Genomic DNA, 72089 nt, shown 5'->3' with positions numbered 1-72089 from the left:
CCCGGTCCATAGGGGATTTACGTCCGGGAAGTGGTTCTGAAATCCTGACTGGACGTCCTGCAGGATTTCATGCCGCGCGCGCCTGTGGGGGTGCGCAGCGACTACAGAGACAGAACGGAGGAGCCAGGCGGACGGAGGAGCCAGGCGGACGGACGCGTTCTGGCAAAAAGCTGGAAGTTGGACAAAACGAAAATGTTTTCTTTTATAAAAACTTATTTTCACAACTTCCTGAATTCTATTTACAGAAGTGACTATACACTGGAAACAATGTGAGTAAACTCGTGGATGAGTTCTTGAAACCATTTGTTAGCAATAAACCTTCTCACATAAAAGACACCATTCATTCATTTTAATTCTTGAAAGTCTCTACATCCCGGAATACGCTGTACCCCTCACAATTGATGTTGAGTCATTGTACAGCTCAATTCCTCACAGCAAAGGCATTGCAGCCATTCAAGATGTGACAGGGGTGGATGGTGATGCCAACTCTCCATATCGGGAGTTTATTCTCTCTCTCTTCTTGAGTTTATTTTGGTACACAATGTTTTTTTTTTCTTTGGCTCCCACTACCTTCAGATACAGTGGGGTGGCGATGGGGGCGTCTTGTGCCCCATCGTACGCCAACCTGTATCTAGGGGAGTGGGAGAAAATGCTTTTTTGCTGATGATTCTCTTGCTATGTACACGGACCATGTTACATCATGGTTCCGTAACATAGACAATGTTTTTATAATTTGGGACGGCCCTACCGATTTACTACAAAGTCTTTCCTAGAAAAAAATAAACAAAAATGAATTCAACTTGAATATTACAACGAGCTTCGACAAGGAGAGCGAATATCATGTCTAGACGTTGCAGTTTTCAGGGATACAGACGTAAAACTGGGTAGCAACCTTTACAGAAAACCCACTGCTGGTAACAACATACTACACGCCTCTAGCTTCCACCCCCCTAGACATTGATCAAATCAATACCCTATGGTCAATACTTACGTATTGGGCGAAATCACTCGGGGGGGGGAAGAAAACCCTAAAATTCAGGCCTTGCAGCTCCATGACTCCTGCAAAAGGATTACTCGCATGCCTCTCTTAAAAGAGCGTACCAACGTGTCTCATTGCAGGATAGAACTGAACTTTTGCACTCCCAAACATCGAAGAATGATACAAACCCAATTCGTATTTCCGCATGTGTAAGGTAAAGTCTACAGGCTTGGAAATATCAGTTTGTAAATGAATAGAAAACTGGCTAAAAGACAGAATTCAGAGAGTCGTGGTTAATGATTCTTACTCTGAATGGTCTAAGGTTATCAGTGGTGTACCTCAAGGTTCAGTGTTGGGACCCTTACTTTTTAATATCTTTATAAATGATATTGGGTCTGGGATCAAAAATAAAATGTCTGTCTTTGCAGATGACACCAAGCTATGCAATGGAATAACGTCCTTACAGGTTGTCTCCAATTTACAAGCTGACCTCAATGCTCTGTCTAATTGGGCGACAATGTGGCAGATGAGGTTTAATGTTGATAAATGTAAAGTTCTACACTTGGGGGCTAAGAATATGCATCATACATACTAGGGGAGTACAACTGGGGGAATCCTTAGTAGTATTCCTATCTGGGGGGAATCAATGGTGGAGAAGGATCTGGGGGGAATCAATGGTGGAGAAGGATCTGGGGGGAATCAATGGTGGAGAAGGATCTGGGGAATCAATGGTGGAGAAGGATCTGGGGGGAATCAATGGTGGATAAGGATCTGGGGGAATCAATGGTGGAGAAGGATCTGGGGGGAGTCAATGGTGGAGAAGGATCTGGGGGAATCAATGGTGGATAAGGATCTGGGGAATCAATGGTGGATAAGGATCTGGGGAATCAATGGTGGAGAAGGATCGAGGAGAATCAATGGTGGAGAAGGATCTGGGGGGAATCAATGGTGGATAAGGATCTGGGGAATCAATGGTGGAGAAGGATCTGGGAGAATCAATGGTGGAGAAGGATCTGGGGGGAATCAATGGTGGAGAAGGATCTGGGGGGATACAATGGTGGAGAAAGATCTGGGGGAATTAATGGTGGAGAAGGATCTGGGGAGAATCAATGGTGAAGAAGGATGAAGGAGAATTAATGGAGGAGAAGGATCTGGGGAGAATCAATGGTGGAGAAGGATCTGGGGGAGTCAATGGTGGAGAAGGATATGAGGAGAATCAATGGTGGAGAAGGATCTGGGGAGAATCAATGGTGGAAAAGGATCTGGGGGGGAATCAATGGTGGAGAAGGATCTGGGGGAGTCAATGCTGGAGAAGGATCTGGGTAGAATCAATAGTGGAGAAGGATCTGGGTAGAATCAATAGTGGAGAAGGATCTGGGGGAATTCGTAGTGGAGAAGGCTCTGGGGGTTTTGGTAGATCATAAGCTCAATAATAACATGCAATGCCAAGCTAGATACATACTTTGAAGGCCACCTCACCTTCTGGCCTCAATGAGACTATATGCTTCAAGCCATTTTTGGAAGGTTTTTCCTCTGGAGGGATAAAAAAGTAACAATTTGCTAATTATGTCACATGTTGTGACTAACATACACCATCCCTTTAATGGTTAGATTTAGAACATCATTTCGAACATGGTTGTATTGGGAGTTTCATATAAGGTCCTAATGTAGGGACTATATGCAATATAGCCGATTGACGTGAGCGGGGCCACTGGACACAGGCGGTGACAGATCGTGGCCCCAGCGTGGCCCTGTGAGAGCACATGAGGCCCAATCTAGGAGGATGTTCTATGACGTCCAACCGGAGGGACAAAAGGCCGACCCTGTCATTATTCTGCCATAGGCCAGGCGGCAACAGGTTAATTTGAGAGATTTGGATTCTATTTATATCAGTGGGGTTCGGGTTTGACTTCTTTGAAGCCCGATAGAACTCTTTTATGGGAAAATACAGATTTAAAATGTTACTTTTGCAAGGTGCCATCTGGTACTTGCATTTTGTTTCTGTCTCTGCGGGTGTGACCTTTCCCGTAGCCTCATGGGAAATTACCCAATGTCTCTTATTCCATGATTCTCAGGGTTGCTAAAAACTTCTCTACTCTATAAAAAAAGTAAAAAAGAAAAACATTTGTGCTTTAGATTATTTTAAATAATCCCATAGCTTGGTAAATGCATAGGGCCGGATTCAGAAAAGAGATACGACGGCGTATCTTCTGATACGCCGTCGTATCTCTGAGTGCGGTCGGTCGTATCTATGCGCCTGATTCAGAGAATCAGTTACGCATAGATATCCCTAAGATCCGACAGGTGTAAGTGTCTTACAACGTCGTATCTTAGGCTGCATAATCACGCTGGCCGCTAGGTGGCGCTTCCGTATAGTTACGTGAGGAATATGCTAATTTGGTATTTACGCCGATTCAGAAATGTACGTCCCACGGGCGCATTTTTTTACATCGTTTACGTTAGGCTTTTTTCGGCGTATAGTTACCCCTGCTATATGAGGCGTAGCTAATGTTAGGTATGGCCGTCGTTCCCGCGCCGAGTTTTGAAAATTTTCCGTTGTTTGCGTAAGTCGTTCGCGAATAGGGCTGGACGTCATTTACGTTCACGTCGAATCCAATACGTCCTTTTGGCGTACTTTGGCGCAAAGCACACTGGGATATTTTACGGACGGCGCATGCGCCGTTAAAAAAAACGTCAAAAACGCGGGGTCAAGTGAAATTTAAATACAACACGCCCCCAACATCCCCATTTGAATTAGGCGGCCTTACGCCGCAACACATACGTTACGCCGCCGTAACTAAGGGCGCAAGTTCTTTCTGAATACAGAACTTGCGCCCAAAGTTACAGCGGCGTAACGTATCAGAGATATGTTACGCCAGAAGAAAGATGCGCTCATCTTTCTGAATCCGGCCCATAGAGTCTAATGTTCCGAGTCAGAGCGGTATTTAACTGCTTCCCTCCCGCGCCATTGTAAAATGATGGATGGGAGGGAACCCTAATGTTCTGGTAGGACATCATATGATGTACCCCCGATAATTGCACCTTGTGTGGCCGCTCCGGGCCCTGCTCCGGCGCGATCTGTTACCCACAGCGGATGACTAATAACTATAATGGCCCGCTTCCAGTATCATGTGATCACTGTGACCAATCGCAGCAGGTCACATGACAGTTGTAAACAATGAATGGCTTCCTTTCATGTCATCCATTGTATACAATTATCATCACTTCCCCAGCGTAGTACAATGTTACTATGGTAATATTATATTGCTCTGGTCAAAGTGTGTTAAAGAAAAAATGGATGTAGAATTCCCTTCCACAGGCGGTGGTCTCAGCGGGGGGCATCGATGGTTTAAAAAAAACTATTAGATAAGCAACTGAACGACCACAACATACAGGGATATACAATGTAATACTGACTTATAATCACACATAGGTTGGACTTGATGGATTTATGTCTTTTTTCATCCTCACCTACTATGTAACTATATGATGTAGGTCCAGACTTGAATACAATTTTATAAGTTAATAGTTTTATCATGAACTTGATAGGAGGTAGGGCAGTAGAAGGTGGAATACCCCAAAACCCGATGTTTAAACTCCAATAGCTGCTCAAGCTACAAGTTGCTAAGTGGATTTCAGCCTCCCAAACCTCACACAGAACTTCTTTTGGAGTTTCTAGTATTTCTCCAGTCATGACCCCAGCATGGATCAGATTAGGCCAACATGACCTTACTTTTTAATATCTTTATAAATGATATTGGGTCTGGGATCAAAAGTAACATTTCTGTATTTGCAGATGACACCAAGCTATGCAGAGGAATAACGTCCTTACAGGATGACTCCAATTTACAAGCCGACCTCAATGCTCTGTCTAATTGGGAAACTATGTGGCAGATGAGGTTTAATGTTGATAAATGTAACGTTATGCACTAGGGGACTAAGAATATACATCATACATGGATCTGGGGGAGTCAATGGTGGGGAAGGATCTGGGGGAGTCAATGGTGGGGAAGGATCTGGGGGAGTCAATGGTGGAGAAGGATCTGGGAGAATCAATGGTGGAGAAGGATCTGGGGGGATACATTGGTGGGGAACGGATCTGAGGGAGTTAATGGTGGAGAATGATCTGGGGGAATCAATGGTGGAGAAGGATCTGGGGGAATCAATGGTGGAGAAGAATCTGGGGGAGTCAATGGTGGGGAAGGATCTGGGGGAGTCAATGGTGGAGAAGGATCTAGTGGAATCAATGGTGGAGAAGGATCTGAAGGAATCAATGGTGGAGAAGGATCTGGGAGAATCAATGGTGGAGAAGGATCTGGGGGGATACATTGGTGGGGAAGGATCTGGGGGAGTTAATGGTGGAGAATGATCTGGGGGAATCAATGGTGGAGAAGGATCTGGGGGAATCAATGGTGGAGAAGGATCTGGGGGAATCAATGGTGGAGAAGGATCTGGGGAAATCGATGGTGGAGAAGGATCTGGGGGGAGTTAAAGATGGAGAAGGATCTGGGGGAATCGATGGTGGAGAAGGATCTGGGGGAGTTAATGGTGGAGAAGGATCTGGGGGAATTAATGGTGGAGAAGGATCTGGGGGAATCAATGGTGGAGAAGGATCTGGGGGAATCAATGGAGGAGAAGGATCTGGGGGGAATCAATGGTGGAGAAGGATCTGGTGGAGTCAATGGTGGAGAAGGATCTGGGGGAGTTAATGGTGGAGAAGGATCTGGGGGAAATAATGGTGTGGAAGGATCTGGGGGAATCAATGGTGGAGAAGGATCTGGGGGGAATCGATGGTGGAGAAGGATCTGGGGAGAGTTAATGGTGGAGAAGGATCTGGGGGAATCGATGGTGGAGAAGGATCTGGGGGAATCAATGGTGGAGAAGGATCTGGGGGAATAAATGGTGGAGAAGGATCTGGGTGATACAATGGTGGAGAAGGATCTGGGGGAATCAATGGTGGAGAAGGATCTGGGGGAGTCAATGGTGGAGAAGGATCAGGGGGGGTTAATGGTGGAGAAGGATCTGGGGGAAATAATGGTTGGGAAGGATCTGGGGGAATCAATGGTGGAGAAGGATCTTGGGGAATCGATGGTGGAGAAGGATCTGGGGAGAGTTAATGGTGGATAAGGATCTGGGGGAATCGCTGGTGGAGAAGGATCTGGGGGAGTTAATGGTGGAGAAGGATCTGGGGGAATCAATGGTGGAGAAGGATCTGGGGGAATCAATGGTGGAGAAGGATCTGGGGGAATCGATGGTGGAGAAGGATCTGGGGGGAGTTAAAGGTGGAGAAGGATCTGGGGGAATCGATGGTGGAGAAGGATCTGGGGGAGTTAATGGTGGAGAAGGATCTGGGGGAATTAATGGTGGAGAAGGATCTGGGGGAATCAATGGTGGAGAAGGATCTGGGGGAATCAATGGAGGAGAAGGATCTGGGGGGAATCAATGGTGGAGAAGGATCTGGTGGAGTCAATGGTGGAGAAGGATCTGGGGGAGTTAATGGTGGAGAAGGATCTGGGGGAAATAATGGTGTGGAAGGATCTGGGGGAATCAATGGTGGAGAAGGATCTGGGGGGAATCGATGGTGGAGAAGGATCTGGGGAGAGTTAATGGTGGAGAAGGATCTGGGGGAATCGATGGTGGAGAAGGATCTGGGGGAATCAATGGTGGAGAAGGATCTGGGGGAATCAATGGTGGAGAAGGATCTGGGGGGAATCGATGGTGGAGAAGGATCTGGGGGAATCAATGGTGGAGAAGGATCTGGGGGAGTCAATGGTGGAGAAAGATCTGAGGGAGTTAATGGTGGATAAGGATCTGGGGGAAATAATGGTGGGGAAGGATCTGGGGGAATCAATGGTGGAGAAGGATCTGGGGGAATCGATGGTGGAGAAGGATCTGGGGGGAGTTAAGGGTGGAGAAGGATCTGGGGGAATCGATGGTTGAGAAGGATCTGGGGGGAGTTAATGGTGGAGAAGGATCTGGGGGGAGTTAATGGTGGAGAAGGATCTGGGGGAGTTAATGGTGGGGAAGGATCTGGAGGAGTTAATGGTGGAGAAGGATCTGGGGGGGATAAATGGTGGAGAAGGATCTGGGGGAGTTAATGGTGGGGAAGGATCTGAGGGAAATAATGGTGGGGAAGGATCTGGGGGGATCCGTAGTGGAGAAGGATCTGGGGGGATCCATAGTGGAGAAGGATCTGGGGGGATCCATAGTGGAGAAGGATCTGGGGGGATCTGTAGTGGAGAAGGATCTGGGGGATCCGTAGTGGAGAAGGATCTGGGGGGATCCGTAGTGGAGAAGGATCTGGAGGTTTTGGTAGATCAGAAGCTCAATAATAACATGCAATGCCAAGCTGCGGTCTCCAAAGCGAGGAAAGTCCTTTCTTGTATAAGAGACGGATGGACTCCAGAGAGAGAGAATCATCTGTACAAATCATTAGTAAGACCTCATCTGGAATATACAGTTCAGTTTTGGGCCCCAGTTCTCTAAAGGATATCGGGGAACTGGAGAAAGTGCAGAGAAGGGCAACTAACTGATAAGAGGCATGGAGGAGCTCAGCTATGAGGAAAGATTAGAGGAACTCAATTTATTCTCTTGGGAAGAGGAGAATAAGGGGGGATACGATCTCCATGTATAAATATATAAGGGGGGATATAGTGAACTTGGTGTTGAGTTTTTAATTTTAAGGTCATCACAGAGGACAAGGGGGCGCTCTTTACATCTAGAGGAAAAGAGATTTCATCTCCAAATACGGAAAGGTTTCTTCACAGTAAGAGGTGTGAAAATGTGGAACAGACTCCCTCCAGAGGTGGATCTGGCCAGATCAGTAGATTGCTATAAGAAAGGTCTGGATACTTTTCTAAATGTACAGAATATAACTGAGTACTAAGATTTATAGGAAAATCAGGGAAAATCTGACTGTCTCTCGGGGGATCAGGAAGGAATTTTTTCCCCTGCTGTAGCAAATTGGATCATCGCTCTGCTGGGGTTTTTCGCCTTCCTCTGGATCAACTGTGGGTATAGAATTGGGTATATGGTATTGCATGATATTATTATTATTATTTTATTTTTTATGGTTGAACAGAATGGACTTGTGTCTTTTTTCAACCTGAGTAACTATGTATCTATGTAACTTTGGCCTTCAGGCAAACAACCTTCAGAGGGAAGACACCTTCTAGGCTCAGGCTCCAGCCTTTGGACCTCAAACCAGACACACCGCCTTCTCACAGGTGAAGCTCCCTTAGGACCTCTACACAAGGTGATGGTCTACAAAAAATGCTTCTCGAAAAGTGCTGAGATTTTTCGTCAATGAATGGTACCACCCACTAGTGACACTGACAAACTTTCCAGGGGTTGGCTAGTTGACAAGAAGACGAGACTTCCCGTACCACACCCTTGACACAAGTTTTGTAGCCTCCAGAGGCGGCTCTTTAACTAGGCAAATAAGGACTCACACTCACAGGGGCCTCGCGGCCTCCTAACTTACCCAATGAATTACCCCAGTTTTGAGGGACAAGGGGACCTTAACGTTGCTGTGCTCAGGCCCTTAGTTATTAAAGAGCAGGATCTGGGGGCCACCTTGTTAAAGGGGGCTTCCAGATTCCAATAAGCCCCCCTGCCCGCAGACCCCCACAACCGCCGGCCAGGGTTGTGGGGAAGAGGCTCTTGTCCTTGAATTATTTTTCCCCATCATCGGTGTGAGTGGGAGGCCCCATGTCAAGTTTTGCCTCACAAAGCCTAGAGCCATCTCTGGTAGCCTCCCTCGCATAGCCACTGGCAGGTAAATCCAAATATGGGAAACCCAGCTCCAAATAGGAACCTGACAACTCTACAAATAATTACAAGCAGCAGAGGCTCACGTGTCCACATGGATGAGCTACTCTGTATATTTCCTGACCTTACAAATCGCACAATTCTAGAGGTCTGGTGAACAAACCATCAAAACCTTTTTTTTTTAAATATTCGTTGAAAACTGCTCAGTGAGTTCTGTGGGGCCGACGCCAATCATCTCCAGCCTTGGGACCTCAGCCCAGTAGAGGTCCATAGGGGCTTTAATACGTCGGCTCGGCCAGGACGGTGAAGGCTTGAGGCGTCTGATATAAACAAACACTGTTATTAGTGCATCTGTGGAGTGGTAAGGGGGGGGGGGGTTAAGTTCGGTCAAGTGGTGTTTTTCTTGCAGATTCTTCGCGGTATGGGCCAAGGAAGCTTAGACCTCCGTAGTGTATTATTAGATTATTAGTTGCTTTACTAACCACTTCAATACCAGGCACCTGGGACCCCTCTTTCAGCCCAGGCCAATTTTCAGCTTTCAGCGCGGTCGCTGTTTAAATGAAAATTGCGCGGTCACGCTACACTGCAGTTAAACAAACATTTTATAATTTTGTTCCCACAAATAGAGCTTTCTTTTGGTGGTATTTCATCACCTCTGCGGTTTTTATTTTTTGCTAAACAAATAAAAAAAGGCAAAAAATTACACAAAAAAAAAAAAGATTTTTGTTTGTTTCTGTTATAAAATTTTGTAAAGAAGTACGTTTTCTCCTTAACTGATGGGCACTGATAAGGTGGCACTGACGGGCACTGATAAGGCGACACTTATGAGGTGGCACCAATGAGGTGGCACTGATGGGCAATGATGATGGGCACTGATGGGTGGCACTGATATGCAGCACTGATGGGCATTGATAGGGTGGCACTGATTTGCACACATGGGTGACACAGGTGGGCACTGATAGGTGACACTGATGGGCACTGAAAGGCTGTACTGATGGGTACTTATGGGTGGAACTGACAGGCAGCACTGATGGGCACTGATACGTGGCACTGATATGCGGCACCGGTAGATGGCACTGATAGGCATCCCTAGTGGCACTGGCAGTGGTAGGCATTGTGGGTGGGCACTAATTGGCAGCTGCCTGGGCATTGATTGGCAGCTGCCTGGGCACAGATTGGCATTCCCTGGTGGTCTAGGGGAGGCATACCTGGCGGTCCAGTGTGGTGGCCATTCTGATGGTTCTGGGCGGCATCCTGGTGTTCTTGGGCGGGCATCTGAGGGGGGGCTGCGCTAATAAACTATCAGCACAGACCCCCCCTGTCAGGAGAGCAACCGATCGGCTCTCCTCTACTCGTGTCTGTCAAATGCGAGTGAGGAAAAGCCGATCAACGGCTCTTCCTGGTTACATCGTGATCAGCCGTGATTGGACACGGCTGATCACGTGGTAAAGAGTCTCTGTCAGAGACTCTTTACCTAGATCAGAGTTGCGGTGTGTCAGAATGATATGATCGCCGCGATGCGTGCCCCCGGGGCATGCAGCAGCCTGTTATCCTGTGGACGTCATATGACGTCCAGTCAGGATAACAGAACCACTTTGCCGACGTCATTTTTCAATATGGCGGGGGCAAATGGCTCCACATACAACAGCAGAAAACACAATGCATCCAGAACTCCTGAACAGGGAAAAAGTTTGGCCCCCCCAGAGCCACAAACTCTACTAAAGTCTATGGGACCCGAATATCAAAAAATGTAAAGTCCCATTTTGAAGGCTTATATGCAAGTTTTTGGCCATAAAAAGGGTATGGGGGTCTGGGTACTTCCCTCGGGGGGGGGGGACATGTATTTTTAAATGATCGGTTTTAACCACTCACCGACCGGCTCACGCCGATATAAGTCGGCAGGATGACACGGCTGCCCAAAACAACGTATGGGTACGTTGTTCCCTTTAGGATGAGAGCCAGCACGGGGATTTGCAGAGCACTGTGCCCCGAGCTCCCACCCAGCTGTGTGACAATAGCGAATTAACATTCACTATTGTCTTCCTGATTCTCCTCACGGCCAACCAGGAAACGGGTCCTGAGACCCGTAATCCAATTGGCCGAAAGAAGAAGCGATCTATTGACCAACTACGAGGTGGAGGGAGGAGGAGGGAGGAGAGGCACAGCGGAAGCCGCCATGATGTGCCGAGGAGGAGGAGACGCAGGGTAAGCCGCCAACCATCGTCCGGAGGAACCGCTGCCCGATAGATAAGGTAATGGCGGGGCTGGTGACCGACCAACGGGGGGGGGGGGGGGTGATGCGGGCGATGTGTGTGGGTAACCTGAACGACTGGGGGGGGGGTGACTGTGGGTGCAAGGTTTGCCGCCCCCCCACAAAAAATAGCTGCCACACTCCAGGAGCCTCTGCTGCAGCAGTTCTGTCCATCCATTGGTCCTCTCCCCATGCCAATGAGGAATCAATAATAAAGCTAAAAACTCAAAAACATCTACAAATCCATTCCATACATTAGAGCGGGAGGCTTTCTTCTTCTTCTGCGGTGCGCTGGTCCTCACTGCATGGTGGGGATAAGACGTTCTCCCTAAATATATTTTCCATGAGCTCGCCAATAGACTGCCTCAACTTCTGCTTCATATCTTTCCCCATGAAGACGTAGAGTATTGGGTTGATGCAACTATTGAACATGGCCAGAGACAGTGCCAGAAGGTCCAGGATGGGCAGTACTTTATTCATAGTGTATAGCACGGTTACTCCGATGATGTGGAAGGGGACCCAGGTGATGAAAAACACGACAATAATACTTATTGCCATCTTGATGGTTTTTCGACCTACTTCAGAAAATCTGAAATTTTGTGCGGTAAAAGCCAGATGGGTGTAACAGATGCAAATGATAATAAGAGGGATCAGAAATCCAAACATCGCACGTGTGAGGTTGATAGGCTTTAACATGTAAAAATCGGAATAACATATGGTCTTGTTATAGTCATATCTCTTGTTGATGGCGGTAGGCAGACACATCGCGAAGGACAACATCCAAATAGCCAAGCATATCATCCACGCCATTCTGATTCTTCGGTGATTTCGGGCCCACACGGGATGGACAACCAGAATCCATCGGTCAACGCTGATAGCCACCAGGGTGAAGACACTGGTATACATGTTAAGGGGAACGATGAAGGGTAAAATCCTGCAGAGGACGGGACCGTACAGCCAAGTTTGGTATAATAACTGCACTGCAATGAATGGAAGAGACAAGCAGCACATGATATCGGCCAGAGCAAGGTTCCCAAACCAAACGGTGGTCACGGTCCGCTCCATCTTCACTCCAGTAACCCAAAGCACCAGAGCATTGCCGGGGACACCCACGAGAGTAGTGAGAGATAAAACCAGGATGGTGAACAAATCCTCATGGCTATTAAACGTGGTTCGATCTATTTCACTGCTGACGTTGGACATCTTGTTTACCTGTAAAGACATCACGAGTTACTTCATCTGTCTAATTATTAATCAATTCCATATTATTGTAAGGAAAATAATGTAACTTCTAGTATTAGCCGCTTAGGGACTGCCCCACATACATATACTGCAGCAGGGCGGCCCTTAAAGGGGTTGTAAAGGTTTGTCTTTTATTTTCTAAATTGGTTCCTTTAAGCTAGTGCATTGTGGGTTCACTTACCTTTTCCTTAGATTTCCCTTCTAAATGTTTTTTTTCTTTGAATTTCTCACTTCCTGTTCCTCCTCAGTAAGTTTGCCCCCATCATCCGAGCCATTCTTCCCGGGGGTTAGTCAGTGTGCTCGCCCGCTCCCTTGAGACTACATCCCTGTGGGGAGACGCTGTGAACGTTCACAGCTTCTCCCCGCAGGGATGTAGTCCCAAGGGAGGGGGTGAGCACGCTGACCAACCCCCAGCCAGAACGGCTCAGATGATGGGGGCAGTCTCCCCGCAGGGATGTAGTCCCAAGGGAGGGGGTGAGCACACTGACTAACCCCCAGCCAGAACGGCTCAGATGATGGGGGCAGTCTCCTTGCAGGGATGTAGTCCCAAGCGAGGGTGTGAGCACGGCTCAGTCCAGGGTATTTTTTTATAGTTTATTTAAAACTTGAACTGGGATAGGAGTGGGGAAACCATGGGATACTCCAGCAACATTTAGTAGTAATTTGAGGAAACCTATCTTCCTCCTAGAGATACTGAGCACTGTCCTTGCAGTAACAAATAATGGACTGAACGGGGCAGGGACACCATAAAAAAATGTCCATAGGGTAGCAGCAGCACACAGTCACTGGTCTCTCATACACCAGTCTTTACTCACTAATGTCCTTGGATAGTTGGATGCTTCCTTCCAAAATCTTCCAGACAAAACTCCAGTGAATTCTCCAGACCAGATCCCCAAAAAGAAATACCTTAGCTCAGTAGAAGCTCCCCCCTTTCTCCAGCCAACATAGCAGTAGGAAAGCACAACTGGACTACCCAGAAGAGCATTAGTCCTTCAGGGTGGGATCTCCTCCTCCTGGGCAAAAAGAACCCTTCTGCTTTCATGTTTCGAACTATTTATTCTCCCTCCCAGCCACCTTCTGGGCCCACGGTTTGGTAGCGACCACATAAAATTTCATACTGTGAATTTGCCCACTATCTTCCAGAACTATCCGAAAGACAGGAGGAAGCAGCCAAACTCAGCCTGAGAAACTCAGAGCAGACCAAAGTAATCACATTCACCTCAGATGACTACAGGAGAGCCAGAACTAAAATGATCTAACCTAGCACCTATCCAGGAGGGTGCTACAGTTGTGGCATTCCAGAACAGGAACAACTTCCCCTCACAGATTTATAACTTCTTGACAAGTCTAAAAGACCTTCAAAATTAATCTTTTCATCTCATTCAAAACACTTAAACAACGCAGGGAAATCTCAGAGATAGAAAGATACAGGTACAGTGGAACCTTGGTTTAAGAGTAACTTGGTTTGAGAGCGTTTTGATTTGCGAGCAACTTCTTTTTTAAATTCTGACTCGGTTTGCGAGTGTTCACACGCAAGACGAGCAGAATTCAAGCTAAATAGGCCTGCAGTACCTCATTTGGCCTGAGGTACGGGGACGCAGGGGCCCAGAAAAGCCGAACAATGGCCTGCAGTACCTCATTTGGCCTTTTGAAAGAAAATTATTTTGGAACTGGACCCATGTATGGCTGACCTAACTCTGAGCATGCTTGTCTCTCGTCTCTCAAAAGCAAAGGTCTCATGTCCATCCTAACCAACTGTATGAATCCCTTTCACCGCCCAGAAAAACACTTCCAGTCAGTGGCAGCTGGTGCTCAAAATTTTTGGGGGGTGCAAACATACTGAAAAATACTGAAACAAAATGCAGCCTCACTGTGCCCCATCATATGCAGCCACTATGCCCATCAAATACAGCCACTGTAGCCATCAAATGCAGCCACTGTGCCCCATCATCCATCATATGCAGCCACTGTGCCCATCAAATGCAGCCACTGTGCCCCATCATCCATCATATGCAGCCACTGTGCCCATCAAATGCAGCCACTGTGCCCCATCATCCATCATATGCAGCCACTGTGCCCATCAAATGCAGCCACTGTGTTCATCAAACGCAGCCACTGTGCCCATCAAATGCAGACACTGTGCCCATCAAATGCAGCCACTGTGCCCATCAAATACAGCCACAATGCCCGTCAAACGCAGCCACTGTGCCCATCAAATGCAGACACTGTGCCCATCAAATGCAGCCACTGTACCCATCAAATACAGCCCTTGTGCATTAAAATGCAGCCACTGTGCTCATCAAATGCAGCCACTGTGCCCATCAAATACAGCCACTGTGCCCATCAAATACAGCCACTTTGCCCATCATATGAAGCCACTGTGTCCATCAAATACAGCCACTGTGCCCATAAAATGCAGCCACTGTGCTCATCATATACAGCCACTGTGCCCCATCATATACAGCCACTGTGACCATTAAATGCAGCCACTGTGCTCATCAAATTCAGCTATTGTGCCCATCATATGCAGCCACTGTGCCCATCATATACAGCCACTGTGCCCATCATATACAGCCACTGTGCCCATCAAATACAGCCATTTCCCCTTCAAATGCAGCCAAAGTGCCCATCATATGCAGCTATATGATGTCCCCTGGGGCAGGACCCAGGTCCACAAACACTTTTTATGGCAATAACTTGCATACAAGACTTTTAAAATGAGCACTTTTGTGTTTTCACGTTTGTGTCCCATAAACTTTAATGGCGTTTGCGTGTTCGAACAAATTTTTTGCCTGTTCACAAGTTCTGGCTCATCCCTAGTTATAGTACAATCCCTTCACCTCTAATAACTGTGTAGGTAAAAAAATATACCTTGTATCACCAGTGAGGCCCGGAGTTGGAAATTCCTATTATCTAAAATTTGGTTAAATATTTCATTTTGGTTATAAAAATAAAAATGGCTGTTGTGGCCAATTTTACTCCAATTTACTGTGTCGGTCTCGTTACTGGGTCAAGAGGGTCAAGAGAGGTTGTAAATCGGGGTGGAAAAAAGGGGAAGGGTAAAATGGGGGTGGTCAAGGGTAAGGTTGCACTATTGGAACTACACTAGTCATGTCTCCCTTATGACTTCCTATATAAGGGCTCCAATGTTTGTTGCGGAATTCCAGGGGAGGAATGACTTATCTCGGTGGATTTATAACTCCCTGACAAGTTTAAAAGACCTTCAAAGAAACTCTTGTCTTCGTCTCAATCCAAAAAACGTAAACCGCACTGGAAAACATCACTGATAGAGATACTGGCCCAGATTCAGGTAGATTGGAGCAATATTTGCGTGGGCAAAGAGCAAAGATTTTTTTCTGCGCCCACGCAAATATTTCGATTTGCCCAGCGATTCACGGAGCAGTAGCTCCCTAAATTGCGCGGGCGCTATGCTAATTAGCCCTGCGTAAGGGCGCCTAATGTAAATGATCCCGCCGGGGGCGGGAATCATTTAAATTAGGCGCGCTCCCGCGCCGAGCGAACAGCGCATGCTCCATCGGGAAACTTTCCCGACGTGCATTGCGGCAAATGACGTCGCAAGGACGTCATTTGCTTCTAAGTGAACGTGAATGGCGTCCAGCGCCATTCACGAATCACTTACGTAAACGACGTGAAATTTAAATTTCACGAGCGGGAAGCGCAGCTATACTTTAGCATTGGCTGCCCCTGCTATTAGCAGGAGCAACCTTGTGCTAAAGTCGCCGTACGGAAACTCCGTACCTTGCGTGCGCAGGGCCCGCGCAACTTTTGTGAATCGGTGGTAGTATGCAATTTGCATACTATACGCCGATCACAATGGCCGCGCCCCCTAGCGGCCAACGCAAGAATGCAGCCTGGGATGTGAAGGCATAAGGAGGCCTATGTCTGTCAGATCCTAGGCTGCAGTCGGTGTAACGAGGTTCCTGAATCAGGAGCACTCGTTACACCGGAGCAAGTAAGCACTTGCGCTGCGCAACCTATGGTTGCGCGGGCGCAAGTGCTTCTTGAATCTGGGCCACTGATGCCATCAAACCTACACTTCTATACCCCCCATTATTGTCTTACCCCCGCACTCTCTCCCACTAACTCTGAACATTTTTATCTGTCTTCCCTCAAAGGGAAAGAAAGGTATGATATCCGTCCTACACCACTATCAGTTACACTCAAAGCTTGTTCTGGTTTTTGTAAAAATGACAAAAAAAAATCCATTAAATGTATGAGAAGATTACAAGTTAGTCTCAGTATAATTGCCTAACAAGTGTGTATTGGTTGGATATCTCTGCATAATAAGGGGGACACCCCCCTCTCTTAGTAGTTGTCACTCAAACAGATGCCCCCCATTGGAAGAGATGCCATATATTCCTGTTCTGGTGAGAACTATGAAGTTTTGGAATCCCCCACCCTCACCTCTCTGGGTGACAATGGTCAATAGGACAAATAGGGAGGATGGATCTACCCCTATGGGGACACAGATAGTTATATGACCCTGTCCTGGGCTCTAGCCCTTCTCCACTTTATCCAAAAGTAGAAATATATTAAATGTAGACTTAAAGTTTGTATGGATATGTAGCACTATCACCGTGGGAGCTGCTGGATTAGATTTGGGCCTTGCACGTTACCTCAACATTCGTTGTCTAGGTCCCATCCTGGGCAGGTCCTCCCCTGGTTTTCTCCATTAAGTAGCTTCCTTTCGTGAGACAGACAGCTCAGGATCATTTGAAATCGTAGGCCCCAGTCAGGACTGCTGGGCCTACTTGGTAGAAGTAAAGCCTCAGGCCAACAAGGCCTAGAGACTAAACGACCATCACGGACCTCGGGCAGAGCCTCTCACAACATGGCGTCTGTCCCTTAATTATCCTTCCCCAGCATGCCCAGCGGGGAGACCACTCCCACTGGGCTGCTCCCGGGAAAAGACCAAATGCACCGTAGCCTGCCTGAATTCCAACATTGGCCAGTGGTGGTAACGCCACCTACAGGCAACAGTGGGGAAATCCCTCCAAGCACAGCCACAGCCAGAACAGAGGCTGATTTTGTATCAATCATCAAAGTCTGAGCCAATTATCAGCTCAGACACCCGCTAAATTTAACATAGTGCCTGGTCATCAGGAGCAGGGCGCTACAGATATAGGGCTAGATTCAGAGACAGTTACGCCGGCGTATCAGATACGCCGTCGTAACTCTGAATCTACGCCGTCGTAAATTTAAGCGTATTCTGGAAACCAGATACGCTTAAATTAGGCTAAGATACGAGCGGCGTAAGTCTCCTATTTTAGGGTGCATATTTACGCTGGCCGCTAGGTGGCGCTTCCGTCGATTTCAGCGTATAATATGCAAATGAGCTGGATACGCCGATTCAGAAACGTACATGCGCCCGGCGGATTTTTTTACGTCGTTTGCGTAAGGCTTTTTCCGGCGTAACGTTACTCCTGCTATATGAGGCCTAGCGAATGTTAAGTATGGGCGTCGTTCCCGCGTCGAATTTAGAAAATTTTACGTTGTTTGCGTAAGTCGTCCGCGAATATGGCTTTGCGTAAATTAAGTTCACGTCGAAAGCATTGACTATTTGCAACGTGATTAGGAGCATGCGCACTGGGATACGTTCACGGCCGGCGCATGCGCCGTTCGTGAGAAACTTCATTTACGTGGGGTCATGTTTTATTTACATAAAATACGCCCACCTCTTGACAATTTGAATTTGGCGCGCTTACGCCGGCAGATTTACGCTACGCCGCCGCAACTTACGGAGCAAGTGCTTTGTGAATACTGCAGTTGCCTCTCTAAATTGCGGAGGCGTAGCGTAAATAACATACGCTACGCCCGCACAAATTTACGTCCCCCTACCTGAATGTAGCCCATAATGTATATCTATTATGTTTAATTTGGGAGTAAAAGAATAAAATGTTGAAAAATATATTTATCAGGTAAACATACAACATTGCATATGAATATATTGTATTCTTTTATGCAGATAGCAAGTGGACACCTTTTTTTGGTTTCCAGTTTTTCTTACCTACTGTAAGCTACCCTGTTGCTCATAGAGTTCAATAGCTCAAGACAAGGTTTACATACCCAAGTGGATGAGCCAGGGACTCATGCCTCTTAATGTAGACAGAAATCTCCAAATATGCTCACAAGAGGGAAACAATTGGCAATTGTTGAGGGTTGATGTTGCCACCAAAACCTCGCTGTCTGAGTCACTGTCCCAAAAGTGTCATTATGGTACACAGAGTATACAGTACATGTCTTATGTTGTATGACTGTGTAGAGCTCACACACTCACACTCTTAACGTTATTTCTTGTAGTAGAAAATACAGAGGGTACACCAAGCTTGTGTAGCATAGTTAGTTACTGCCCATCGTCATACCCCCCTCACACACTCCTCTCCTGTACATACTGCCCACTGTCATACCCTTCTTGCTTCTCTCCTGCACCCACTCTCCATTGCCATATCCTCCACACTCCTCTCCTGTACATACTCTCTATTGCCATACCCTCCATACTCCTCTCCTGAACATACTGCTTCTGCCATACTCTTCTTGCTTGTCTCCTGCACCCTCTGGGGTAGATTCAGGTACCGCTGCGCACTTCTTACGGAGGCGCAGCGTACCGTTTTTACCCTGCGCCTACGCAAATTATCTGCGCTACGCTTCATTCATGAAGCAGTAGCTACGTAATTTGCGCGAGCGCTCCTTAAAACTGCCCGGCGTTTAAATGATCCCGTAGGGGGCGTGGATCATTTAAATTAGGCGCGTTCCCGCGCCGAACGTAGTGCGCATGCTCCGTCGGGAAACTTTCCCGACGTGCATTGCGGCAGATGACATCGTAAGGACATCATTTGCTTCGAAGTGAACATAAATGGCATCCAGCGCCATTCACGATTCACTTACGCAAACAACGTTAAATTTTAAATTCGCGACGTGGGAACGACGGGTATACGTAGCATTGGCTGCCCCTGCTATTAGCAGGAGCAGCCTTAAGCGGAACCCGACGAACGGAAACAACGTAAACTGCGTACGCAGGGCTCGCGTAGGGTTGTGAATCGGCGTTAGTATGCAATTTGCATACTATACGCTGACCACTACGGGAACGCCACCTAGCGGCCAGCGTAAGAATGCAGCCTACGATACGCTGGCATAAGAGCCTTATGCCAGTCATATCTTAGGCTGCAGTCGGCGTATCGAGCTCTCTGAATCAGGAGCACTCGATACGCCGGCGCAACTAAGCAATTGCGCTGCGTAACTATGGTTACGCAGATGCAATTGCTACCTGAATCTACCCCACTCTCCATTGCCATTCCCTCCATACTCCTCTCCTGTACATACTCTCCATTATCATTCCCTCCACACTCCGCTCCTGTATATACTCTCCATTATCATTCCCTCCAGGATCCTCTCACCTTTTGTACTTTTATGTCATCTTCTTATATCTCTTGCCTCTTCTTCTCTCTGCCTGTCTACCTTCATATCTAACCCCATTTGTTCTCCCTTTGTCTTCCTCATTCTCCTCCCTCCTCTTTCCCCTTTCTATTCCACTTTCTTCCTCTCACTCTTCCATCTCCCATCCATGGTGGAATGACTTCTCCATGGCCGGTCTTACCTCTACCAGTCTGCAGCAGGGAGAGAAGAACCTTCCACCTCCTCGGAATATTTCAGAGGAACAACTGATGCCTAAAATGTATTCTTACCATAATTTACACAACTATTATGGTAACACACCGACTTCCTTCCTGCAGACTTTCTGTCAAATATTTTTTTAATCAGGCAAGAATCCGTCCCTAAACTAAAATGCCATCAGTGGGTATTTGTCCCTTCCAGTTGTCTTTATTCTTGTGTATTTTATTTATTAGCCTTTCTCTAGACAGAAAATCTACAATTTTAAATATAGGAAAGTTGGTAATTGGCTCTTCTACCTTTAGCAGCAATGACCGCAAGTTAATATTTCTATCAGCTGATGTGAGGATCACAAAGAGAAGAACATTTTGGGGAATATTTATGTAGCGCCTCGCGGGGCATGCTGGGGGAGGGTATTTCTGTGGCAGACACCGTTTTCCGGGGTTCTTCGTGGGTTCCTGGTTCCAGGTGCAGCACCCACCTTTAGGGTGTGCGCACATCACGGGCTCCGGCCATATGGCCTACCAGGCCGGGGCGCACGTGCTACGCGGAGTTCCTGATTTTGGGCCCTCATGGCCCGAAGCAACTGATGCTGCCAAGGGGCCCCAGTGACTTACTGGGTCCCCCATCTCTATTAAGAAGATCCCAAGCGAGTTATGCTGTTCGGTGGGGAGTCAGTCTGAGGAGAACCCGGAGGCAGGGGATCCAATAGGCTTGACCATCCATCGGGGATCTGGGTGACCGGACACTGTCAGGTTGTATGCTGCAAACTGTCAGTCGGTGGCCCCAACCTATCAAGTCTACCTGAGGAGGATTCAGGCAAAACAGTGTTTACTGGGAGGATTCGCTCTATCGTCCATGTTCACAAGTATTAGGCCTGTGGCAGAGGTCTTACTACAATAGTCTAAATCTTACTAGAGCCAAGTCGGTGGCAGAGACTTGTTCCTTCCCAGCAGTTCCGAGTGACACCCTGGCTGCAGTGGTGTATTTAGATTTTGTGCTGCCCTAGGCCTGGTGAAACTTGCGCACCCCCTACTTTATATATGACGCACCCCTTCCTTTTTAAGACCCGTCCTGTCATTTTCATGGGATGAGGACAGGGGGACAGGGTGGGATGAGCACAGGGGGACAGGGTGGGATGAGGACAGGGGGACAGGGTGGGATGAGCACAGGGGGACAGGGTGGGATGAGGACAGGGGGACAGGGTGGGATGAGGACAGGGGAACAGGGTGGGATGAGCACAGGGGGACAGGGTGGGATGAGCTCAGGGGGACAGGGTGGGATGAGCACAGGGGGATAGGGTGGGATGAGCACAGAGGGACAGGGTGGGCTTTTTCGCCGCCCCCCGCAAAGTGCCGCCCTAGGCCTAGGCCTTGTTGACCTAGGCCATAATACATCTCTGCCTGGCTGCCAGGCCTGTGAGAGGGACCTGTCCAGGGGCGCTACACCCACTCTGGCTAGAGTGGCGACGAAGCAAGATTAATCATTGGAGGCAGGACTGCTTCTCCTATCCATAGCCTGAATCTGCAAAGTTCTCTCCTTTTCACCAACCTATTCTATCTACCTCGAGTTGACTGTTGGTCATGTTTGACCCAAAATAAAAGCACAGAAAAACGTCAATCAATTGCTTGGACATTCCGTCATTGCTCTCATCATAGCCATTACCCCTAGACACATCACAACACATCATACACAACTATGCCTATCCCAATCTAACCAGCGGCTCCTCCGGGGGTAGCACTACATTTATTATTATGTGTATCCAAGATTCTGGGGATTCTGGAGAAGGGGTTCCCATGTTATCATTTCCCATACTGGATATTATTTCAAATTCAGGCAGTAATGTCTAGCACTTCTTCCTATCACCTCTGGGGTCCTCGGTTTAACTTCCAACCAGGACACTATCTGCATGGAGTTTGCACATTCGCCCTTTGCTTGTGTGGGTTTCCCCCAGGTACTCCCATATCCTCCAAGAGTCCAAAGACATGCTGGTAGGTTAACAGGCTCCTGTCTAAATTGGTCCCAGTATGTGAGTGTATGAGAGATAGGAACCTTAGATTGTAAGCTCCTTGAGGGCAGGGACTGATGTGAATATGTGTAGCGGTGTCCCCACCCTCCAGAGGCCTGAAGGTGACCTCCAGAGTCAGAGGCAGCTGACATTCCACCTTAGGGTGCAGTTCATTAGGCATGGTGGGTGTAATGGAAGTTGGAAACATGGGCGCCAGCCACTTTCTGATAAAAGGTAAGTTTGTCCCTTGGTGGCAACTATTTCGCCTTTACCTCTGACCTTAATGCTCACTTGCCTCTGGAGAAACTGAGTGGTCGTCCCTTATGGCACCTGCTTCTCTATCACCTCTCGCAACATTCGGTTCCCCTTCCGGCTGAACCTCTGCAACTTGGTTAGGCTCCCAACCTGAAGCCCCAACCCCACACTGCTTCTCATAGTCCTGGATAGGCCTCAGACAGCCTAGCAGCCGGATGCTCCTGGATAGGCCTCAGGCTTCTAGCCTAGCAACCGGGAGCAATACAACACACGTTCACCCAGACAGCCATCCAGGTGGCACAGAAACTCGGTCCCCTGACTTCTCCCAAATAAATAGACTCTCCCAGCAGGCCATGGGGCCAAAGAGACTTCTACCAATTGGCTGGGACAGCCTATCCACTCCTAACCCAAATTCACTATGCCCTTGTCATTCTAATACCACAGACGGCAATGCCACCTAGTGACAGAAAAGAGAGAGGTGCACCAAATTCAGGTTTAGAGCAAAAGTCAGACAATTAGCCAGGCTAGTTACCACCTAGCAAACTAAATTTGTGAGCAACCCTGTTTAGGACCAGGGTGCTTCATATACATTATGGAAAGTGCTGTGTACATTTTCGGCGCTAGATAATTTTCAGTAATAAAAATAACAAATAGTTGTCAATATTCAGATGAATATCAGGTGTTGGCAGTGATATCATTGGGAACCCCTTCTCCAGAATTTTCTAAGTATGTAAAACCACTCCATTGGTGGGAACTTCCTCAATGCTCAAAACCCTTGGAGCTTGTTTTAATCTAAAGTAGGGATGACTCTTAAATTTAGTGCTGCTAGACTGTAATCAGCCTAAGTTGATATTATAGCTCTGTTTTCACTTGGTCATCCCTAAGTCCTGTGTTATTGTGCAAGGAGATGTGTGTCCCTTGATATGGTGCAACCCTATTCAGCAAGGATGGGTTATGAATATTTATGATCTTGTGCAGCTTCATTTCTCCTGGGCTCCGGCCTGGGGGAGAGTATATGTTGAATGTCTTCTCTTCCTAGAAAATAAATAAAACAAAGGGCACGAAGGGTCTACTGCCTTATCCAAAGCACTTTACTGGCGTCCCTGAAAACCAAAAGAGACTAAGCGAAATGAGGGAGCAGCTAAGTCCTCTGACATGGGGGTAGCATAAGGGGCTGCAGGGGTCGCCATCGCAACTCCTAGCCCCAGGGGGCCCCTGCAGCCTCCCTGTCATATTATCATATCCTCCACAAAGTCCAGCTCCGATCTGCCCAAGGGCCCCACAGCCACGCTCCAGTACTGGGCTTCCACTTTGCCTTCCACAGTCCACACCCCTCTGTTCTCATTGGCTGGGGACAAGCTGTGAGCCATTTCCTCAATGGAGAGGAGCACAGGGTGAGAACAGCCCAGGGGCCAGGTCAACTTTTGCATCGGGGGGCCCACAAGCTTCAAGCTATGCCTCTGATTCCCACTGTGCTCGATGCTGCAATTGAGCAGCAAGAAAATAAATTCCTGGGTTTGGGGGCGCTAACCCCCCCCTCAGCCTCCTTTTGGATCTTGTAGGATATCTAGTTGGATACGGGGGAGGGGGGGTTCTTTTTGCCCCAAATCAAATTTCTAAATATCCTGTTGATCTTAATAAAGTTCTTCAGAGGAATCCAAACTGGAGAATTATGTAAAAAATATAAAAGTTGTGGCATCCAGACCATCTTAATTATATTTATGCATCCTATCACTGAAAGGGGAAGTGTTCACCAAACCCTACTTTGAATTTGAAATTGTTGTCAGTAATGAAGCAATATTGTCTGCTATAGATGGCAGAGGGGATGTGGTCATGGTGACTCCCAGATCATTTAAAAGAGGAAACAATTACAAGTTGTGGGCAGATTGATGGCAAATCCTTCAGAAGTGGATCCAGCGGTAAAAGCACAGACTTCCCCTAGTTATTAGCAAGCCCTGAGAACTTAGCAAACCTATCTATATAACTGCTGGCACAGAGGACCGAAGATTAGATAAAAATAGAATAACATTGTGTCAGGTCACCTGTGGCCAGGTGGCAAGTGCACCCCGTTGGGGTCAGGGATGCACCACAGGGTAGTGAACCCTATAGCCGACTGCTGCGAACAGAGAGGAAGTGTGAGCCAAGATTCCCCAGGGCGCGGAGTCTAAGACCCAGCTTGGTGTTCACCAGAGCCTCTAGTGGTGTGGATGGCCTTCGCTGCAGCTGGATCCAGGTCACGGCCCCTGGAGTCCCCTAGGTCACGCTCCATAAGGAGAGAGGGGAAGCAGCACACAGGACACAAGCGATAGTTAAGGGTAAGCCGAGGTGGGGGTAACAGGCAGACAAGGGTAACCAACGGACAGGCCAGAGGTCAGGGTCACAGGCAAACAGGAATAGTCAGAGAAGAGCCAAATTCGGTACACAGAAAGGTAAACGTAGCACACGGCAGATTGGAACATAAGCAAACAAAAAAAGTTGAACAGCAAAGCAGACCTGCAGTGCAACAGTTAATATAGACTTCCGGGGATGGCCTGGGGTGGGGCCATACAGGGAGGAGAGGTGATAAAAGGCAACCAGAAAGAGAGTCAGGCCTCTAATGAACACATGGAGACAGGTAAGCTGCCAGACTTTATTGCAGATCCATGACACATCGTCAGTATACAATGCTACGTTTTCTTCCATATTTCCTCTTACCAAACGTGTTACGTCCGATGCCGCCCGGAGAAGGGATGCCAATGGTTCAATAGCAATGGAAAAAAGGAGGGGTGACAAAGGACACATACCATAAAGGAGGAAGACCGTACGCCATTAACCCTAATCAAAGCCCTAGGGCTAGAGTATAGTAACTGAACCCATTGACAGAATATACCCCCTCCCAGACCAAATTTCTCCAGAAGGGCCCAAAGATAGGGCCATTCTACACTATCAAAAGCCTTAATGGCATCCAATGCCAGGATCGCCTGATCCATATAGTTAATCAACGGGATGGACCGGGCCTATTTTTCATTTTCGGTGTTTACAAGTTAAAATAATTTTATTTTGCTAGAAAATTACTTAGAACCCCCAAAACATTATTAGGTAGATTCAGGTACGTTGGCGTAACTTTGCGGCGGCGTAGCTTAAGGAATTTAAGCTACGCCGCCGTAAGTTAGCGAGGCAAGTACATGATTCACAATGTACTTGCCTGCTAAGTTACGTCGGCGTAGCCTGAATCGGCGGGCGTAAGGGCGCCTAATTCAAATGTGTTGGAGGGGGGCGTGTTTTATGATAATGGCGCTTGACCACACGTTTTTTACGTTATTTTTACTGCGCATGCGCCGGGCACCTACATTTCCCAGTGTGCATTGCGGCTAAGTACGCCGCACGGGCCTATTGATTTCGACGTGGACGTAAACAACGTAAATCCCGATTCACGGACGACTTACGCAAACAAAGTAAAAAATTCGAATTTCGACGCGGGAACGGCAGCCATACTTGACATTACTATTCCAATAGGGCCTAGCTCTAACTTTACGCGCCGATTGAAATGCGCATGCTCCGTTTCCCGAAATTTCCCGCCGTGCCTTGCGCGAAATGACGTCGCACCGACGTCATTTTTTGAACGTAGACGTGAGTTACGTTCTTTCCTATTCACGGACGACTTACGCAAAAAATAAATAAAAAATTTGACACGGAAACGACGGCCATACTTTAACATGGCAAGTCTATCTATACGCCACGAAATAGCAGCTTTAACTATACGCCGGGAAAAGCCGACTAGCGACGACGTAAGAGAATGCGACGGCCGTGCGTACCTTCGTGGATCGATGGAAAAAGCTAATTAGCATACCCGACGCGGAAAACGACGCAAACTCCACCCAGCGGGCTGCCGAAGTATTGCACCTACGATCCAAAGGCGTACGAAGCCGTACGCCTGTCGGATCGAAGCCAGAAGCCGTCGTATCTTGGTTTGAGGATTCAAACTAAAGATACGACGCGGCAAATTTGAAAGTACGCCAGTGTATTAGTAGAAAATACGCCGGCGTACTCTCACTGTGAATCTGGCCCTTAGCGTCTACAAAATAGGGGATAGTTTTATGTCATTTTTATTATTATTTTTTTTATTAGTAATGGCGGCGATCTGCGATTTTTATCGTGACTGAGAAATTATGGTGGACACATACAACACCTTTTGACGCTCTTTTGGGACCATTCACATTTATACAGCGATCAGTGCTATAAAAATGCTCTGATTACTGTGTAAATGACACTGTCAGGGAAGGGGTTAACACTAGGGGACGAGGAAGGGCTTAAGTGTGTCTTAGGGAGTGATTCTAACTGTGTGGGGGCTGGGATACATGTGACACGACACTGATCACTGCTCCCGATGAGAGGGAGCAGTAGATCACTGTCCTGTCACTAGGCAGAACAGAAAAATGCCTTGGGCTAGATTCAGAGAACAATTACGCCGGCGTATCCATAGATACGCCGCGTAATTGCTAAGCTGCGCCGGCGTATCTACTTTCTGTATTCAGAAAGCTAGATACGCCGACATTAGCCTAAGATACGACTGGCATAAGTCTCTTACGCTGTCGTATCTCAGGGTGCATTCTGACGCTGGCCGACAGGGGCGCTTCCGTTGTTGTCGGCGTAGATTATGCAAATTAACTAGATACGCCGATTCACAAACGTACGTACGCCCGGCGCAATTTATTTACCTCGTTTACGTTAGGCTTTTTCGGCGTAAGGTTGTTTCTGCTATTAGGAGGCGCACGCAATGTTAAGTATGGACGTCGTTCCCGCGTCGAAATTTGAATTTTTTACGTTGTTTGCGTAAGTCGTTCGCGAATAGGGCTGGACGTAATTTACGTTCACGTCGAAACCAATACGTTGTTGCGGCGTACTCGGGAGCAATGCACACTGGGATATGTACACGGACGGCCCCCCCTTCCACATTTGAATTCCGCGCGCTTACGCCGGCCGCATTTACGCTACGCCGCCGCAACTTACGGAGCAAGTGCTTTGTGAATACTGCACTAACTCCAGAAAGTTGCGTCGGCGTAGCGTAAATACAATACGCTGCGCCGCCGTAAATGTGCTCTCCCCTGCCTGAATCTACCCCCTTGTTTACATAGGCATCTCCCCGTTCTGCAGCTCTGTGACACGATCGTGGGACACCGGCGGACATCGAGTCCTGCAGGCACGGTCACGGAGCTCGCTGCACGGCGCGAAATTCAAAGCAACGTATATATACGTTGCTTTGCACAGCTGTGCCATTCTGCCGATGTATAATCGGCAAGACATGGTCGGCAAGCGGTTAAACATTTCTACAGGTTACATGTTCAGAGGTGCAGAGGAGGTCTAGTGCGAGAATTATTACTAACACTAGACTAAATGAATAAAATAAATTTAACCCCCCGTCCCAATGAGCTCTCACGCAGAGGTGAACACATACGTAAGCTGCGCCCGCATATGAAAACGGTGCTCAAAGCGAAAACAATAATTCTAGCCCTAGGCCTCCTCTGAAACTCAAAACTGGCAACCTATAGACATTTTTAAATGTCGCCAATGGAGATTTTTAAGTGCCAAAGTTTGTCGTCATTCCACGAGCCGGCACAATTTTGAAGCGTGACATGTTGGGTATCAATTTACTCGGTGTAACATTATCTTTTACAGTATTGAAAAAAAAAATGGTTTACAGTTACTGTTGTCTTATTTCTTAATTCAAAAATATAAAAAAAAATCCCCAAAAATTTATCTTTTACCCTCAAAAGGTTTTTTACCCCCAAAACATTTTTTTGCCCCAAAAAATTTTTTTTTTTCACAACGGCCCAGATTCTCATACAATTACGTTGCTCCTGGGCAGCGTAACGTATGTGGTTTACGTTACAGCGCCGCAGGTTTACAGGTTTACAGCCTGATTCTCAGAACACTTACCTGTAAACTTGCGGCGGTGTATCGTTAAATCGCTCGGCGCAAGCCCGCCCAATTCAAATGGGGCGGGCACCATTTAAATTAGGTGCGCTCCCGCGCCGAGCGTACTGCGCATGCTCCGTCAGGTAAATTACCCGACGTCCAGTGCCATTCACGAACGTCTTACGCAAACGACGTAATTTTTTAAAATTTCGACGCAGGAACGACGGCCATACTTAACATTGGTTGCCCCTCATAATAGCAGGGGCAACTTTACGCATCGCAAAGACTACGGAAACGACGTAAATTGTCTGCGTCGAGCGCGCGTACGTTCGGGAATCGTCGTAATTTGCTAATTTACATAAGGGACTGGGAAAACGACGTCGGCGACACCTAGCGACGGGAAAAAAAATTGCATTTAAGATCTAAAAGCGTAAGAGCCTTACGCCTGTCAGATCTAATGGGTATCTATGCGTAACTGATTCTAAGAATCAGTCGCATAGATACCCGGGGCCAGATTAGGACTTACGACGGCGCAAATGGTGTTGCGCCGTCGTAACGCCTTTGAGAATCTGGGCCACAATTTTTATTTTTTTCCCAAAAAATTGCACTTGTAAGACAGCTGTCATCAAATAGAAAAATGTTGGTCAAGCAGTTCCTGGGCAGTCCAAGGGGAATCCCCAAATTTTACTCAATGATCTTGAATCACACGAAGATGAGATGGATACATCAAAGAGTATCGAAGGTTCCGTTTCTGCAGTTTTTGGAGAGCAGGGGAAAAATCCGGGGAAGCACATGATTTTAGAGCCACTATAACTCATTTCCTTCATAGTTCTAGCCCTACGCAACATATTTTCTTTGGGCCAGATTCTCGTAGATCGGCGTATCTTTGCGCGGGCGTAATGTATCCGATTTACGTTACGCCTCCGCAACTTAGACGGGCAAGTGCTGTATTCTCAAAGCACTTGCTCCGTAAGTTGCGGTGGCGTATCGTAAATAGGCCGGCGTAAGCCCGCCTAATTCAAATTTGGAACAGGGGGGCGTGTGTTATGTAAAATAACCATGACCCGACGTGATTGACGTTTTTCACGAACGGCGCATGCGCCGTCCGTGGACATATTCCAGTGTGCATTGCTCCAAATACGCCGCAAGGACGTATTGGTTTTGACGTGAACGTAAATGACGTCCAGCCCCATTCACAGATGACTTACGCAAACGACATAAAATATTCAAAATTCGACGCGGGAACAACGTCCATACTTAACATTGGTACACCACATGTATGCCACCATATAGCTGGGGTAACTTTACGCCGGGAAAAGCCTAATGTAAACAGCGTATCTGAACTGCGTCGGCCGGGCGTACGTCTGTGAATTTGCGTATCTAGCTGATTTACATATTTCTAGGCGTAAATCAGCGTTCACGCCCCTAGCGGCCAGCGTAAATATGCAGTTATGATCCAACGGCGCAAGAGACTTATGCCGGTCGGATCTAATAGAAATCTATGCGTAACTGATTCTAAGAATCAGGCGCATAGATACGACAGCACAACTCAGAGATACGACGGCGTATCTGGAGATACGCCGTCATATCTCCTTTGTGAATCTGGGCCTTTGTCTCTAAAGTTCAAAAACCACATAAGAAAGGATCTAGGGGCACTGCCCACTGGAAAAAAAGCCTTAGTATAGGCTTACCTGTAGGTAAAAGTGGTTTTGTATATTGCCGTGCTCACATGTACCTGCAGATCAAAGCGGCCGCTATTTGCATTTGGTGCAGACACATCACTGGGAGTCTTCAGCTGCCTTGCAAAGGTGATATCTGGGCTTCTGGTATGTTGCTGTGCCTGTAAGGAAGAAATGGCTTCCTCTAGGTGAGCCTGCTCTCTGTTTGTGAATTGCTATATATGTGTAGCGCCCCCCCCCCCTTTAAAATTAGTGGGGCATTACGCTAAAGTTAGTGGGGAATGGGAGATTTCAGTTGCTCCCATTCACTAATTGTTAGTTTGTGCTGTTGCCAGTTCAGAACTGCCTCCTGGGTCAGTCTGTGTGTCCAGGGGTGCGCTGCCACCCCTGGGCAACAGTTGGCGCTATAGGGGTTCTGACAAAACCATCCTTCCCCAGCAGCCAATCAGAGGAGTTTCCCTCTTTGGGCATGCTGGCGGGGGGGTATATCTGGAGCACCGGCCATTTTTCTTGGTTAGTCTGCGGGGCCCGAGATCCAGGTGCGGCATCCACCTTCAGGGTGTGCGCATCCACGGACCCCATTCTCATGGCCTGCCCGGGTGAGGCTGTGCACCTTGCGGAGCCTTCTTTGGATGAAGAGAGGGACCCCAGCGGCTTGCTGGGTTCCAGACCCTAAGCTGGAGGCTGAACGATGGGGGATTGGCTCGGGAGAGTGCAGAGGTTGTCTGCGAGGCCTGGACGAACCACCGGCGATCCGATCACCACGCTACATGACAAGTACCTTATATTTGCTGTCAGTAGGTGATCCTACAGAATAAGACTTACTGGGAGGATTCGCTATCCTTATACTCCAATTATACCAAGAAAATTGACTACGCCTGTGGCAGAGGCATTGTTTCCTCCCAGTGATCTGATTATTGTGAGTGGCCCTTTGGCTGCCAGGTCCAAATTAATTGCCTGTCCAAAGGGCACTTACCCACCCTGGCGAGGGTGGCGACGTGTTGAGTTATCTGTGCCGAGAGCAGGCTTGCTCTCTATGCTTTTGATATCCAAGGCCTGATGCTACAAGTTCTTCCTACTCATCAACCTCTGTCTCTACTGTGTGTCCTGTTGATGTTGGCCTTGTTGGCCTTGGAATAAAGCATTGGAAAATCACGCTACCGGCTGGACACTTGTTCTTTTATCCACACTCACAAGTATCACCCCTAGACAGAAGTTCTTGGTAACTTAGTACGCCGATCCCAAATCAACCAGCGGCTCCTTCGGGGGTGAGCGCTACATATGTCCCATAGTTGGGAACTCAGATAGTTTAGGGTAAGGGATCGCACTTACCAGAGGCTCCTGTTCTGCATGTTTAGGGGTGCTTACCCAGTCTCCAGGCAGTGGGCCTGGCAGGGGACTAAGTGAGCCCTTAAATAGGAATGAGTCATGCTGGGCAGGGAGTGGAAGATGGAGATGCAGTGCTGAGGGGACTGTTGGTGGCCCTGCTCCCTGCCAGGGAGGGGCTCTACCTGGGGCCAGGGCTCAGGCGGCTGGCATGAAAGGATCCTACCACAGGAGAAGTTGGAAGGAGGCTTTCTTGAGAGGCAGCAGGAGCAAGGAGAGGACAGTGTGAGTACTACAGCACGGTGCAGGGACAGACAAGGGGAGAGACTTTAACATGTAGAAGGTCTCTCTGGAAGATAGCGGTGTGCTTAAATCTTCCTACCTTGCCCTGGAAGATCTCCAGAGAGTCAGTCGGGTAGGCTGGTGAAGAAAGTCAGCCAGGTGGGCTAGCTTTTCCTGCAGTGGTCAAGCTGGGACCTGTGTCTACAAGGGAGTCTGAGTTACTCCAAGATGCAGAACACATTGGGCCGGATTCAGAGAGAATTTACGCCGGCGTATCCATAGATACGCCGCGCAAATTCAAATCTGCGCCGGCGTATCTACTTTCTGTATTCAGAAAGCTAGATACGCCGACATTAGCCTAAGATACGACTGGCGTAATTCTATTACGCCGTCGTATCTTAGGGTGCATTCTCACGCTGGCCGCTAGGTGGTGCTCCCGTCGTTTTTCGGCGGAGAGTATGCGACTTACCTAGATACGCCAATTCACAAACGTACGTGCGCCCGGCGTTCGTTTTTTACGTCGTTTGCGTTAAGGCTTTTTCGGCGTAACGTTCTTCCTGCTATTAGGAGGCGCAGCCAATGTTATGTATGGACGTCGTTCCCGCTTCGAAATTTTAATTTTTTACGTTGTTTGCGTAAGTCGTTTGCAAATAGGGCTGGACGTAATTTACGTTCACGTCGAAACCAATACGTCGTTGCGGCGTACTTGAGAGCAAAGCACTCTGGGATATGTACACGGACGGTGCATGCGCCGTTCGTAAAACACGTCAATCACGTCAGGTCATCACACATTAGCATAAAACACGCCCCCCTTCCACATTTGAATTACGCGGGCTTACGCCGGCCCCATTTACGCTACGCCGCCGCAACTTACGGAGCAAGTGATTTGTGAATACAGCACTTGCTCCTGTAAGTTACGGCGGCGTAGCGTAAATACGATACGCTGCACCGCCGTATCATTGCGTGCCCCTACCTGAATCTACCCCCTTGTGCTACTTTCCAAAGGGACTGAGAGTTCCTACCTTGTAAGGGACTGTTGCTGATCTAACAAGGATTTAGCGACTAACGATGGATCAATCAGAGCTGTACAGACCAATGAGATGAATCAATTGGAGCTGTAAATCAGGAGGAAGGTGTCCCTGGATTTGCTACTATCAAGTTGGGCATCCCATAATTCCTATCTCCATCCAAGTTATTACCTCTTAATACCCCACTAATAAAAACACAAAACACACAGTAGTAAACAGAGTATCTTTACTGAAATGTTTGTAATAAAGAAAACAGTAGTATATAGCCAAGTAATAGTTATTTATAGTCAACTCTAATTATTGAGCAGTATAGACAAAAGCACATTGGGCCAGATTCACGTAGAAGTGCGGCGGCGTAACGTATCGTAGATACGTTACACCGCCGCAAGTTTTCATCGCAAGTGCCTGATTCACAAAGCACTTGCAATGAAAACCTACTGCGCATGCTCCGTTCTGAAATTCCCGCCATGCTTTGCGCGAACTGACGTAATTTTTTCGAACGGCGACGTGCGTAGCGTACTTCCGTATTCCCGGACGTCTTACGCAAACGACGTGAATTTTAAAATTTTCGACGCGGGAACGACGGCCATACTTTATACAGCACATACGTGTGCTGTGTAAAGTTAGGGCACCCAAAACGACGACTAAATTTGCGACGGGAAACTAGACTAGCAGCGACGTAGCGAACGCGAAAAACCGTCGTGGATCGCCGTAACTCCTAATTTGCATACCCGACGCTGGTTTTCGACGCAAACTCCCCCCAGCGGCGGCCGCGGTACTGCATCCTAAGATCCGACAGTGTAATTCAATTACACCTGTCGGATCTTAGGGATATCTATGCGTAACTGATTCTATGGACCAGTCGCATAGATACTCTGAGAGATACGACGGAGTATCTGAGATACTCCGTCGTATCTCCTTTGTGAATCTGGGCCATTATAACCAACACAGTTTTGAATGACCTTAAAGACTTATGCCTCGTACACACAACCGGTTTTCCTGTCGGGAAAACTGCCATGAGAGCTTTTGGCCAGGAAAAACCGTCCGTGTGTATGCTCCATCGCACCAGCTCTCTTTTTTTTCCCATCGGTCTTTTTCCCGGCAGTTTTCCCATGTCGGGAAAACCTCTCGTGTGTAGGGGGAAAAAACTTACCGAGCAGGTTCTCAGTTTTCCCCTCGGGATTCCCGGCAAACTTTTTACTCCTGGGAATCCCGTACGTGTGTACTAGCCATAAAACGTAACCTATGTACTCAGAAATAAAGGGGGAACAGAGACGTCTTGTTAACGACCAGTCTGTCTCCCTAAAATCCTGAGCTCACAGACCCTGAAGGTATATGCGTTATACAATATGCAAACAATATCAACTTATATTGCTTTAAAAGTCAGAGTTTCTCCTTAATAAGTACAAACGTTTTGCGCTGAGTAAAGAAGAAAAGTCCTCACTGTGGAAATGTCCGGTATCTTCAGCTAGCTTAAGCACCCCAGAATAATCTTTATGTAAAGTAACTCAAGAAAAATAAACAACTGAAGTGTCTCCTGGGGAAGGCTATGATAAGAAGACAAGGTGTCTGCATGCAGTGTCTCCTAGAAATAGTTTACGCAAGGTGGGATACTGCCCGCTCACCAATCTGGTGACACCAGGGCCCAAAGGAATTGATGTCCTAGGGCAGGCTCTTTAGGAATGCTCAACTGACAATCTGACAGCAGGAAGGCACAGCAATGTCTGCAGATGCACCTGGAGATACCCCCGGAGATACCCGCTGGCGAGATGTCTGCGACTGACCGAAGGGGAAGCTATTAATGGATAGGAACACCGACCCTTGGAGCTGTGGCAGGATAGGCACACTGACCCTTGGAGCTGTGGCAGGATAGGCACACTGACCCTTGGAGCTGTGGCAGGATAGGCACACTGACCCTTGGAGCTGTGGCAGGATAGGCACACTGACCCTTGGAGCTGTGGCAGGATAGGCACACTGACCCTTGGAGCTGTGGCAGGATAGGCACACTGACCCTTGGAGCTGTGGCAGGATAGGAACACTGACCCTTGGAGCTGTGGCAGGATAGGCACACTGACCCTTGGAGCTGTGGCAGGATAGGAACACCGACCTTTGGAGCTGTGGCAGGATAGGAACACCGACCCTTGGAGCTGTGGCAGGATATGCACACTGACCCTTGGAGCTGAGGCAGGATAGTTGCACAGTCCCTTGATGTTGTGACAGGATAGGCACACAACCATTGGAGCCGAGGCAGGATAGGCAAACGACCCTTAAGCTGTGGCAGGATAGTTCCACAGTCCCTTGGAGTTGTGGCAGGATAGTTCCACAGTCCCTTGGAGTTGTGGCAGGATAGGCACACGACCCTTGGAGCTGTGGCAGGATAGTTCCACAGTCCCTTGGAGTTGTGGCAGGATAGTTCCACAGTCCCTTGGAGTTGTGGCAGGATAGTTCCACAGTCCCTTGGAGTTGTGGCAGGATAGGCACACGACCCTTGGAGCTGTGGCAGGATAGGCACACTGACCCTTGGAGCTGTGGCAGGATAGGAACACCGACCTTTGGAGCTGTGGCAGGATAGGAACACCGACCCTTGGAGCTGTGGCAGGATATGCACACTGACCCTTGGAGCTGAGGCAGGATAGTTGCACAGTCCCTTGATGTTGTGACAGGATAGGCACACAACCATTGGAGCCGAGGCAGGATAGGCAAACGACCCTTAAGCTGTGGCAGGATAGTTCCACAGTCCCTTGGAGTTGTGGCAGGATAGTTCCACAGTCCCTTGGAGTTGTGGCAGGATAGGCACACGACCCTTGGAGCTGTGGCAGGATAGTTCCACAGTCCCTTGGAGTTGTGGCAGGATAGTTCCACAGTCCCTTGGAGTTGTGGCAGGATAGTTCCACAGTCCCTTGGAGTTGTGGCAGGATAGGCACACGACCCTTGGAGCTGTGGCAGGATAGTTCCACAGTCCCTTGGAGTTGTGGCAGGATAGTTCCACAGTCCCTTGGAGTTGTGGCAGGATAGTTCCACAGTCCCTTGGAGTTTTGGCAGGATAGGCACACAACCCTTGGAGCCGTGGCAGGATAGGCACACGACCCTTGGAGCTGTGGCAGGATAGTCAGACAGTCCCTTGGAGTTGTGGTAGGATGGTCACACTGAAAGAAATGCAGCCCCTGTCACTTATTTTGAGTCTTCTCCTCGCCCCGTGGTATCTCCCTCCCTGATCCCAGGCAGCCTCTTGGTCTCCTTTTCCTCCCCTCTCCCCAGGGCAGGCTGTGGTGTGTAGTTCGGTCCCCTAGGATTCACAATAGGGCCGCTGGTGCAAGGGACTGCGTGTCCCAGAATCAGTGGCAGCCCGTAACGCAATGCACAGGAGAGCTACCCCCCTATCCATGCATTTGGCCCCCTAATCTAAATTCAGGGCAACGGACGCATAGATTCCAATGTTTTTTTTTTTTAAGCATGTGATTTTAAGGCTCTGATTGGTTTCACAAAGGTGTGGGCTGGGGGGAGAAGAGAACTACGTCGCGAGCCCACCTAGCTGTGTGACAAAATGAATGAATGTTCACTATTGTCTTCCTGATTCTCCTCTCGGACAATCAGGAACCTGGTCCAGAGACCCGTCACCTGATTGGCCGAAAGGAAAAGCGATCCTATTGGCCGCCTACTTGGAGGAGGAGGGAGAAAAGGCACAGTGGAGGCCCGCCGTGATGTGCCAAGGAGGAGGAGACACAGGACCTGCGCATATATTGCCAACACCTATCACCCCAAATGGTCAATAAGCACTAAGCCCTTAAGGTATGTGACTTATTCAAAGACATACAGTATGGCCGCCCTAACACGCACTGATAAGATGTTGATCACCATCACTAATAAAGCTAAAAACTTGAAAAAATCTACAAATCCATTCCATACATTAGAGCGGGAGGCTTTCTTCTTCTTCTGGCGGGCGCTGGTCCTCACTGCATGGTGGGGATAATACGTTCTCCCTTAATATATTTTGCATGAGCTCGCCAATAGACTGTCTCAACTTCTGCTTCATATCTTTCCCCATGAAGACGTAGAGTATTGGGTTGACACAACTATTGAACATGGCCAGAGACAGTGCCAGAAGGTCGAGGATGCTCACTACTTCATTGTAAGTGTATAGTATGGTTACTCTTATGATGTGGAAGGGGGCCCAGGTGATGAAAAACCAGACAATAATACTTATTGCCATCTTGGTGATTTTTCTACCTACTGCAGAACATCTGATATTTTGTGCTTTAAAAGCCAGATGGATGTAACAGATACAAATGATAATAAGAGGGATCAGAAATCCGAAAATTGCACATGTGAGGTTGATAGGCTTTAACATGTAATAATCTGAATAACATATGGTGTAGTTATAGTGATATTTTTTGTTAATGGCGACAGGTAGACACACCACGAAGGACAACATCCAAATAGCCAAGCATATCATCCACGCCATTTTGATTCTTCGGTGATTTCGGGCCCACACGGGATGGACAACCAGAATCCATCGGTCAGCGCTGATAGCCACCAGGGTGAAGACACTGGTATACATGTTAAGGGGAACGATGAAGGGTAAAATCTTGCAGAGGACAGGACCGTACAGCCATTCTCGGTAGAAGAACTGCGCTACAATGAATGGAAGACACAAGCAGCACATGATATCGGCCAGAGCAAGGTTCCCAAACCAAATGGTGGTCACGGTCCGCTCCATCTTCACTCCAGTAACCCAAAGCACCAGAGCATTGCCAGGGACACCCAAGAGAGCAGTGAGCGATAAAACCAGGATGGTGAACAAATGCTCAAGCCTGAAAAACTTTGTTGGTTCCATTTCACTGCTGACGTTGGACATCTTGTTTACCTGTAAAGACATCAAGAGTTACTTCATATGTCTGATTATTAATCAATTCCATAATATTGTAAGGAAAATAATGTAACTTCTAGTATTAGCTGCTTAAGGACCACCCCACGTACATATACTGCAGCAGGGCGGCCCTTAAAGGGGTTGTAAACCCCCTTGTGTTTTCACCTTAATGCATCCTGTTCCACCCAAAAATGGAACTTCTACTTTTTGGAATCCTCGCCCCTCCGGCAGGGCTGGACTGGGACAGAAATTGGGCCCTGGACTTTATCCAGACCGGCCCACTTTAATTTTTCAAACATGCACAAAAACATTGTATAAACTATGTCCCCAGAGAGCCCCCCCCTTACATCAGTGTCTCCAGAGAGTCCCCCCTTACATTAGGGTCCCCAGAGAGCCCCCCACTGACATCAGGGTCCCCAGAGAGCCCCCCTTACATCAGGGTCCCCAGAGAGCCTCCTCCTTACATCAGTGTCACCAGAGAGTCCCCCCTTACTTCAGAGTCCCCATAGAGCCCCCCTTAATCAGGGTCCCCAGAGAGCCCCTTTATATCAGGGTCCCCAGAGAGCCTCCCCCTTACAATAGGGTCCCCAGAGAGCCCCCCACTGACAACAGGCTCCCAAGAGAGCCTCTCCTTACCTCAGAGTCCCCAGAGAGCCCCTCCTTACAACAGGGTGACCAGAGAGAGGGCGGGCAGTGAGAGATGATGTAATCTCTCTGCTGCCCGCGGCTGTACAGTGAGGGTGGAACAGCAGTGATGCAGGGCGGGTGGTGAGAGATGATGTCATCTCTTTTCTCTCTCGCCCGCCTGGCTCTCCCATGCTGCTTGCCCACTCTCCCTCTCCCATGCTGCCCGCCGCACGGCTGCAGAGAGGCCATGGCCCATTAGTGGGCCGCAGACCTGTGGTTGGGGACCCCTGGGACTCAGGGCTTTGGGCCCCAGGTTCGGGGCTATAGCCCCAGAAGCCACTCCCTAGTGACGCCACTGGCTGTCACTTAAACTGACCAATGGAGCCATCAGCGCACCAGGAAACTCCCGGTAGTACCGATGGCCAGTCACATTTGGCACCTTTCAGGCAGGAGGAGGGAGCAGATACCTGTGTAATACAGGTATTTGCTCCCACTTCCGGGCATAGGTCGCCTCGGCCATCGAGGTGACCTACGCCACTTCCGCCGCCTAATCAGTCCACCCCCACTTTCTTCTGGGAGACACAAAGGTCCCAGAAAACAGCAGGGACCAGTGAGGACGCACATCGCAACTCGCGCATGCGCAGTAGGGAACCAGGAAGTGAAGCCGCAAGGCTTCACTTCCTGATTCCCTTACCGAGGATGGCGGCGGCAGCAGCCGAGAGCTGAGCGACAGATCGGCTATGGCTGCCGACATCGCGGGCACCCTGGACAGGTAAGTGTCCTAATATTACAAGTCAGCATCTGCAGTATTTGTAGCTGCTGGCTTTTAATATTTATTTTTTAGGCGGACCTTCGCTTTAAGGTGAAAAAACACCTTGCACTGTCCGGCCCCCCAGCCCTTACCTGTCTTGTGGAAATTTTATGAAGACGTATTTAATATGTATTGTGATAATGTCTTCCAGTGTTAGTACTCCCGCAGCCCGCTCTTTTGAGCAGACTGCGGCAGACTGGCGCTGGTTGAGTCCCGTCTGGTAGTGGAAAACTTCTTGAGGTTGGAGAGAAGGGTTTGCAGAGTGGGGATATGTCAAAGCGAAGGGCCCCTGTGCGATGCTCAGAACGATCGTCTGGAGGGGATATGTTCACTCTGCAAGGACATTTTTGGTTATGGGGGGATGGGCGCTCTTGTCTTTCTGTGTGTCTGATCAGCACATGGCAAGAAGCGTAGCATACATCTGCAGATAACTTCTCATCCACAGGAATGGTAGTATAATCTGGGTATGCGTTGTTCTCTGAACAACGCAGAATAAGGATTCATACCAGCGGTAATACGGGAGCTTTTGAATTGTCATGGTCAGGGAGAGCGTCCATGTTTGAAAGCCATGTGGCTTCTTTTGTCTAGCTTCCAGGTACAGGGGACAGGAAAAACATACACGCTGTCCCTGCCCAGACATGCTCATAAGACTCCCCTAAACATTATTTCTTGGTTGTTTGTATAAACTCTCCCTGCGAGGTCATTACCTGTGAGGTATTTTCATGTGTGGAGGTCATTTCCTGTGATGTAATTTCCCATGGAGGAAGCGATTGGCTGTTGGAGCCATAACTTCCTGTTTGTCATTGCTTTTGTTGTGTTTGAATAAAAACCAAGTGCGGTGCTGGGGAGAGGCCCAGAAGAGCATGATGCTGAGAACGTAAGCTGTGGTGATGTCTGTTTACTTGGGGATATACGGGAAAAAGAGTGATAGGTAAGATGCATTATACCATTAGACTGAATGTGTGCTAATTAGCACAGGAGATATGGTTTACGCACAGCGTACAGCCAAATTTCCATGTCAGCGTGGCGGGCCAGAGGTACGAGTGAACGGGGCTTCTTTAGCATCGGATCGAGATGAGGGAGAGAATGGATCCATGTTCCGATGTGTTAGGCCTCGTACAGACGAGCGGACCTGTCCGATGAAAATGGTCCGAGGACCGTTTTCATCGGACATGTCTGCTAGCAGATTTTGGTCTGATGGTTGTACACACCATCAAACCAAAATCCCCGCGGACAGAATACGCGGTAACGTGGCGGTGACGTGACGGCGACGATGACGCGGCGACGTGCGCGAACCCGGAAGTTCAATGCTTCCACGCATGCGTCGAATCACTTCGACGTCATGCGCGGGTTCTCGGGCCAGCGGACATGTCCGATGAGTCGTACTGACCATCGGAAATGTCAGGCGGACAGGCTTCCAGCGGACATGTTTCTTAGCATGCTAAGAAACATTTGTCCGCTGGAAACCTGTCCGGTTGGCCGGAAAATTGTCCGGTTGGCCCTACACACGACCGAACATGTCTGCTGAAACTGGTCCGACGGACCAGTTTCAGCGGACATGTTCGGTCGTGTGTACGATGCCTCAGGGAGCCGATCCGCTTTGCAAAGGAACACATTTTTCATTTTTTTGGTTTAATGGTACTCAGGATTTTGATTGTATGTTTGTTGTGTGTGATTTCTTTGTCAGCATGAATTGGGATATTTGTGTAAAGCATACACACGCACAGTTTTCTCTGCAAAAAGCTCTCCCAGCAGCTTTCTTGTCGAGAAAACCGTGCGTGTGTACGAGTCTTGAGTATACGAACTTTATTTGGGAACAAGAGTGTATGAGTTGTGTTATATGTAATGTTGTTGTTTGGTTGGAGAGCCTGGGTTGTTTGGTTGGCCAAGGTCTCTAGTAGTATGTTCCTAAATTGTTTGTAAGTGTCCATTTTGTATCACATTGGTGTCTCAAATGTGTAGTTTTGTGGGGAGAAGTTTTGGTTTTCTAGTGGGGAAGTCTGTTTGTGCTGGTTTTCGGCGCGATCAACAACTGCATTTCACGTGTTAATGGCACCATTTTGTCGTGGTCTGATTGTCGTCAGCCATTTTGTTGTATTACCATGTGGCCTGGCTTTCGTCGGCCATTTTGGTGTAGTCTAGATTTCATCTACCATGTGGCCGTGCTCTGGCTTTCATCGCCAATTTTGTCCTGGTTTGATTTTGGTTTGTAGAGGCGCAGTTTGGTCTTGTTAGCGTCTATCCGGGAGAAGCTGCATTTTGTAGGATTTTTGTTTAATACAGTTGGCCTGTAAATCGTCCCAGAGTGGAAACTGCTCCAATTTCAGGGGTGAGACGCTGGGAACTGAGGGCCAGATCCACAACGAGCGGCCGTAACTTAACTTTTCCTCTTTAAGTTACACCGCCGCAAAATCTCTACCTAAGTGCCCGATCCACAAAGCACTTACCTAGAAATTTTCAGCGATGTAACTTAAATCCGTCTGGCGCAAGGCGTGCCCAATCTAATGGGGCGAGTCCCATTTAAATTAGGAGCGCTCCCGCGCCGGACGTACTGCGCATGCTCCCGACGCGATTTTCCCGACGTGCTTTGCGCAAAGTTACGTTACGCCGAGTTTTGTGAATCGCGCCGGGTAAAAAAAGTTGCGTTGGGAAAAAAAAGAGATGCGGCGGGAAAAAAAAATTTAAAAAAAAAATTTGACAGCGTCGCGGGAAAGAAGGGTCTACTTTTACATGGTGTACTAACTTTACACTTTGTAAAAGTAGCCCTAATTTTGCGTTTGCAAACTAACAACTTACGGAGACTTCACGAAGGGAAACCGCTTTGTGGATCTCCGTAAGTGCTAATTTGCATACCCGACGCGGAATTTCGACGAGAAATGCCCCCAGCGGCGGCCGAGGTACTGCATCCTAAGATCCGACAGTGTAAAACTATTACACCTGTCGGATCTTAGGGATATCTATGCGTAACTGATTCTGTAAATCAGTCGCATAGATAGAAACAGGGATACGACGGCGTATCAGTAGATACGCCGGCGTATCCCTTTTGTGGATCTGGCCCATAGAAACTGTTTTGTTTAATCCTAAACTCGCTAGTTTAAATTGTTTTTCCACTGTTAGATTTTGAAGACACCACTTTTGTTATTTACAAATGGTGCAGCCACCATTCCTTTTTGTGTGAAACCATGTGGCCTGAGCCACCATCTTGCTTCGAGGCATAATTTTTTGTTTTCCTTTTAAGTGAATGCAATCTTTTCAGGTTAGCTATTTTTGTACTTTTTTTTTATCAACTTTTCAATGAAACAATGGCGTTTTTTTTTTTATTGAATTTCGGTTTTGGGTGAGGTCTCTACTTTGGACTGAATTTCAGTGGATAGCGAGACTAACTTTTTTATTTGAGTATTGGTTGTTTGGGCGTTTTCTTTAAATTTCTCAGAGGGCAATGTCTGCCCCTCCCCTATTGTTTCGGGGTTTTATCGTTTTAGCTGAGTTTTGTATTGTATAGCCTGCAGTAGAAAAGGCCTTTGGTTGACCTCTTTGAGTCATCTTTTTACAGACGTTTCAGTGATCTGACTGCCCAGGGGATAGGGGAAAAAGGGGGATTTACTCCTGTAATGGTCACCACCGTTTAAGACCTTCCATCCCATCCAAGACAGCTTATCGACACTCCACAATCAGGCAAACAAGCACGAGCCATAAGAATTCCCCCCAGACACGAGACACACAGCTCTGTGCTTCTGGTTTCAAATGTAATGACAACTTTAATGGTTTCTTCTCAGCTTTTTATGCAGTTACTGATTGTATTCAAAGGGACAATGAGATCTCCACCCCCCTAATCACACACCAAGGCTAATTACTAAACATTCTAGACGTGTCGGCGCCGGCCTATAATTATCATGAACTAATCACTGCACATTCCTTCATTAACAGCATAACAAACAAAACACCATCACACACTGAGTTACCTAGGCAGACGTTCTGTCTCCGACAAGTACATTCCACACATAAACAGTATTTAGCATACATAATTAGAGGTCTGGGAGCAGACCTGGATTAACACCTTTACACAAAGACAATGAAATGTCTTCCAGGCCCTGACTCAATTAGCATGTCACTAGTCAGGGCTAATCGTAGAATGAGTCACTATTGACTGGTGGGGTCACAATTAACCAACATCTTACAGTATCTCAAAATCCTGCAATCATGAATTATTATTAATGTCCCATCTCATGTAATACATGAATTATGATTCACTTGCCACCCCATGCCCAAAGGGCACAGGGTGGACTCAGACCCAAGAGTTATCAGTGACGCTGACACAGGAGTATCCCCCATCCTCACAAAGTCTCTGGGTGTCATCCTGTTACAACTCCCATTTGCAATATGGGGGGTTTATTTTGCCCTTTCCCAAACAAAATACGTCCTCTTTAAGTGCCCAGCCGTGGGTCGCGGGCACGCCCGCGACACGGTCCGAAGCTCCGTGACCGCGGCCGCGGGATCCACGGACCCGATCCCCGCTGGAGTCCCATCGATCGGTTCCCGGAGCTGAAGAACGGGGAGAGCTGTGTGTAAACACAGCTTCCACGTTCTTCACTGTGGCGCCGTCATCGATTGTGTGTTCCCTAATATAGGCACAAGAATACATATCGGCCTAAACTGAGGAAATTTTTTTTTTATATATTTATGGGGGATATTTATTATAGCAAAAAGTAAAAAATATTGATTTTTTTTCAAAATTGTCGCTCTATTTTTGTTAATAGCGCAAAAAAAAAAAACGCAGAGGTGATCAAATACCACCAAAAGAAAGCTCTATTTGTGGGAAAAAAAGGACGTCAATTTTGTTTGGGAGCCACGTCGCACGACCGCGCAATTGTCAGTTAAAGCGACGCAGTGCCGAATCGCAAAAACTGGCCAGGTCTTTTACCTGCATAAAGGTCCGGGTCTTAAGTGGTTAATATAGATCAAACATGCATTTCCGACGATATTATACAAATATTATTATAAGCTGTATGTTGTGTTTTAAAAAACATCAAGGATTAAAAACAGTCATATTGGTCAGTTTAAAAATGTTCAGCAATCTCCTATACATAGGGAGGGTTCAGATGGAACTACTTAAACAGGTATTAGTGCTTATCAGTATAATGGACTTGTGTTTCCTATTTACCGTATTTATCGGCGTATATCGCGCACTATTTTCCCCTTAAAATAAGGGGAAAATCAATACGCCGATAGCCGCTTCCCGCGCTCAGTTTGAAATCCTGCGCCCACATATACCGAGTGCGGTACACTCGGGTACATTCGGCCAGGCTCGGCTTCGCTCGTGCTCACGCATAAACGTCACGGAGCTTGAGCGCGAGCTAAGCCGAGCCTTGCCGAATGTACCTGAGTGTACTGCACTCGGTATATGTCGGCGGAGGCGTTCGAACTGAGCACGGGAAGCGGGGACTCGACTTGAGGCGCTCGCTGGAGAAGCCGGGAGGACACCATCGAGGCCGCAGACGGACGCCGGACCGGACGATGGACGCTGGGAAGTAATAAAATCATATAACATTTTTTTTTACAGGAATTTCGGGAGCAACTTTAGGGGTGCGCGGTATACACGGGAGCGCGTTATACCGCAATAAATACGGTATGTATAAATTAATGGTTGATTAATGGTTTGTTCACTTATCAGACATCCATATCTGTATGTAGGGGGGCCACCGTCCTTGGTTCTCCATTGAGGCGACAGGTGACACGTCCTCACGGGCTCTAGAGCCACATTTTTCCTTTGGGCCGGCGCCCTTCGATTGCAGTCTCTGGGTGAGTCCATACATTTGCCAATATTAATCAACCATTAATTTATACATAAATAAGAAACACAAGTCCATTACACTGATAAGCACTAATTCCTGTTTAAGTAGTTCCATCTGAACCCTCCCTATGCTATGTATAGGAGATTGCTGCATATTTTTAAACTGACCAATATGACTGTTTTTAATCCTTGATGTTTTTTAAAACACAACATGCAGCTTATAATAACATTTGTATAATATCGCAGGAAATGCATATTTGATCTATATTAAATGAATATATTAATGTATGTATTATGTACTTGAATTTTTATAGAAGTAAACTTGGCTAATAATATATTTTGTTTATGAATATTTCATTCATAGAAATTATTTGGAATTCTGCTGTGCAAATCTCAAGGCCCCGAAAAAGCGCAATTGCCTGCGAAACGCGTTGGCCCTATTGTTTTCATTGTTCGGGACCTGCACACCCCATATTCGATACTCCAAGTCTGTAAATTTATTTTATTTTGGTTTTAGTATGTACTGCCTGTTAGCAGAATAATAAAAACCTTTCTATTTTTCTATAAAATTACTGTATTTGAATTTCATTTTTTACACTCCTCAAAGGCACATCTAAAGTCCCACCTTGTTCCAATCCCCCCCCCCCCTTTTTTTGTAACATATTTGCATATTTCCAAGGGATGGTGCCTTTGTAGGAGTCTATGTGATTCCACGTTCACCCCAACCACTACACATATTCCTTCTATATATCGTGATGAGATGCTCCTGTTGCCTGATTGGACGCGTGACAAGAGCCCGAGCAGATGATCACATCTTCCTCGATGAGACACCCCGAAGCCCAACCCACGTACAAGACACAGAGGATCCCAGACCAACCGGCGATTACTACAGCTCACCAAGTCATCTCTCCTGAAGAACAAAGTCTACATGTCAAGCCGTATTTTCCTTTTTATGGACTCATATGGACTGTAAGGACTGATTAATTTCCAGGTGTAAAAAGAAGATCAAGATTCATCGAGGGACACATGGGAGCATATGACAAAGAGGAGGAACTGTCGTGGAAATTGTATGAAGATGTATTTCATATGTATTGTCATAGTGTCGCCCAGTGTTAGTACTCCCGCAGCCCGCTCTAAGGAGCTGACTGGGGCAGACTGACGCTGGTTGAGTCCCGTCTGGTAGTGGAAAACTTCTTGAGGTTTGAGAGAGGTGTTTGCAGAGCGGGGATATGTCCACCAGCGAAGGGCCCCTTGTGCATTGCACAGACGATCGTCTCAGGGGGATATGTTCCCTCTGCAAGGACATTATCGGTTATAGGTGTATGTATGCTCTAGTCTCTGCTGTGTGTCTGATCAGCACAGGTCAAGATTCATAGCGTACAACTGCAGATAGCCTCCCATCCACAAGGAACGGTAGTATAATCCAGGTATGCGTTGTTCTCTGAAACAATGCAGAATAAGGATTTCTATCAGCGGAAATACGGGAGTCTTTTGTTGTTGTGGTCAGAGACGGAGTCCATGTTTGAAAGCCATGCGGCTTTTTTTGTTTAGCTTCCAGCTACAGGGGACAGGAAAAACATGCATGCACCCTGTCTCTGCTCAGACACGCCCATAAGACTCCTGTAGCTATTATTCATTGATTGTTTATATTAACTCATCCTGTTGGAAGGATTTCCTGTGATGTAATTTCCCATGGAGGAAGCGATAGGCTGCTGGAGCCATCACTTCCTGTTTGTCAATGCTTTTGTGATTTACGAATAAAAAGCCAAGCACACTGGTCGCTGGGGCAGCCATGCTGATGGAGCTGAGAACGTAAGCTGTGGTGATGTCTATTTACTTGGGGATATATACAGGAAATAGAGTGATAGGTGTAACGGAATGACCCATGACACGGCTGGGCGGCTGCGGATTCCAGGAACAGCCCACGGCTGGAAGAGTGATGCAGGCTTCAGGAACAGACCAGGATTCAGTGACCCCTGGCCCTGGCAAATCCTCATTCGACCCCGAGGAGGTCCCAACCCCTGGGTTGAGAACCACTGACTTAAAGTGAATCTGAAAAATGAGGGCATGCTATTAGCGACTATTAGGCCACTATTGTATTGCTATTAACCCAACTGGGTATGACCCGGCTTGTTCCTGTAAATTCCCTTGGACTGATTCCTGTGTATGTCCCCTGGCCTGGCTCCAGCCTCCATTCTTGGTTTACCTACGGTACCGCACCAGAACCTTTCCTTGCACAGCTACTGAGTTCGCTCTTCCAGCACACCCCAGCTACCTTCTGCCTGCATCTACCCAGTCAGCAGCAGTACCGGCAAAACGGGCACATTTGGGCCCCGCACTCCCTGTCTCATTCCCAGGGGTGCGGTGCACACGCCCATTAGAGTACCGTATTTTCCGGCGTATAAGACGACTTTCTAACCCCTTAAAATCTTCTTAAAAGTCGGGGGTCGTCTTATACGCCGGTAGCCTAACATCTTACCTTACCAGAATCGCGGCTGTACGATTTTTCAAAAGCCGCGCCTCCGACGTCTTCTGTTCCATGATAGGCGGAAACAATCAGCTTCCCGGGAGGCACTGTGTTCAGTGTCCGCCTATCACGGAGGGCCTCTCGTCCTGTGTTTAGTGTCCACCTATCACGGAGGCCCTCTCGTCCTCGGACGAGAGGGCCTCCGTGATAGGCGAACACTGAACACAGTGCCTCCTGGGAAGCTGAATGTTCCGCCTATCACGGAACAGAAGACGTCGGAGGCGCGGCTTTTGAAAAATCGTACGGCCGCGATTCTGGTGAGGTAAGATGTTAGGTTACACGGCCGCGATTCGCATGGGATAAGGTAAGGGCACGGTCTGGTCATGTAATGGGGCAGGTCTGGTCATGTAATGGGGCACAGTCTGGTCATGTAATGGGGCACGGTCTGGTCATGTAATGGGGCAGGTCTGATCATGTAATGGGGCAGGTCTGGCATGTAATGGGGCACAGTCTGGTCATGTAATGGGGCAGGTCTGGCATGTAATGGGGCACAGTCTGGTCATGTAATGGGGCAGGTCTGGCAAGTAATGGGGCACAGTCTGGTCATGTAATGGGGCAGGTCTGGTCATGTAATGAGGTAAGATGTTAGGTTACACGGCCGTGATTCGCATGGGATAAGGTAAGGGCACGGTCTGGTCATGTAATGGGGCAGGTCTGGTCATGTAATGGGGCACGGTCTGGTCATGTAATGGGGCAGGTCTGGTCATGTAATGGGGCAGGTCTGGCATGTAATGGGGCACAGTCTGGTCATGTAATGGGGCAGGTCTGGCATGTAATGGGGCATGTAATGGGGCAGGTCTGGCATGTAATGGGGCACAGTCGGGTCATGTAATGGGGCAGGTCTGGTCATGTAATGCGCCTATCACGGAACAGAAGACGTCGGAGGCGCGGCTTTTGAAAAATCGTACGGCCGCGATTCTGGTAAGGTAAGATGTTTGGTTACACGGCCGCGATTCGCATGGGATAAGGTAAGGGCATGGTCTGGTCATGTAATGGGGCAGGTCTGGTCATGTAATGGGGCACGGTCTGGTCATGTAATGGGGCAGGTCTGGTCATGTAATGGGGCAGGTCTGGCATGTAATGGGGCACAGTCTGGTCATGTAATGGGGCAGGTCTGGCCTGTAATGGGGCACAGTCTGGTCATGTAATGGGGCAGGTCTGGCATGTAATGGGGCACAGTCTGGTCATGTAATGGGGCAGGTCTGGTCATGTAATGAGGCAGGTCTGGTCATGTAATGGGGCAGGTCTGGCATGTAATGGGGCACAGTCTGGTCATGTAATGGGGCAGGTCTGGTCATGTAATGAGGCAGGTCTGGTCATGTAATGGGGCACGGTCTGGTCATGTAATGGGGCACAGTCTGGTCATGTAATGGGGCACAGTTTGGTCATGTAATGGGGCACAGTCTGGCATTTAATAGGGCACAGTCTGGCATGTAATGGGTCACAGTCTGGCATGTAATGGGGCACAGTCTGGCATGTAATGGGGCACAGTCTGGCATGTAGTGGCATAGTCTGGCATGTAATGGTGGCACCGTGAGGCGAGGCATGACTAGTAGGAAAGGGGGTAGTCTTATACGGTGAGTATATCCCAAAACCAACATTTTGGCTGGAAAATTAGGGGGTCGTCTTATACGCCGGAAAATACGGTACCTTGCATTTATTCCTATTTTTTATTATAGATACGTCCACTTTCAATTGCTCCTGATGATTGGGAATACCCATGAAACGCGTAAAGCTACTGTTGCATGCTACATCACTGCAAATACATGTTCGAGATTCATCTGTCTATTATGTAAATGGGCAACTTATGACTATCTTTATTACTATTTTACCATTCTAATTTATGTTGGAATATATGTATTTATATATGAAATATAAATATGAAAGTTGTCATTTACTGTCATTGATTATATTTAATTTATTACTATTACATCATTGTTTACCAGGAATCAATAAACATGATTGCATTTCAGGCTTTAGTAGTGTGCTTCATTCAAAGTCCCAAAATTCCCCCCTTTGTCTCTTGCCTACAGTCAAGCACATCTTATCTTTTGTGTAGTTGCAAGTTTCCCTGATCTTCGGAGGGCAGCATCAGCTTTTTTTGCACCGGTCCAGTCTGGGAATCAATGATCACCACCTGCTGCTAACAGTAGATCTGGACTTTATGGAATCCCCTAACACTGTGGTGTCAAGACATTATCTTGATGAGTCTTAGCTTCCTAGGCCTGCAGCCATGTTCTTGAGAGAGGAGGACATAGTCTGGGGCCTAAGCTTACACTGTTGCACTGGATGTGGTCTTCCCTGGTGGTGGTGGTGGTGGGGGGGGGGTTGGTATTGGAGCTGTGCCTGGAAACGGAACAACATGCTGGAACTTTAGCTGAAGATTCCCAAGAAGTTGAAGGATATCTGGGACCTCATCTGAAGTTTGGTGTCTCACCCGGGTGTTTATTGGTACTTTATCTACTCTACAGCCAGGACCTTAAATTCACAGGATGGCGGTCACCTTAAAAATTCTTTACCTGTGAAAGCTGAGAGAATGCAGTGACATCAGGGATTGTCCTTTTGCCCTAAACCTCAGTCAAAGTTGCTAAATAAATTCTCCATAAGCAACTGTAGCGCTCCTTCTACTGTTGAACAGGCGCTGCTTTAAATTTAGTGGGGTCTGAGCTGTTATTTGGCTCAGACAAGAGTGATTAAGGACAATTTAGACTCTATTCCAGCCATGGCTGTGCTGGGAGTTCCACCAATTTTCGCCTGGGGGTCTCCTTACTACCCCAGGCCAAGGGTGGCAGCAGCAAGGTCAAGGTGTATTGGGTATCCCCCTCGGCAGCGAATCAGTTGGAGTGGTTACTCGATGGGCATGCTGGGGAGAGGTACTTAAGGGGCAAACGCCATTAGTGGCCTGGCCTGAGGTGCGTGTCCTGATTCCTGGTTCCGGGACCACGTTGGCCAGGGGCTGTGACTTCATTTGTGGGCCCAGTAGTCTGGCTGGGGCCTGCTTTGCAAAGGTGATCCTGTGCTGTCCGTCCTGCGGGAGGAAGCCACTTGATGAAGAAAGCCAGGGGAGGACCTATCCTGGAGAGGGCCATGCAAGAGGCTGGTACCTTGGGAAAAAGCCTGGAAACTTCATCGAAGGATGCACCGCACTCCGAGAGGCTTGACAGTGTCACCTGTCGGATCTAAAAGTTCTACCAAAGCTAAGCTAAAGAGATCCGGGTGCTGAATCCTGTGGCAGAGGATTCCAGATCATCAAGAAAGGAAAGTCTGTGGCAGAGACTGTACTTTACTTTGCACGCCTTCCCGGCTGCTAGGCCAGTGAGAGGGACCTATTCGGGTGAGCAATACCCACTCTGGCTAGAGTGGCGATGAGAACTGTTTGCTGGAAACAGGAGTGTTTCCTTATTTGTGACTGTGCACCTCAACCTACCTACCCTTCCACCCCTTATCCTTCTTTTCTATTGAAGTTCTGACAAATAAACCCAGGAAAAAGAAGTGCATTGTGTGAACATTGAAATTCTTCAGGCTCTCTTTTCACCCTGGACAGCGAGAGTATAGAGGTAACGTTCCACCCAAAAATAACCAGCAGCTCCTTCGGGGGTAGTGCTACACAACATTGTGGCAGTCGGTCAATTGATCACCACTGGTGGGTTTGTAAATGCTTCGGGGGAACCGGTGGAACTGTTTATCCCTAGACAGACTCAGTGGCTCCTTCGTGGGTGAGCGCTACATTGGAAACAGCTCAAATATCTTCCAAGTCTTTATTGCTCTCTGTGTTCCTGTATTTCCTGTTCAGTCTGACAAATGGCAGACAGACAGGAAGTGAAGAGCAATCCACCCAACCTGACCGAGACCCTATGCAGAACGGATCGTAAAAGGAGTGATTTGATAAATCTGTGAAGAAAGATGAAAACCCCCACATACATTAAAAGTTGGACAAATTCACAGGAAGAGACACATAGCTAGATTCAGGTAGCTTTACGCCGACGTAACTCTGAATCTACGCCGTCCTAAATTTAAGCGTATTCTGGAAACCAGTCGGTAGATTCACAAAGAGTTAGGCCGGCTTATCAGTAGATAAGCCGACCTAACTCAGAATCTACGCTGCCGTATGTTTAAGCGTATGCTCAAACAGAGATACGCTTAAACAAAGCTAAGATCTTAGCTTGCAATTTTTCGGATGGCCGCTAGGTGGCGCTTCCATTGCGGCCGGCGTAGATTATGTAAATGAGCTTGCACGCCGATTCCCGAACGTACGCCAGCCCTCCGCAGTCGAATTATGTCGTTTCCGTAAGGCCTTCGGCGGCCTAAAATTATTCCACCTATGAGGTGGAATAACAATGTTAAAGTATGGCCGCCGTTCCCGCCGCGAGGTTCGAATTTTTTACGTCGTTTGCGTAAGTCGTCTGCGAATCGGGAGTTACGTTGTTTACGTCCATGTCGAAATCAATAGGCCTGTACGCAATGCGCACTGGGAAATGTAGGCGCCCGGCGCATGCGCAGTAGCAAAGAATGTCAAGAAACGTGAGGTCAAGCCTCATTTCCATACAACACGCCCCCCTCCAACCAATTTCAATTAGGCACCCCTACGCCGGCTCGTTTTAGGCTACGCCTCCGTAGATTAGCAGGTAAGTTGATTTAGAATCATTACTAGCCTAGCTAATTTACGGCGGCGTAGCCTAAAAAGGCTAAGCTACGCCGCCGCAAGTTTTATCCTATCTACCTGAATCTACCTACGCTTAAATTAGGCTAAGATACGAGCGGCGTAAGTCTCCTATGCTGTCGTATCTTAGGGTGCAATATTTACGCTGGCCGCCGGCGCATGCGCCGTTCGTAAAAAACGTAAATCACGTCGGGTCACCACCCATTTACATAAAACACACACCCTCATACTCATTTGAATTAGGCGCGCTTACGCCGGCCCCATTTACGCTACGCCGCCGTAACTTAGGAGGCAAGTGCTTTGTGAATACAGCACTTGCCTCTCTGATTTACAGCGGCGTAGCGTAAATACGATACGCTACGCCGCCGAAAAAATGCGCTCGGCTACCTGAATCTAGCTAACATATTCTAATGAAAACAAAGTGTGACCGCAATTGTATGTCATTATTTCCTCTGATTTGCTATACAAAAAAAATCGGAAATATGAAATCTATGGAAGCCACCATTGCCTAAACGGGATTTTAAGTTTAGCAAAAAAAATATATATAATTTTTAAAACTGCCACATAAGCCATTTTGTAATTTACATAATTAAATATTACCTTTCCATATCAATCTGCAGCCGCTGTAATTTTCAATAAAAAAAAAATGCAATATGGCAACCTGGAGACTTCTATACACAGCTGGTATACAGAACGCCCCCCAGAAGTGTAATTTCCTGCTCATGTGATTAGCTCACTGATTACCCAGAAGTCTGTACTAAGATACAAGTCGTACCCAAATCGCTGGGGAAGCAGAGCGGAACCAGACACACCTCTTACAGAGGTAATATTCGAGGCAGGTGCCTGCACAGAAACTGGAGCAGCAGCAGCAGGGACGGCCTGCCCCATCTGTTGTACCGGAACAGCCACAGTGGAAGGATCCAGGTGAGCAGTGCAAATCAGGAGCGTCTGTAATGCTATGGCAAACTGATCCATGTGGTGGTCCTGCTCATTCAATCTGAAAAAAATGACCACTAGGTGGATTGCCTGCATCTTTTGGGGTTATGGCTTTCGCCTACTTAAGGAACCATGAATCAGACAGAGACAGAAAATACAGTAACAATCACACCTTTTAATATCATGGTAAAAATGGTACAAATAGCAAACTTAGTCAAAACATAGCCAGGGTTCGGTAATCAAAGCGAGTAGTCAGTGCAAGCCAGTAAATCGGGAAGCCAGAGATCAGCACAGTCAGAGACAGCAAACAGGATCAGGAACCAGAAGGGACATCAGCCAGGCAAGTCTTCAACAGGAACACAGCAGAGAATCTTCAGATATGTTGACCAAGGCGAAGGCATGGAAGAAATGAACCAAGCAGTTTAAATAGCCAGAAGGGGCTGGAAATAATCACCATGTGAGGCACTGAGGGACGATGAGTGCTGGCAATTAACGGACAGCTGAGCTCTGAGAAGGTAAATGCTGCTCTCACCCTTTTCCAAGTTTTGGGGGTCGACAAGATAGAGACGCAATCTACCTGTAACCTGCCTATGATCGGCTGCCGACCCCCGCTGTACCATAACCGTTATCTTCCCCTAGTTTCCAACATTAAAACATGCTCAAGTTATGGTCCACCAACCATTTTTTTCATTTTGGGTAGAGAAAAATCCGTAAAAATGTGCATCCTTCTGAAACTATTATTCCAAGGCCCCTTTCACACTTATACGACTTGTCCCACCATTTGTGATGGCAAAGTAGCATGACAAGTCGTTTCCCATGATTTCCAATGACAATCGTTCATATTAATACGACTTCAAAGTTGTCCCTGCACTACTTTGGCTCGATTTTGATGGCACTTACACAGGCATTCCCTGAAATCGCGGCAAAATCGCGGCCGCGAAATTGCGGTAAAATCGCACAACTTTTAAGTCGCAGTAGTGTGAAAGGGGCCTAATTCAGAGTCCAAACACTATACATTGCCAAAACCACCAAAGATTGCCTTTAATCACAAATTAACAAGTTCATATGGTTAATCAAGAGACCTTGATATAAAAAAAACACTTGCTCTAAAGTCTCCGATAATTGGGGGGCATTGGCCTTTCCAACCCTAGACTCTACACATGCACAATGGCATACCCTTCAGCCTGATGAACCATGGGTACAACAAGGAGTAAACCTCTGAAATTAAAGTGGCTAAATTGTAACAGAATTGGGTCTCTAATAAAGGAAAATTAAGTCCTGAGTATTAATTGGCTCCAGTTTCTAAGATACAGCTTCAGGTCAAAATTGCATCAAAAGAATTCAAAATTACGAGGGGGGTGTGCGATTATTCTCCATAACTTTTGAAATGAGAATGGTGCCACACCAATCATTATTAATGTAACTTTTATTGATACCAATAACATAACTTTCCATTCATTTATTGTTTTTTCATGTAACATTTTCCTGCTCCCTCCGCGCCATTGGGACTGTGAAAGACATGGACTTCTTCTACTTGTTTAGCCAATGACACAGATAAGTTGCACATGTAATGCAACAATAATAACTCTTGTCCTGATCCCCTATTTTCCATCCAGAATATCGGTGGTCTGTCTTTTTTACCACTGACCTCATACTGCAAATGTAACCTCGCCACAAATGTAGCGGAAGTTATCTGCGCTGTTTACACAGTTTTGAGGCATCGTGACTTCTGAGGGAAAATATCACACAACTGTTCCTTGGAAATGTTAGGCAATGACACTTTCACAAGTCACCTGAAGTGACTGTATGATGTGTAGATCTGACCAAGACTAATGTACCTTGTAATAAAAGAACAATAAATTACAGTCAGGTAATAATCTTTAGTCTCAAAGTGAAGATAAATGTATACACTTCCATGTGGTACCATTTCCATTGTTCTACCGTACTTTGTAGAGAAGTTACGAGACATCCTGATCATCAGACACCTCCCTCCCTTGTAGGAAAATATACCCCCCGTGTGTATAAATCTTTATTGTGAAATATCTTGAAAACTTAAGCCAATCAGCACCTTTATCACCTGTTTTCTAATTCAAATAATGTAAAAATTAGCACATTTTATCTCGGAGGTCGATAATTTTCCCAAATTTTTAGACCAGTGAAATTAATTAAAAACTTATATTGGGATAGGACGAAGTGGGGTACAAAGTTCAGTAGTATTTTGAGGACACCTATCTTCCTCCTAGAGATACTGAGCACAGTCCTTGCAGTAATAAATAATGGACTGAGCGTGGCAGGGACACCAGGAACAATGTCCATGGGGTAGTAGCAGCACACTCACTAATGTCCTTGGATAGTTGGATTCCTCCTTCCAATATCTTCCAGACACAACTCCAGTGAATTCTCCAGATCAGATCTCCAAAATGAAGTCCTTCATTCATCAAAAGCAAAGCTCAGTAGAAAAGACCCCCCAAGCTAGGATAGGACCCCAAAATAAAACCAATGTGTGGTCAGCAGAGGTGTTCATTAAATAAAAAAAAGCACCTGCTGACCACACATTGGTTCAATTTTGCATGGTTATAGTACAATCCCTTCACCTCTAATGGCTGTACATACTGCCCCCAACATACCTCTTTGTGCCTCTCCTGCACCCACTGTCATCTCTACATTCCTTTTTTCCACTCAATGTCCATAGTCATAGCCACCACACCCCTCTCCTGCACCCACTTTTCATTACATGCTCCAGATTCCTCTTCTGCCCCCACTCTCCATTGTCATACCCTCCATACTCCTCTCCTGTACATACTCTCCATTGTCATACCCTCCACACTCCTCTCCTGTACATTCTCTCCATTGTCATTCCCTCCACATTCCTCTCCTGTACATACTCTCCATTGTCATTCCCTCCATACTCCTCTCCTGTACATACTCTCCATTGTCATACCCTCCAGGATCCTCTCACCTTTTGTACTTTTATATCATCTTCTTGTATCTCTTGCCTCTTCTTCTCTCTGCCTGTCTACCTTCATATCTAACCCCATTTTTTATCATTTTGTCTTCCTCGTTTTCCTTCCTTCTCTTTCCCCTTTCTATTTCACATCTTTCCTCTCACTCTCCCATCTCCCATCCATGGTGGAATGATTTCTCCATGGCCGGTCTTACCTCTACCAGTCTGCAGCAGATGGAGAGAAGACCCTTCCACCTCCTCGGAATATTTCAGATTAACAAATGATGATTAAAATCATAAAATGTATTCTTACCTTAAGTTACACAACTATTATGGTAACACACGACTTCCTTCCTGCAGGTTTTTTGTGAAATCCTTTTATAAGCAGGTAAGACGCCGTCCCTAAACTAAAATGCCATCAGTGGGTATTTGTCCTTTTCAGTTGTCTTTATTCTTGCTGTTTTTCATATTTTATCCTTGCTGTAGACGGGAAATATTTATTATTATGTTCTTCCAAGTTTCTGGGAAGAGGGGGCATGGAGTTTGCATATTCTCCCTCTGTTTTCATGGGTTTCCTGCAGGTACTTAAATTTCCTCCATTAAACCAAAGACATGGCGGTAGGTTGACAGGCTTCTGTCTAAATTGGCCCTAGTATGTGAGTGTATGTGACATAGGAACTAAGGATGGTAAGCTCCATGAGGGCAGGGACTGATGTGAATGTGCAATATGTAAAGGGCTGTGCAAATTGTTGGCGCTGGATAGTTTCCTGTGATAAAAATAAATATTTGCCAATATTCAGACGAATACCAAATATGGGAAGTGATATCATTGGGAACCCCTTCTCCAGAATTTTCTGGGTACTTAAAATCGCTCCATTGGTTGGAAATCCCTCAATGCTCATGCAATCAGATGGCGGGGGCTATACTGCCCTTTTTTTCCCCTTCAAATGATAGGGGGATGCCATGGATCACAATCTGGACATTACTGGAACCTGGAAAGTTATTTAGTTAGGAATAGAACAATAATGGCAGGTTGCTTATTTTTTCTTATACTTATCTTACCTCCACACACAGGAGAACTGGATTGGGGTCAAGGGATTGCCCAGTTCAAGTTCCTCTTTAGCTTCTACTGGATCTTTCTGTGGCCTCCACCAACTCCTCGTGTGATACTCCTGCCCGCACATCCTGCTGATTCCATCCAGTTGGCATCTCTGGTCTGAAGTTCTGCCAGGAACCTCCTCCAGCACTCATGTACCTCCTACACCACATCACCATCTGTCTCACCGAGAGGGGCACTTGGCCAGGAGATACAAGAGCGGCTGCCCTTGTCATCCCAATCAATACATGACATCCAATATGACTGAGAGAGAGGCAGTCCTCTCTCCATCGATCTGTAAACATTTTTAACACGGATCTACTTTCTCCGTCAAACCTAACACCTAAAAAACATGTTTGAAAACCCTCAGAGCTTCTTTTAATATATAGAATAGCACAAGTAGGGATGACTCTTGGAATTTAGTGCTGCTAGACTGTAATCAGCCTAAGTTGAAATAATAGCTCTGTTTTCACTTGGTCATCCCTAAGTCCTGTGTTATTGTTTGGTTCTGTCTGCTGCTGGGGTGTGTCCCTTGCCATAGTGTAAGGAGGTTCGGCAAGGATGGGTTATGAATTGTGATGTCCTTCTGGTCAGCTGCTAGGTGGTTTATTACCAGTGGTGTTGGCTGGAAGAGGGTATGAATATTTATGATCTAGTGTAGCTCCCGTCACCCTGGGCTTCTGTCTGGGGGAGGGTGTATGTTGGATGTCTTGTCTTCCTAGAAAAAAGATAAAGCAAAGGCCTAGCACATTATTCACAGCACTTTATTAAAGGATAAAGGTGTGCATACTCACAAAGGCAATTAATATAACAGCATTGTACGTAAGCTCTAAAAATGAAAGGTCTTCAACACAACAAAAAGGTTTTGCTCTGAAGAAGGGGGTATAGCCTCCGAAACACATCAGCTAGTTTACAATGTTCATTTGCATTTGAGTTTCATTGTGCTGAAAGCCTTTTGGTTCTGGAGCTTACAAGCAATGCTGTTATTTGTATTGCTTTTGTTAGTAGGCACTCTTTAATCTTTTAATAAAGTGCTGTGGAGAATGCACTAGGGCTTTGCGCCCTTTATTTTATCTTTTGTGTAGTTGCAATTTCCCCCATTCTCAGGAGGGTAGCATCAGCTTTTTACATTCACCCAGCCTGGGAGTTGATGGTCACAACCTGTGGTTAGCAATTAGTTTGGTCTTTATGGAATCCCCTAACACTGTGGTGTCAAGTCATTATCTTGAGATGTCTTGTCTGCCTAGGCCTGCTGCCTATGTAGATCAACCATGAGCTTGAGAGACAAGGCCATAGTCTGGGGTCTAAGCTCACACTGTCATACAGGATGGGGTAGAGCTGAGCCTGGGAAAGGAACACCATGCAGGAACTATGGCTTTAGGTGCCCAAGAGGTGGAAGGATAGCTGGGACCTCATCTGAAGTATGGTGTCTCGCCCAATATTTGCCATACCTCCTACTAAATACCTTGGACTGTCTACTGTCTAGCGCTTAGGCGCAGTTCTTGAACTGTATTTGGCTATTTACAAATAATAAAATATAATAAAATCAGCTCTAAGGGGCCTCTGGAAAAAAAATACTGATAAGGTAGCGGAGATAACAGGTGTTAGAACCACCTTAACATATCAGATGTGCTTTCTTTTCGCAGACATACCTGGTTCCTCTCCCCCGGAGCAAAAACAATCGCACAAACTTTTCAGTGCGGTCCATTGGTCCATTGCCCTGTTTTGGCGTACCCCGAACATTCCTTGGGAGCAAGTCCTTAAAGCGGGAGTTCACCCATAAATGCTGTTTTTACCCTTAGATGGATGGTCATTTAGTCTAGGGGAATCGGCTAGTTGTTTTAAAATCCGAGCATTACTTACCGTTGTAGAGGGCGATCTTCTCCGCCACTTCCGGGTATGGGTCTTCGGGACTGGGCGTTCCTTCTTGATTGACAGTCTTCCAAAAGGCTTCCGACGGTCACATCCATCGCGTCACGAGTAGCCGAAAGAAGCCGAACGTCGGTGCGGCTCTATACTGCGCACCGACGTTCGGCTACTTTCGGAAAATCGTGACGCGATGGATGCGACCGTCGGAAGCCTTTCGGAAGCCTGACGGAAGACTGTCAATCAAGAAGGAACGCCCAGTCCCGCAGCCCATACCCGGAAGTGGCGGAGAAGATCGCCCTCTACAACGGTAAGTAATGCTCAGATTTTAAAACAACTAGCCGATTCCCCTAGACTAAATGAGCATCCATCTAAGGGTAAAAACAGCATTTTAGGGTGAACCTCCACTTTAAGCGAATGGCAGCCATTCAGACCATGGAGAAGGTTTTTCACACTATCAGAGATACCATGCATATCTATGATCTGAAATGGAAACCCTGGTCCCCCTGATCACACCACCGACCGCGAGGCCGAATTTTTTATTTTTTTCAATTCCTTTCTGAAATTACATTGAAATGCATTATTGCCCGTATCTCTCGGTTTGGCTCCCCGTGACCTTCTCTGTTTCACTCTTTAATTTGCATGTGATTCCAATTGTTCTTTCTTGTTTATGTTTGGGTTGTCTTTTTTTATTTTTCTCTTATTTTGAACAAAAGTTCGTCAGTAATGTGGAAAGGACTACTATTTCCCTTATTTGCATATGATCCTCTCTTATATGACTAACTTTTCATTGAGCTTATCTGATGTAACAATGGATCTGTCTACCGGACCTTTTTGATTCTTGTCGATAATCTACTATCCATATCAGGATTATTGTAACTCATTTGTTATAGATACTCCACGATGTCACACAATCTATGTTTTTTTGTTTATATACCATACTATGCTTTGTACTGGACGCTTGTTGTTCTTTCTTTTTTATTCCTCCAATAAAAACATTTGTATTAAAAAAAAAAAAAATCAAATAAAAAAAAATGTGGTCATTTGTGGGGGTTTGTACTGTCCTGACATTTTATGACCTCAAGAAATGAGATCGGCCGTCAGTACATCAGGATTGGTGGATTGTCGGATATATATCCCATAGTTTGTTGACACCCCTACAGACTAAATAATATACATTGATTTGGGTTATTTTCACCAAAGAAATACATTTTGACCTACATTAATGAAGAAAGATTATTTATTTGCAAAATTGTATAACAGAAACATAAAAAAAATATGTTTTTTTTTAAATATTTTTTGTATTTTTTTTTATTTAGCAAAAAAATAAAAACCCAGTGTTGCTTAAAGCGGAGGTTCACCCAAATAACATGTATATAAGATCATATTCTTTATACTTCCAACATGTACAGTATGCCTTTTTTTTTTTTTTGGCTCTACATACCTTATTATGGCTATTTTCCACCCGGCTTCCGGGTTCTCACTCCCCCGCGGGAGCAGGCGGAGTGAGAGCGTTTCTATGCAGAGGCGCAATGTCACCTGGGACTTGGCCCGGACGATTGGCGTCCTTGAGAAAAAGTCCCCCCCGCGCCCCCCTATTGCGTAGGCGCGTCACGAGAGTCACGGAGTTTCCGAAAGTAGCCGAACTGCGAGTCAGCTCTATACGGCGCCTGCGAAGTCAGCTCTACACGGCTCCTAGTCGGTGCGCCGGCGCCGTGTAGAGCTGACTCGCAGCTCGGCTACTTTCAGAAACTCCGTGACTGCTTATGGAACAGTTGCAGGCCAAATCCCTTGATAGATACGCTAAATTCTCCTTCATTTGGAGTGTTTGGAGGCACTACTCCACCTCAGATAAACTCAAGAACAGACTCCCGCCCAAATTGACCCCATGAATCCCAGTCGGGTTTTTGCCTTCGGCCCTGCACTGTGTGGGGACCTTACTTTAATTACATTTAATTGTAACTTAACTTAACTTAATTTTATTTAACATACTTTTATTTAATTTGAAATGATATATTCCTCGGTGGATTTGAGCACACCATCTCCGTAATCCCTCCCTTTACCCCTTCTCCCCACACCCCCTTTCCCCCCCTTTTCTTTCTCGGACTATACTTTTCCTCCTTCCTCTTTGTCTTCTCGTCCTCTTTCTTGGCTGACTCTCTCTGGCCATACCTTTTACTTGTATGCATTCCGCTAGTTTTAGTGTCAGTTGGTTTTTTTGTTGGTGTGGTACAAACCTTTCGATGTCATGATGCCATCTGCATTCCCACCTTAGTTTTCTTCCCTGTACTTCCCTGGGCTCTGGACGCAGCAGGATCCCATAGGGGCTTCCAGGCCGGGGGTGGTCATTATTGGTTGCAGATTGGCACTGTATACTTATACTTGCACTACTATGATACCAATGAGGTGACCGTTTGTACACACTTGCTTATGTGTTATGGAATGTATGTGTTTTGCATTTTGCAGACAAGGCTGCCCTTTGTCGGGCGTCTGGTCTGATTTCTTTCTTTTATTTCCCGTTTAAAGTTGTCTGAAAAAATACAATAAAAACGTATTGAACCTAAAACATCTACAAATCCATTCCATACATTAGAGCGGGAGGCTTTCTTCTTCTTCTGGGGGGCGCTGGTCCTCACTGCAAGGTGGGGATAATACGTTCTTCCTAAATATATTTTGCATGAGCTCGCCAATAGACTGCCTCAGCTTCTGCTTCATATGTTTCCCCATGAAGACGTAGAGTATTGGGTTGACGCAACTATTGAACATGGCCAGAGACTGCGAGAGAATGTACAGGATGGGCAGTACCCGATTATCAGTGTATTGCAGGGTTACTCTTATGATGTGGTAGGGCGCCCAGGTGGTGAAAAACACGACAATAATACTTATTGACATCTTGATTGTTTTTCTACCTACTTCAGAAAATCTGATATGTTGGGCTTTAAAAGACAGATGAATGTAAGAGATACAAATGATAAAAAGAGGGATCAGAAATCCAAACATCGCACATGTGAGGTAGAAGGGCTCTATCATGTGAGGTTCTAAATAACAGGAGGTCTCGTTATGAGAGGTGCCATATCTCTTGTAGATGACGGCAGGCAGACACATCACGAAGGACAACATCCAAATAGCCAAGCATATAATCCACGCCATTCTGATTCTTCTGTGATTTCGGGCCCACACGGGATGGACCACCAGAATCCATCGGTCAACGCTGATAGCCACCAGGGTGAAGACACTGGTATACATGTTAAGGATGAGGATGAACAATAACATCCAGCAGATGGCAGGACCGTACAGCCAGTCAGGGTAGAAGGACTGCACTCCACACAATGGAAGACACAAGCAACACATGATATCGGCCAGAGCAAGGTTCCCAAACCAAACGGTGGTCACGGTCCTCTCCATCTTCACTCCAGTAACCCAAAGCACCAGAGCATTGCCGGGGACACCCACGAGAGTAGTGAGAGATAAAACCAGGAATGTGAACATCAGCTCAGTCTTGGAAAACGTGGTTGGTTCCATTTCACTGCTGACATTGAACATCTTGTTTAGCTGTAAAGACATCAAGAGTTACTTCATCTGTCTGATTATTACTCAATTCCATATTATTGTAAGGAAAATAATGTAACTTGTATACAAAAAATGTTGAAAATATTTTCTTCTATCTTTTCATGTGAAGAAATGACACTTTGCTACAATGTTGTGTAGTGAGTGTACAGCTTGTATAACGGTGTAAATTTGCTGTCCCCTCAAAATAACTCAACACACAGCCATTAATGTCGAAACCACTGGCAACAAAAGCCAGCACTGCCTTAACCATCTTATTTTCAAACCCTGCCTTAACCTTCTTGGGCATGGAGGTCACCAGAGCTTTCACAGGTTGCCACTGAAGTCCTCTTCCCCTCCTCCATGACGACATCACAGAGCTGGTGGATGTTGGAGACCTTGCGCTCATCCACCTTTCGTTTTAGGAGCCCCACAGATGCTCAATAGGGTTTAGGTCTGGAGACTGTAACAGGCACAGTTGCGCCACTCTTCCTCTCTCTCTATGGGCGCTTAAGCACCGTATTGCGTTCCATGTTGGAACGCATATGGCACTCACGCGATGACATCATCGCCCGGCGCCATGATGCGTTCCAGCTTGGAACGCGGAACTGCATCTTATACGGTGCTCTATTCCAATCTCAGCAATGAACTACTCCTGATATCCTGCCTATAAAGGCATGCATAGGAGATACAGGCGTTGTTCTATTATTGCCAGCCGTAGTGTCAGCTGTAGAGGCAGGCTTAGCCTGTCAGCTCAGCCATGCTGCTGTCCTTACTCCCTTTGCCGGAACACCGCTCCAGGAATCAACTACTACTTTGCTGCTAAGACTTCCTACAACAACTGGCTTGCTGGGAACTACCTTCATGCCACGAACATCTTGCACTATGGACATTCCATCTCCTGCATACAGATCTACAAACGGATAAGTTGACATTCCTTCACTTGTAGTTCTATAGGAAGATATAATGCTAATGATTCATCTATTACTATTGCACTATTACAAATACCGTGTGGATATTACTATATCTTCTGGGAGATAATAATGTACTAAAGCTTATTGCAAAGGAGTACCTAAAAGGGACAGCTACCTCTAAATCATTATAGCAAGTTACCTCAAGTATGCTACTATAATTACCTGAGCTATACCGCCTCTCACATGCGTGCATTGCTACATCTATATTTATAGCTCATGTCTACAACTATAATTACCTGAGCAATACTGCCTCTCATATTCTTCTACAAATAAATACCTCAAGTGTGCTACTATAATTACCTGAGCAATACTGCCTCTCATAAGCAATAGTATTATACCAGTTTACCTCAAGTGTGCTACTATAATTACCTGAGCAATACTGCCTCTCATAAGCAATAGTATTATACCAGTTTACCTCAAGTGTGCTACTATAACTACCTGAGCTATACTGCCTCTCATAAGCAATGGTATTACTTCTGCCAATTTTCCTCAAGTATGCTACTATAACTACCTGAGCTATACTGCCTCTCCTATAAAAGTACTACTACTCAATTAAAGTACTTGTTATATGCAAGCTACAGTTGTTACTACAACCTCTATTACTACGTGCCAGACATGAGTACAAATCCTCGTAGGCCTTGTCCTAATTGTTGAACTTGTTCTCTCTAACTTTTCTATGCTAGGGGGTTGATGTTATTCCATAGCATCTCCCCTAGTGGCCTTATTACATCTCTACATGCCAAGGTTATATGATGTAGAGAACCCCTCAAACTCCTGTTACGAGGAGAGACGCCTGGGGTCCTTACTGATAATAACCTGCATGTAGTGGTGTATTGGGATATTGTCCTTGAACTAATTTTAAATGCTAAGCTCTGGTCGCATAATGTAATGCATCCATGCTTAGTGGCTCAACGCCTTTCTTTATGTGACAGAGAGATGATGTATAGATCCCCCAAACTCCTGTTGCGAGGAGTGACGCCTGGGGCCTAATACTGAGTTGTCACACAGAGAATCGCATTGAAGTCCTTGCTACGGCAGTTGTGGTTCACTCCGTTCACCAGTGCTGTTACAGAGACATGCTTGGCCAGTCCATCACCTTTACCCTCAGCTGCTTTAGTAAGGCAGTGGTGGTCTTGGAGGTGTATTTGGGTCGTTATCATGTTGGAATTCTGCCCTGCGGCCCAATCTCTGAAGGGAGGGGATCATGCTCTGCTTCAGTATGTCACAGTACATTTTGGCATTCATGGTCCCCTCAATGATCTGTAGCTCCCCAGTGCCGGCAGCACTCATGCAGCCCCGGACCATGACACTCCCCCCCCACCATGCCTGACTGTAGGCAAGACACACTTGTCTTTGTCCTCCTCACCTGGTTGGGTCCATACATCCCAATTTACAGCCCCCCTAAGTGAGTATCCATCATAAATGGCAAGTGCTCATTGGTCAGTGCAGCCACATGACCCTACTGACCAATGAGAACCATGTCTGAGTCTTCTTCCAGTAAGGTGTCCAAGAACAAAGAAGTGCTTCTTATGGGTCAGCAAACGGTCACATGGTCATGCTGACCAATGGTTCGGGGGAAGATAGATTTATTTCAGTGTATTTTCCCCATTATCTCCCTCTCTAAAATTCTTTTCTACCACTGCCATCGAACTGCAAATGTAACCTTGCCACAAATGTAGCGGAAGTTATCTGCGCTGTTTACACAGTTTGGGGGCATCGTGACTTCTGAGGGAAAATAACACACAACTGTTCCTTGGAAATGTTACGCAATGACAATTTCACAAGTCACCAGAAGTACCCACTCCTCTCCTGTACAAACTGTCCACTGCCATGTCCCCCACACTTATCACCCACTGTCCATGGTCATACTCTCTATACTCCTCTCCTGCACAATCTGGCCACTGTCATACCCTCCTAACTCCTCTCCTTCATCCACTGTCCACTGACATACTCTCAACACTCCTTTCCTGCATCCAATGTCCATTGTCACCCCCCCCCCCCTACACCCCTCTCCTGTGCCCACTGTCCATTGTTATATCCCCCCACACTCCTCTTTTGTACATGCTGCCACTGTTATACCCTCCCTGCTCCTCTCCTGCACCCACTGTCCATGATCATATCATCCACAACCCTCTACTGCACATACTATGCATTGTCATACCCCACAGACTCCTTCCTTGTACTTACTGCCCCCCATCATACCTGCTTGTACCTCTCCTGCACCCACTGCCCACTGTCATACCCTTCACACACCTCTCCTGCACCCACTGTGCATTGTCATACCCCCCACCCTCCTCTGTTGCACATAGTGCCCATTCTCATACCATCCACAGCCCTCTAATGCACCCACTGTCATATCCCCCACTCTCCTTTCCTGTACATACGTACTGCCCCCAACATCTTTGTGCCTCTCCTGTATCCACTGCCCACTCTCATACTCTCTACACTCCTTTCCTGTACTCAATGTCCATGGTCATAGCCACCATGCCTCTCTCATGCACCCACTTTTCATTACATGCTCCAGAATCCTTTTTTGTACCCACTCTCCATTGTCATGCCCTCCATACTCCTCTCCTGTACATACTGTCTATTGTCATTCCCTCCACACTCCTCTTCTGTAGTGTACATAATGTCCATTGTCATACCCTCACTACTCCTCTCCTGTACATACTGTCCACTGTCATATCCCCCCATACTCCTCTCCTGTACATACTCTCCATTGTCATACCCTCCATACTCCTCTCCTGTACATACTCTCCATTGTCATACCCTCCACACTCCTCTCCTGTACATACTCTCCATTGTCATACCCTCCACACTCCTCTCCTGTACATACTGTCCATTGTCATTCCCTCCACACTCCTCTCCTGTACATACTCTCCATTGTCATACCCTCCATACTCCTCTCCTGTACATACTCTCCATTGTCATTCCCTCCACACTCCTCTCCTGTACATACTCTCCATTGTCATACCCTCCATACTCCTCTCCTGTACATACTCTCCATTGTCATTCCCTCCACACTCCTCTCCTGTACATACTCTCCATTGTCATACCCTCCATACTCCTCTCCTGTACATACTCTCCATTGTCATTCCCTCCATACTCCTCTCCTGTACTCCTGTACATACTGTCCATTGTCATTCCCTCCACACTCCTCTCCTGTACATACTCTCCATTATCATTCCCTCCACACTCCTCTCCTGTACATACTCTCCATTGTCATTCCCTCCACACTCCTCTCCTGTACATACTGTCCATTGTCATTCCCTCCACACTCCTCTCCTGTACCCACTCTCCATTATCATTCCCTCCATACTCCTCTCCTGCACATACTCTCCATTGTCATTCCCTCCATACTCCTCTCACCTTTCGTACTTTTATATCATCTTCTTATATCTTTTGCCTCTTCTTCTCTCTGCCTGTCTACCTTCATATCTAACCCCATTTTTTCCCCCTTTGTCTTCCTCATTCTCCTTCCTCATCTTTCCCCTTTCTATTCCACTTTCTTCCTCTCACTCTTCCATCTCCCATCCATGGTGGAATGACTCCTCCATGGCCGGTCTTACCTCTATCAGTCTGCAGCAGATGGAGAGAAGAACCTTCCACCTCCTCGGAATGTTTCAGAGGAACAACTGATGCCTAAAATGTATTCTTACCATAATTTACACAACTATTATGGTAACACACCGACTTCCTTCCTGCAGGTTTTTTGTGAAATCGTTTTATAAGCAGGTAAGACGCCGTCCCTAAACTAAAATGCCATCAGTGGGTCTTTGTCCTTTTCAGTTGTCTTTATTTTTGTGTTTTTCATATTTTATCCTTGCTGTAGACGGGAAAGGTACAATTTTAAAGCGGGGGTTCACCCATAGAGAACACTTTTTCCCCTTAGATTCCTGCTTGTTTTGTCTAGGGGAATCGACTAGTTGTTTTAAAATATGAGCTGTACTTACCGTTTACGAGATGCATCTTCTCCGCCGCTTCCGGGTATGGGCTGCGGGACTGGGCGTTCCTATTTTGATTGACAGTCTTCCGAGAGGCTTCCAACGGTCTCATCCATCGCGTCACGATTTTCCGAACGTCGGTGCGCAGGCGCAGTATAGAGCAGCACCGACGTTCGGCTTCTTTCGGCTACTAGTGACGCGATGGATGCGACCGTAGGAAGCCTCTCGGAAGACTGTCAATCAAGAAGGAACGCCCGCTCCCGAAGACCCATACCCGGAAGCGGCGGAGAAGATGCATCTCGAAAACGGTAAGTACGGCTCATATTTTAAAACAACTAGCCGATTCCCCTAGACAAAACGAGCATCCATCTAAGGGGAAAAGATAAAAAAAAACAAGATTGGGTGAACTCCCGCTTTAAGTATAGAAAAGTTGGTAATTGGCTCTTCTACCTTTAGCAGTAATGACCTCAAGTTAATATTTCCATCTGCTGATGTGAGGATCACAAGGAGAAGAACATTTTGGGGTATATTTATTATTATGTTCTTCCAAGTTTCTGGGAATTCTGAAGAATCACTGCCCATACTGGATAATTTTCCAAAGTCAGGCAGTAATGTCTAGAACGTCTGCTTGGTACCTCTGAGGTCCTCAGTTTAACTTCTGACCAGGACACTATCTGCATGGAGTTGGCATATTCTCCCTCTGCTTGCATGGGTTTCCTGCAGGTACTTCAATTTCCTCCAAGAATCCAAAGACATGGTGGTAGGTTACATACTGTATATCCCAAAGTTTGTGGACTCTATAACTTCCCTACAGACTAAATAATATACACTGAGTTGGGTTATTTTCACCAAAGAAATTGAGCAGAATACATTTTGACCTAAATTTATGAAGACAGATTATTTATTTGCAAAATTGTATAACAAAAACATAGAAAAATATGTTCTTTTTTCAATATTTTCAGTCTTTTTTGGTTTATTTAGCAAAAAATAGAAAACCCAGTGGTGATTAAATACCACCATAAGAAAGCTCTATTATAAATTATAAAAATGTTATATGGGTAAAGTGTTGTATGACCGCGCAATTGTCATTCAAAGTGTGACAGCGCTAAAAGCTGAAAGTTGTCCTGGGTAGAAAGGGAGTGAAAGTGCCCGATATTGAAGGGGTTAAAAATGTGCTGGAGACTCTCTTTTATTGTGTTGTATATTGCCGTGCTCACATGTACCTGCAGATCAAAGTGGCCGCCATTTATTTTTTTCTTGGGGAATTTGGTGCAGACACATCACCAGGAGTCTTCAGCTGCCTTGTGAAGGAGATGTCTGGGCTTCTGGTGTGTTGCTTCCTCTAGGTGAGCCTGCTCTCTGCTTGTGAATTGCTGTCTATGTCCCATAGTTGGGAATTCAGATAGTTTTAGGTAATGGACCACACTTACCAGAGGTGCCTTCATGTAGCAGTGTGGCTTCTACATGAACAGTATTTGCAAATGTATGCTAATACTTCTGTTTTTAACCCGAGTAACTGAAATATATTATTATTATTATTATTATTATTATTATTATTATTATTATATTATTATTATCATTATTATCAGGGATTTTTTTTTACAGAACAGGTGCAGGTATACTCCCAGCTTCTGAGTCACCACTTGTCTCCGCCCCCTACCCACCTCCGAGCAGTGTCCCTTATTTCCACCCGCTACCCACCTCTCAGTACCGCCCCTTTTGGAGAATATGCAACCAAGTATTAATTTGTGATGCTAAGCAATTTATTCGGAATGTGCTCATAATAACAAGAAAACCAGTAAAATAGATCCCCTGGAACCAGCAACAATAGCCCACCCTCCCCCCGCAACAATGATCAACCCAACAACAATAGATCCCCAAGCAGCCAGATTTAATAGCCCTTTAGAACACCCATTGTCATTACATACATTCAGTGCTGGAGGTGCCAGGAACTGCATTCCCCCACGTTCCTGCTGAAAAAAAGCCCTGATTATTAGTATTATTATTATTTTGGTGGGTAGTATAAATGTAGATATACACGGTATATGCCATTGTTAATTTACATCTGCAGCAGACATTTTCCTGGCTGTCATGTTTATCCTCTTGCTTCAGTACTATGGGCCAGATTCACAAAAGAGATACGACGGCGTATCTCCTGATACGCCGTCGTATCTCTGTTTTAGGGCAGTTCTAACTATGCGACTGATTCATAGAATCAGTTACGCATAGCAAGCCCTAATATCCGACAGGTGTAATTGAATTACACCGTCGGATCCTAGGATGCAATACTTCGGCCGCCGCTGGGGGGAGTTCGCGTTGTAAACCAGCGTCGGGTATGCAAATTAGCAGTTACAGCGATCCACGAGGTTTTTCCCGTCGTTACGTCGTCGCAAGTTTTAGATTCCCGTCGCAAAGATAGGGCACCTTTAATATGGTGTAAAAGTACTCCACCATGTTAAAGTATGCCCGTCTTTCCCGCGTCGCTTTTGAATTTTTTTGTTTTCCCGGCGTAAGTACGTTACGCACGTCGCGATTCTCAACACGTCGGCGCGTCATAATTTCGTCGAAAATTGCGACCGGAGCATGCGCAGTACGTCCGGCGCGGGAGCGCGCCTAATTTAAATGGTACCCGCCCCATTTGAATTGGGCTGCCTTGCGCCGGACGTGTTTACAATACACCGCCGCAAGTTTCCAGGTAAGTGCTTTGTGGATCGGGCACTTAGACTGAAAACTTGCGGCGGTGTAACGTAAACGCGTTACCTTACGCTGCGCCGCAGGTACGTGAATCTGGCCCTATGTGTCCCGTGCCCTAAACAAGTAAAGAAATAAAGATTTCTTTACAGATAAGTGTAGTTCCAGCTTAGTGATCAGTGGACAAATCGGACTTGGGGGGGGGGGGGGGACTTGCATATATACTGATAAAGGTCAAATGGTCAATAAGCACTAAGCCCTGATGGCATGTGACGTATTCAAAACATACAGTATGGCCGCCCTAACACGCAATGATAAGATGCTGATCAGTAGTTGATCACAATCACTAATAAAGCTAAAAACGCTAAAACATCTACAAATCCATTGCATACATTAGAGCGGGAGGCTTTCTTCTTCTTCTGGGGGGCGCTGGTCCTCACTGCATGGTGGGGATAATAAGTTCTCCCTAAATATATTTTCCATGAGCTCACCAATAGACTGTCTCAGCTTCTGCTTCATATTTTTCCCCATGAAGACGTAGAGTATTGGGTTGACGCAACTATTGAACATGGCCAGAGGCGGTGAGACAATGTTCAGGATGTGCAGTACCCGATTGTCAGTGTATAGTATGGCTACTCTCATGATGTGGTAGGGTGCCCAGGTGATGAAAAACACGACAATAATACTTATTGTCATCTTGATGGTTTTTCTACCTACTTCAGAAAATCTGATATTTTGGGCGGTAAAAGCCAGATGAATGTAACAGATACAAATAATAATAAGAGGGATCAGAAATCCGAAAATTGCACGTGTGAGATAGAAGGGCTTTCTTATGTGATCTTCTGAAGAACATGAGGTCTCGTTATGAGAGGTGTGATATCTCTTGTAGATGGCGGAAGGCAGACACATCACAAAGGACAACATCCAAGTAGCCAAGCATATCATCCACGCCATTTTGATTCTTCGGTGATTTCGGGCCCACACGGGATGGACAACCAGAATCCATCGGTCAACGCTGATAGCCACCAGGGTGAAGACACTGGTATAAATGTTAAGGATGAGGATGAAAAATAACATCCTGCAGAGGAAAGGACCGTACAGCCAGTCTGAGTAGAAGAACTGCACTGCACTGAATGGAAGACACAAGCAGCACATGATATCGGCCAGAGCAAGGTTCCAAAACCAAACAGTGGTCACGGTCCGCTCCATCTTCACTCCAGTAACCCAAAGTACCAGAGCATTGCCGGGGACACCCAGGAGAGCAGTGAGAGAAAAAACCAGGACGGTGAATATGCGCTCAGGGCTGTAATATATGTCTGGCTCCATTTCACTGCTGACGTTGGAAATCTTGTTTACCTGTAAAGACATCAAGAGTTACTTCATCTGTCTAATTATTAATCAATTCAGGGCTTTTTTTCTGTTGTTCCCCCGGACAGTACGGGTTTTGAATGGGGTTTCTCCCTCCATCCCTCATTCATCTCAGACTCTGACCACACACCCTTTGAGTCACGCCCCTTTAAGCCACACCCAATATTACCCTCAAACCACAACCATTTTTTGCTTCGTGTGCCACAATTTTCTTTCCCCACTAGACCACACCTACAAATGAATATCCGCCCACAGACACAAAAGTGTCCCTAATTTTTTTAACAACGTTGCCAACAAATATATATATATATATATATATATATATATATATATATATATATATTGTGGCAGCAGGCAGGTTAAATTCACTGGTTGCATCCAGGATGCAGTGTATATATCCCCTAGGTTCAGGCTTTATGGACTTGATGAGCCCAGCTGAATTAGGTGGGCTCATTGGGTCCTTTAAAAAAAACTCCCAGCAGGAAGAGAGATGCTCAAACCTGGAACCAGATCTGTGTGGATAGTCTGGGGAGTGTGATCTCTGTGCGGTGAGACCAAGCCTGTGTGACTATTTCTTAGGCCTCGTACACACCAGAGGATATCCGCTGGAAACGGACCGTTTCCAGCGGATAAATCCTCTGGCGGATTTGGATCTGATGGCTTTACACACCATCAGATCGAAATCCGCGCGGAATACATCCGTGGTGACGTGTCGCGCCGCTGGAAGGTAACTACTTCCACGCATGCGTCGAATCATTACGACGCATGCGAGGGATGGGAGCGGACAGATTGATCCGGTGAGTCTGTACAGACGACCGGATCAATCCGCTGGACACGATTCAAGCGGATAGATTTCTTAGCATGCTAAGAAATTTATATCCGCTTGAAATCGATCGGCTGGACGAATCTCCGCGGAAAAATATCCGCTAGGCCGTACAGACGACCGGATTTGTCCGCTGGAACTGATCCGCGGATCAATCCCAGCGGATAGATCCGGTCGTCTGTACGAGGCCTGAGAGATTTAAACAGCAGAGAGTCAGGGACTGGGGCAGCACAAGGCTGTACCCAGTTGTTAGTTAGGGACACCAACGTTAATA

The 72089-nt window shown here is 46.8% G+C and overlaps 4 protein-coding genes across 4 annotated transcripts; all 4 read right to left on the bottom strand.

Moving 5' to 3' along the window:
* Positions 1–11160: 11160 nt before the first annotated feature.
* On the bottom strand, positions 11161–12224 carry LOC120909833 (C3a anaphylatoxin chemotactic receptor-like). The gene has a single exon (XM_040321560.1). The coding sequence runs from the start codon at positions 12222–12224 to the stop codon at positions 11256–11258; it is 969 nt and encodes a 322-aa protein (XP_040177494.1). The 3' UTR covers positions 11161–11255.
* A 23973-nt stretch (positions 12225–36197) lies between these two features.
* Positions 36198–56691, bottom strand: LOC120909832 (C3a anaphylatoxin chemotactic receptor-like). Its single transcript, XM_040321559.1, has 4 exons — positions 56570–56691; positions 52440–52624; positions 39069–39127; positions 36198–37208 (listed from the first exon to the last, which is right to left on the bottom strand). The coding sequence occupies exons 1-4, from the start codon at positions 56689–56691 to the stop codon at positions 36252–36254; spliced, it is 1323 nt and encodes a 440-aa protein (XP_040177493.1). The 3' UTR covers positions 36198–36251.
* A 4367-nt stretch (positions 56692–61058) lies between these two features.
* LOC120909831 (C3a anaphylatoxin chemotactic receptor-like) lies at positions 61059–66546 on the bottom strand. The gene is made up of 3 exons (XM_040321558.1): positions 66509–66546; positions 62792–62966; positions 61059–62021 (listed from the first exon to the last, which is right to left on the bottom strand). Exons 1-3 carry the CDS (start codon positions 66544–66546, stop codon positions 61059–61061), a joined length of 1176 nt encoding a protein of 391 aa, XP_040177492.1.
* Positions 66547–69893: 3347 nt separating this feature from the next.
* LOC120910319 (C3a anaphylatoxin chemotactic receptor-like) lies at positions 69894–70950 on the bottom strand. The gene has a single exon (XM_040322095.1). It carries the CDS (start codon positions 70948–70950, stop codon positions 70018–70020), a length of 933 nt encoding a protein of 310 aa, XP_040178029.1. The 3' UTR covers positions 69894–70017.
* Between the last annotated feature and the right edge of the window lie 1139 nt (positions 70951–72089).

The sequence above is a fragment of the Rana temporaria genome, chromosome 8, assembly GCF_905171775.1.
Source record: "Rana temporaria chromosome 8, aRanTem1.1, whole genome shotgun sequence".
NCBI classification, from domain to species: domain Eukaryota; kingdom Metazoa; phylum Chordata; class Amphibia; order Anura; family Ranidae; genus Rana; species Rana temporaria.
The sequence above is the reverse complement of the archived record's forward strand: the minus strand, read 5'-3'. Positions and strand labels throughout refer to the sequence as shown.

Excerpts from the sequence above, each read along its gene's own strand:
- LOC120909833 (XM_040321560.1), bottom strand. The coding sequence starts at position 12,224 with ATGTCTTTACAGGTAAACAAGATGTCCAACGTCAGCAGTGAAATAGAT.
- LOC120909832 (XM_040321559.1), bottom strand. The coding sequence starts at position 56,691 with ATGTGCGGGCAGGAGTATCACACGAGGAGTTGGTGGAGGCCACAGAAA. Across the intron at positions 52,625-56,569 it reads CAGTTCTCCTGTGTGTGGAG|ATTGAATGAGCAGGACCACC; the intron begins GTAAGATAAGTA and ends CATTTTTTTCAG. Across the intron at positions 39,128-52,439 it reads GAATATTACCTCTGTAAGAG|AGAACAACGCATACCCAGAT; the intron begins GTGTGTCTGGTT and ends TGCGTTGTTCAG.
- LOC120909831 (XM_040321558.1), bottom strand. The coding sequence starts at position 66,546 with ATGGAGGAGTCATTCCACCATGGATGGGAGATGGAAGA. Across the intron at positions 62,967-66,508 it reads CATGGATGGGAGATGGAAGA|AACTACAAGTGAAGGAATGT; the intron begins GTGAGAGGAAGA and ends ATCTTCCTATAG. Across the intron at positions 62,022-62,791 it reads GCGGTGTTCCGGCAAAGGGA|CTAAACAAGATGTTCAATGT; the intron begins GTAAGGACAGCA and ends ATGTCTTTACAG.
- LOC120910319 (XM_040322095.1), bottom strand. The coding sequence starts at position 70,950 with ATGGAGCCAGACATATATTACAGCCCTGAGCGCATATTCACCGTCCTG.